Source organism: Mya arenaria, chromosome 16 (assembly GCF_026914265.1).
Source record: "Mya arenaria isolate MELC-2E11 chromosome 16, ASM2691426v1".
In the NCBI taxonomy this organism is placed as follows: Eukaryota; Metazoa; Mollusca; class Bivalvia; order Myida; family Myidae; genus Mya; species Mya arenaria.
In genome coordinates, this window is record NC_069137.1 from 48,846,735 (window position 1) to 48,918,823 (window position 72,089).

The window sequence follows — 72,089 nt, forward strand, 5'->3', positions numbered from 1 at the left end:
TTTTGACATTGTAGACCGTCCACCAACATCTGAGGTTGTTTTCGATGGAAAATGACCGAGGAGTTCCGGATATATCCGAATGAAACATGATTTACTCCTGCAAAAAATGAAAACATGTTTTAAAAGGTGACTTGTACTACCCGCTCGTGTGTGATTTCAATCACTCGGGCAGCGAATTATTAACTATATTTCATACACTTTGTTACTCTAATCAGCCAGTATAGTTTTTAGTTTTGAACAAAACAAACATGACTTAACACAGCATACATAAATAATTCAGTTATAAATGCTATATGAATATGCACTTATAGGATAAAAAGAGAGTTAACAACTGTCAGTATACTTGTTATATTTCATAAAGCCTTCAGTGTTGTTTGAAACACTACAGGCCGCACCAACGCAAGCCGGCTTTTTATGTTTCTATCATACTGGAGGTATGCTTTACTCGTCAAATCTGTATTCGCTTCCTAGAGCAGCCATGGTTGCATCAATGTGCGTTGCATAAAACATATCATCGCCCTCTTGTCCCATATTAACCATTCCGACGACAGCCAGGTCCCTTCCATTTAAATTGCTGCCACCTCGTGGAGGGCTTTTAATGATATCTTTATTCACTACGAAAACGAGCGATCCGGAGTCACCATGTCGAGAAAATGGCAATCTGGAGGTCCCAGGTACAGAAGCCTGCGTCCCAAAGTCCCCGGGTTGCGTCTTCCTCGGTTGCCAAGGTTGTATTTCAATAAAACCTGTTTCCTTAGTTTCAAACGAAGAATCTATTCCTCGAACTTTTCCAATCGTTACACCTGTTGTCATACCATATTTTATGACAATGTCATTAAATGAGGGTGCCCACAGTTGGAAACCATTTAGAAGTGATGGTGCCCTTGTGAATCCTGTTTCAAGAAATACAAAAAATCAGAATTATAATACAGAGGAATTACGACTAATTGTATTTTGTTTCCATTGCTAAAAGTTGTAAAGTTATTTTCGATTGCATCATGTCGAATAACACGATAATAAACTATAATAGTTTATTGTGAAGACTTATCAGCCCGTTTTCGAATAACAATGCATAACTCCTACGTTGCTAGGAATTTACATCGATTTACGCATTTAATGTTTATTCTAAAAAGTAATTTTGGTGATATTTTAAGTTTAAATATGAACTCACTGTTTTGTATTAGAATAAAAACTGTACATATATGATGCCCTTAGGAACTGTATAAAACTTATGATACATTTATAACAATTTCTTCTTCAAATTCATATAAAAACTAGATTATTATTACGAATTTCAAGTTAGTTGTTTTTTTGTTCATTGTTTAGTGATGATGAAAATCAAAAATGGAATTAGCTTTATCTTAGTAATACACAAGTGCTGCTAAAGAAACTAGTCATTGATCAAATTAAAATATGCTTTATTTTTATACGGTGGTTTGGTTACGTAGATATCAATATGTTTAACCTTCTGTATTTGTGAGGCCCATAAATATACATTTGTAGTTTGATTGAAATCATTTTATAAAATTATTCTAAAAACAAAAATATGATTTGATTTGTAATTTAAAATTTCATTCTAAAGACTTATCATTTTTACTCTTTTCGAATAGTTTTTTTTTTCTTATTACTAAGAATGAGCGGTTAGTAAGTCATGTATAATTGGTGGTTTTCAAACTTATCATGAATTGACAGAAACTCTGTTGGAATAAATATCGGTCTGTTACTATGTGGGGTTATTAAAGTGACCCAATTTAAAAACAATTTCAGGACAACACATTTCACAACACTATGCTATAACATCTAACAACGAACATAAAAGTGTTTTAATGCTCTTGAGATATTAAAATTTACTCCAATACGAAAGATTAAGAGGAAATCCTCAAATAATACTTAAAACTTTTTTTTATTTTTTGTCTTGGAAAGAGCAAATCTTTGAGTAAATAACTGCAAACCAATAATATAAGATTGCTGACAAAAAATCAGATCGTAGTTTTTATATTTCCGTTCGAAAAGTAATGTTTTATGGCTTTAACCGTTTCTAACGGTTTAAGAAAAATGCATAAAACATCATTTTTTGAACTTAAATATAAAAAATCTGCGATCTGATTTTTTGTAGCAGTGTTATATAACTGGTTTCCATGGATTTTCGCAAATATTGGCTCGTTCCAAGACAAAAAATAAAACGTTGTCAAAACGTTCATTCTGTGAGAATGCAGCTTTAAGCCCCCCTGGACATACATTCGTTCAACATACCAAGGTCGTCCCAATCCCAGTCAATATCCGCTAGCTGAAGTTTTTTAGGCAATTCCAGGAGCGCCACATCCACGTGCCTTTCACCTCCAAGTGCTGCTTTAGTAACTGAGACGTATTGCAGGCCCGGTGTAGACATAGCAACTGGCAAACCAAAACGTTTAAGGCGGTCTCCTTCATAAACTTCAAGCTCTGTTCTGCGCCTCGTAACTTCTTCTTCCTTTAAGGCTACATGGGCTGCAGTGAGGGCAAACGTCTTGTCGTTCACGCCTTGTCTTCTTATTCTGCCTTGAACGGTTCCATCCTGCGTGTAAGCGTCATTTGAGGGCATTTGCAACGTATGCTTTTGGACACACATAGACTGTCTTACATCGATTTCATATTCACCAAAGTGACCAGGGAAAAAGTCCCATCCAACCGGCTTCCAGTGTTTCAAGAAAACAAAAAGAACGATACAGCCCTTTTCAATCAGAGTAATGATGCTGTCTTTCTCGTTAAATCTGCTCGATTTGTAAAATGAGAAAGAAGTGCGAGAATAATTCGGCCATTCAGAAAAAGCAGCGTGCGCCGACCTAACAGCAGAGTTAATGTTTTTTTCATCTTCTCTACTTTCAAAGCACAAATCTTCCTTCGTTTCCTTATTCCTGATAGAAAAATCTTCATTGCAGTGGCCATATGCATACTTCATTTTAACCGGATATCCACCAATATACTTTTGGTCACTTGGGCTGGTACTTTATACCACAAACGCGATGCAGTTATTTTTTGGATTTATAGCAGGATAGACAATCTTCGCATTTGGAATGTTTCTTTTCAGGTTGTTGCTTACAAAGCGACAGAAATCCCTTAAATTATCTGTTTGTGTCGATAGTTTGTCAACGGCCTTAAGAAATGTATCGTAAGTTGGTACCTTTTCATCTTTTAGTAACTCCCAAATGCCTTCAATGTCAACATTCTTCAAACAAATACCCCAGTCATCTAAAAATAAATAATTAAGCATGTATTATGTCCAGTTTTCGTTTACCGCCCTGTGTTTCCTGTAGATGGGTGAATGCGTGTAAACCGAGCGTATAAAATCATATGAATCGCGTGATTTTAATAAGGTAGAACATACACATAACATTGTTTAGTTAATCGGGAAGTAATTTTGTCATAATTCAACTGATTATGGTCAGAGAGACTGTTCCCTTAAACTAAGGAGTTAAACATGGAATAATAGAAAAATAATTAAAAACAACGATGCACAAAGGTGCTATAACTAAATGATTTATGCAAGGCCTTTGTCAAACTTACATTTATGGCAAAAAAATCATTACTAATAAGGAAAAGCAAATGTCATCGTACTGGAATATGACCTCTCTGTTGCAACCGTCGAAAACAGTAAATTGATATAAATCCTCTATTTTAATGTTTGAATAGCATTGCTTTAATCCCTAGCTATATGCATATAAATTTACTACGGACCTAAAATCTTTCACGGATTCAGGTCAAACCTTATCAATCTTAAACCTAAATGCTCAGTGTAAATTTAAACACTTAGGCCACACCAAATTGATAACTTGTTCATCGGATTTTTAACAAAAAATAATGGGGCGAGCGAGCGAAATAATAATAAAAAAATTGTTTTGCATTTAGCAAAAAAGAGGAGCGAGCGAAGAGCGAACAAATATATATAGTCAATTAACTCACTTTTGCTCATATTTTATTCACTTATTAACTAAACAATGATATTGTAAACAGTACAAGAATAACATCCAGTGAAAGAATGATAACACTTAAAGGCAATTCTATACAAATATTAGTTTTGAGATCAAACAAATGCTAATTGAGATCAAGCAAATGTATTTCTTTAAATATTTAATAAATGAGAGAACTCAAAACCACAGTTTTCCAGTTTTTTAAACCTTTTTGAATTATGTTTTTTTCAAAATACCCTATGCATGGCTAAGTTAAAGCCTGGACTCAAGCGCCAATGGTCACAACCACCTGCCTGCCCAATGGCATTTCCAAATCTATTAACTAGGTTTTCCACTTTTCCTTAGGAAAACTTGGTTAAAAATAATTCTCTTTTAAAATACATTGTCATATCTCATGCCATGGAAATGACTAGACAAGGTGACTTGAAAAATAAATATAGGCATTTGCAATCAAACATAAACTACAGCTATCACTCTTGCAATGACTACACGATAGGTCTTGGTAGCCATCTTAGTTCTGGAAGAGAATTTACAAAAATCCTACACCGTATTGTTAACCATTTCAGCACCAATTATGTCACAGAAAATTCCAGCCAGCGCCAGATTGATTTTAGTATTTCTCAGAAATTAACGCCTATTATTTTTAAACTTGCAGATTTTCCTTAATTTTTTCAGATATGATGTTCAAATTTAGACAAGTAATAGAAATACAAAAGGCACTTTTACATCTTTAGTACTGCAAATATTGATTGTGTTAATTTTCTTATATAGTAAAAAAAAATATTTCAAGAAAATACAAGAATATGCAATATTTTTTCATAGACAAAAAACTATTTTTTCATAGACAAAAAACCAATCAGCATAAATATTTAACACTTGAATGATTCCCATATATAGTTTAAATATACAAATGAACATCTAAAAAATCTACAAACATTTATTCGCAACACAAAGTGTGTTTTGGAATAACAATGCATAGTTTTTCTTCTTAAAAGTGGTGATATTTTAAAGTCTAAATATTAACTCACTGTTTTGTATAACAAGAGGAACTGGACGTTTATGATGCCTTTACGATCTTCAAAATATTTAGGATACTTAGGTTAAAATTTCATCTTTAAATTCATAGGATCTTAAAAAACTAAATTATTGAAATTATGAATTTTAATTTTGTTGTATTTTTGTTCAGGTATGATCCAAAACAAAGATAATAAACAGCATCCTTGTAATACACAAGTGCTGCTAAAGAAACTAGTCATTGATCAAAACAAAATGTGCTTTGAAACGGTGGTTTGGTAATGTAGATATCAGAATGTTTAACCTTCCTTGTTTATGAGGCCAATAAAATGTATAATTGTAGTTTGATGGATTTTGTTTTGGATATTATTTGATTTGTAATCAAATATTGCATTTTACTGCATTTCGGATAAAAGTTGTTTCTTATTTACTGAGAATGAACGGTGACACTTGAATGATTCCCATATATAGTTTAAATATACACATGAACATATAAAAAATTTACAAAAATTTATTCGCATCACAAAGTGTGATTAATACCTTTTCCAATCACACAGTCTGACAGCATTATTTTTTTATCCTTTTTGACTAATATTTACAAAATATACACAATCCGGCTTGTTTGATGTTTTTTATGAATGGTAAAACTCATTGGATTGCATGAAGCAAATAGGAATGTCAGTCAGGTTAATTTTTAGCGTCACCCTACTGTCAACGAACATTGACTCATCGGCGACCAAGGCCTCCACCACGAGCACGCCCTCGTTGCCTCATGGGAACAGGAATTTCCTGATCCGCTGCATCTGAGGAATCTGAAATTTTAATAAGCAATATTATACATAAATGTGCATTGTAGTATAATGTAGTATGCATTACTGAAACAGTTTGATGATAACACAAGAAAAGTGGTGCTCGTTTCTTGGCCAAACTTTATTTTTCTATTACTGTACATGCATTGCATATGAATTAAATGAACACTATACTCTGATCTGTAGCAAAATAAAAACAACCATGCATAAATCATTATATGTATATTTTTGAAGGCAACAAATAATACAAAAAATACATCGTATATATAAATTATTACTATATTAACAGCAAAATAACAAAGAAGTTAAAATACACACCTGAAGTTTTTACCTGGACAGGTGTAGTAGGTAAAGATGACCGATTGAAAACTGTCTTTTCATGTTTAACGGTCATCCGAATTCCCGTCAAACATATCCGTACCAATTTCAAACTTTGGATAATCACTGTCATTCACGATAAAATTCAACACTTCATGCCCAATATATATACGTTTACTTTTAACGGGAGCTAAATTAAAACAAAAACATTTGTCCAAAATTTAATCAAACTTTAAAAGGTGGTAAAATTGTCATTTGTTGACGTAAATTTCAAGAATCAGGAAGTGAAATTGTCAATTTAGTCTCGATCATTTAGACGCATTTATACCGTTCAAGGTTACACACCACCATTGTCATTTCCTCTATAATTCAATGAGAAATGATTAATTTTAAACAACATATGAAGGCATTTCGAGCGAATGCAGACTATGATAAACATATATATTCTTAAAGTACAAGCTTTGAATTAAGCCAATAAAAAAGGGGGGTCAAGTTATTCCTAAGAAAAATCTCTCCAATTGAAAAACAAACTCTCAAAATTCCACAGTCCGCCATGACAGTTCTTCCAAAATTACCTTTCAACTATAGGGCAGCAGTTTATGCTTAAATCTCTATTCTAAATGATAAATCAAGCAATAATAGATACTTAAGGTATTAAAGTTTCAGGAATAAGGATATTTTTGATTTACAGTGTATTGAGCATGTGAAAACATGTCTATCAGTCATGAAAACATTATTTTTTTATTGAGAATTTTCCACACAACGGAAGTACATATGACGCTATGGTGACGTCATACCTCAATGACTCTAATTAGAGCGGCTGCACGATTGAGCAGGTGCTTTGATAATTGTTACGATCGTATAACGCGGTTATAAGGGAAAAGGCTACATTCTACTAAACAAATTAGCGCTCGTAAAGATAATAACTATATTTTTTAGATGGTGCGGGCGCAAGTGATAAAAAAATAAAAATATTTTTTTTGGTTTTCTGAAGAAATAGGAGCGGGAAATCCGATGAACAAGTTATTAATTTGGTGTGGCCTTAATGACAATACATGAAAAAAACACATTCGTGAGAAATTTGCACTATATTTTCGTAATTTAGTAAGTATCTCACTGTACGGTAGGCAACGCACTCATAAGGTTGTCCAAGTTCATCTTTATTCATAAAACATCTAATGTCATCTCCTAACGTAAGTTGCCTAACATTTTTTTTTAAATCATAGTCTCTTTCAAATACATCGTTGATATATATTTTGTACATAAAATTATGAATTTTGATTAAAGTCCATGAAAACTAAAGCTATCACAGGAGAGACGAGACAACACGCAAACAAACTTGACACAGGATAACATGTATTGTTTCACGCTGATATTACAATATTCATCACCATGAGTATCAATATGCAGCACCACGCTACATAAATTACTGATGTGAGCGTGAGATGGATCATCAGCGTGCACAAGAACTTCAATGTACACATAACGTAAGAAAACAACAACATTCTATGGCAAATTGTCCGAGCGGGCCCTGCCGACTGTATGCTACTAGGCTTAAAATTAAACGCTTGTAAAGTTTTAAATCTAGATTCGATAAGGGAATTTGGAAATGATAAGTGCACACTATTGTTTCTAAAGCAGACGAACAAGCTGAATCCATTATACCCATGATACAACTTTGTTGTGTGTGGGGGATACTTAAGTATTTTTGACATTATCAAAACTTTGTATATGACTAGTGAGGAACTTGAATTAGGATAAAAGGACTTACGTTAAGATTTGGCTTAAGATGTTCTATGAATAACTGCCTCAGTTTTTCTCATGATTAATTATTATATCAATTACCTTTGTCAGAATCCTTGTTGTGTTCTTCACGTTGCTGAACTGTAATTGATAGGGTCATCGTTAACACAATATTTGTATGCGAAGGCGTAGTCTAGATTGTTTTTTAATGGTTTGAAAGATCGTAACTATGTGTACTGACTAAATGTTTATACTAAGCATTTCAAGAAAGCACGACTAAGTGAATAAAAGTTCACGTCCTATATAAAAATCAAATTATTGAATACTGTGAGATGAGTTCACAAATGTCAGATGCGACACATCTTCTAAAGGAGCTTGAAAAATCTGTGAATATTCTTTAATTTAGAGTTATGGCTGTGACAGAAAGAATTGCTTAAACATCTATAGTGTGCGAAATGACCTTAAAAGGTGTCCTTAGTAATTTAAAGTGTGATCTCTGAGATGACAGCAAAAATCCTATGCGCGACATACCATTGTGTTGTACAACTATGTGAAATTGAATTGCTATTGATTGTAACAAACAACACTGACCTTCAAATGTGACCTGTAGAGATAAGAACGCGAGTTTTATGTTGAACACCTTATCATGGTGCTTTATATTTCTGGTGCTTTATATTTCTTATGAAGTTATGGCCCTTTATCGCATATAAAGCAACAGTTGAACGTTGGCGTCCGATCAATTCTACGGCGCAACTGTTTCATACACATTATGCCCAAGACCTACCTGTAAGATATGTACTAAATTTCGTTTTAACTGATCATGTTGGTGTTTGGAAATGCACGTGCAAGGTGAAATTGACAAATCATGAAGTAGTGTAGAAAATGTCCACGATTTGTGTCGTTCGGAAAGCAGTAAAAAAGTCATATTAAAATTACCTGTTCATGTCTTACCAATAGTATATGGTAAGATGATATAACTAAATGATAATGGAGTCAATTTCAAGCTGCCGTCCCTGACGTTTTGCTAAAGCCAATAAACAGACACAGTTCTTTTAACTTGGCTTTTACAAATCGTCACGAACGAAAAAAATCGAACACATGATTCCCTGATTATTGTGATATTGAGTAAATATAAGGACAAAAGGGATCAAACTGAGCGGAAATTCAACGACTTCTATGACGTCAGCGTATGGGTCGCGCTCCGCATTGCAAACTATTGTGTTGACATCTTTACGGAAAGAAAACATATATAAACCGTGATATTAATTTCACTGATATTGGTTATGGTGTACAAGATACTGTTCACTCTTGTTAAATAATTGTTAATATTTAACTAATCAATGGTTTTGCCTTTAATTCCTGATAAGTATTTGATTTGAAATGGACTTTCTTAACGTGACACTCTTATTCAAAATCAATACACACGATTCTGGTACCAACTTTTGCCTGGAAAGTAGACTTTTTCTTTAAATTTTGTAAAATTTATGCGTCCAGTTTGTGGCGAAAAATATTTCTTCGATCGACATCTTAGTCTGGTATCATAACTTTAAAGATAAAAAAGTTATTGAACAGATTGTGGCTTAGGAGGCAATGTTTAGAAATAAGCGTTTTGATTTTTTTCCACATTTTTTGTATTTTCTCGGGAAATATGGCATATCTGTGTATTTTGTAACTGTGCTTGCATGTATATATTCCTATTTTCCAAACTTCATGGTTATTACTCGAATGTTCATGCTAATTATCACGAGTCTTTCAGTTTGATATGCGATGTGTATCATAATTTGAAGTCAACATTTTCAGTTCAGGAACGGACGCATACATTTTTCAAAATTTAAAGAAAAAGTCCAAGTACCATGCAAAATGGTAGGGTGACTTTCAGCTCAAAAGGCCACTATTAAAAGGGGTAACCCGGACCCCCCCTTTGCTACATTTCATGTTATATACCAAAATGACCGGAAAGGTCTGAAGTTTATCCGACTGCCGGCATAAATTGGCATAATTGGCGGCGAGCCGAGAAAATCCAAGATGGCCGACGAAGATGGCCGCCAAAATATGAAAATCAGCTATGCTCTGTTTTGCCTTGTTAATCGACCTTTTCATCTCGTTTCAACACTATTTTTCACCTAAACTGTAAGAATGATCATACCTTATGCTTTTTAGTGATGACATAGGGGGAAAAGGGGAAAATATAACTTTTATACAAAAAATATATATAAAAAAATGCCCAAATTTTGCAAGGGAGTGTGGAATTCTAACATATATCTTTTGAATAATTGCATCCAGTAACTTTTTCTTGTATTATAAGATAACTTTGATTACTTATACATAAATAAATATGTTTTTATATGAGTTTTAACGAATTTTTATCCAACCAAAAGCTGTTTCAGGTGGGTGGGGTAAATTGAAGCTGTTCTGAAAAACGGACCAAAAATTGAGAATTTTCTTAAAGTTTCATTGTGAGGAAAAAACTGCTAGGTTGCATGCAACTGACATCTGCAATTATGTTGTATCAAAGCATGATTATCAGGGTAAAAGCATAAATTTGCATAAACAGTGGCGAGCTAAAATTATCCAAGATGGCTGACCTTTAGGTTGGATTCCCGGCAACATGGACAATTTTTCATGATTATATGAAAGTTTATTAATGAACAAATAACAAAATAGTGATATTTAAACAATTATATCATTTTTTCAAAATGAATTAACTTCATTAAATCAATGATGGATAACATAATGACTTCCAAGATGGTTGCTAATAGTTGATATCTTTGACAAAATAACCGTAGGCACATACAAATAATTTTTACCATTTTGCATGAGTATATACAAGTGCATCTTAATAACACTTCTGGGAACTAATAAAATCATAAAGCTAATTTAGCAATCTTCTAACTCAACATCTGCAAGTTCAGTAAACAAGTTCTGACATGAACTTGTGTTTGTCAAGTACCCCTTACAATCGCATGCTTCGGTACAAGGTTGCTCATTTGAACAACAAACACAATCATCTTTGCATGAATTACAGCAACTACAAACCAAATCACTTAGCAATTCAGGGGCAGCTGCAGCCTGTGTCATCATCTGAGGACTAAAAAATCCTGAATGTGAATCAACAGTATAACCATAGTCCACTGGATCAGCCAATGGTGTTGGGGATAATGCACCTCTCCAGATCAACAATTGGTACATACATCGAAGCAAGTGGAGCATGAAACTGTCATTGGTTGGAGGAAGTTTCCTTGGTTTTACTTTTGTTTTTGCAAGAACAAGATTTGTTCTTAAAACATTCAGTGATTTACAATTGTTTTGACCATACAACAAGCCAACAAAAACAACAGCTGCTGCCTTTGTCTGAGGTAAAAGTGTGGACTGAGCCCCAAGGTCTGCAAGATCACTGACTTGCTCTACCGATTTGGTCATGACTTGGAAAGCTCTGTTTTTACCAATACCAAATAATGAAGAACATGTATCACAGCCCGTGATACAAACTACCGGTAACAATATTTGTGTAACTTCTGGCTGAAGAGATTCAACTGCGGAATGAACTGGAATATACCTTGTTCGATCAAAATACGCCACTTTACGACCCGTTTTGAAAAATATATTTTCAACTCTCAACTGATCAAAATGCTGTACAAGGAGAACAAACACATCGGTGTCCGGACTAGCAAAAACAATTGTATTTGCACCTAAATCAGATGCATGTGCAACATGAAATATCAGTCGAACATCTGCTTCCTACTGATCGGATGTTAGGCCACCAACAAATGCTACGGACAGACCGTTGACTTTTAAAGCCTTTGTACCCATACCACCAGCAACAAACAATGTCTCACCATTGACAAGAATATCATGGGCATGCAATGCAAGGTGTTCTGTATAAAGTTTAGTCAACTCACTTTTACTCTTAGTGCTGGTCAGTATATTTTTCCAGTCCCTGATCTGCATATTTGGTTGAATTGTAACTGGCGCATGGGAAAGAGTTTCACCCCGTTTTTGGCGTGTTTGGGCCTTCAAACTGTTAGTCATATACCTATCGAAAACCACATGGATGTGTTTGATACCATAACTGCTGACTAATACACATCTCCAAAACTCTGAAGCCATTTCTGAGTAAGTGATTTGTCTATTTGATGAAGGTTGAAGCATTTGGACAATAGCCATCCCATCAAAGACAATACAATCAGCAGCAGCTGGGATACTGTAAATAACCTCATCTTTAACAAGACCTTCAATTTTGTCTTGGAAGTTGGATTTCTTTGTCATTGTTATGGAACCTTCATCAGTGAACAAACTAAGAGGGACTGGGGCATTTTCAAATGATAAAACCCGTTGCAAAGGCACCTTTTTGAATGTATTAATGGCTTAAAGCCGAAGATACATCTCCCCACCATTCATCTGAACAGATTTTGTGGCCGTTTGAACAACAGACTTAGACAGAGCCATGGTTTTTATTTTAACCCGTGCCATTGGATCAAAGAATGACTTTTTTGTTGACTGGTCTTCTTCAACTATGAACCTCTCACTAACAAAGGTTTGCAGCAATCGTTTGCCTGTATCATGACAATTTAAAAGGCTCTCCTCCACCTCAAGCAGGGCTGCTACTCCTGTAGCAATGTTTACTAGCTTTTCAGGGGGAAACTAAAGAGAAAACGGATCTATAAATGATTCATTCTCAAAAAGGGACAACATCTGACTAACTGCACTAGTGTATGATTTGTATGGAATGAAGTGTCTGTGTGATGTTTTGTTGATGTGGTCTGTATGCGGTTTGCAAATGCTATGGCATACTTTGCGGTTAACGGTCTCTCGATAAAATCGATTTGAGCGTGAGAAAATAGAACTGTTGTGATTCGAACTTAGGTTGTATCCGCAATAGGCAAACGCTCTATCCACTAGACCAACAAACCATTGCTTAAAGTTTATTTTAAACATTGTTAAATACACATACCATTCAAAATAGAGAAGACAACAAAGCCGTTCATTGGTCAAAAGATAATGAGTGCCAGTTCAATCCTTACGGACTATATTTAAGTTTTTTGTTATGTTTATTTTAGCTAGATTATAACTAGTTTACATGTATTTGAGTCCAGTGGAGTATTATAATTTTATATACTTGAAGGAGTCTTTTGCTGACTGGAAATAGTATGTAGAGCTGCTGATGTCAGGAAGTGACGAACGTATGTGTATGGCAATGTGTAGCCATGGACATTAAGATCATCGATTAACGTTTTACTGCCAAATGTATGGTGTATGTACACTGTTAATCCGAGATGTAATAACAGATGGCTGGACAAGTGTTGTAATATGGCTTGAAATTGAAATAATAGTCTGTTCCACGACTGTTTCATTCAAGTCTACACCATCGTCAAGTTTTGACTTTGCTGATAACCAGGTGACAAAGCGAACAAGTAGTGGGTCTAAGAAATCTCTTTGATTTTCAAGACTAAGTTCATCAGAAGAATAATACTCATTTTGAAGCCCTTTAGTATGTTTGATTCGTTTTCTCAAAATGGTTGCTGCTTCATGTAAGATTGAAACATCTTTAGCATCTGAGTTTTCAAAACTTTCTATAAGGCTAGTATCTAGATCTGACTGCTCTTGCATTTCGTTCAGTGATTTTTCTAATGATACAGCTTTACACAGTGCTTCATCAACACTTAATTCCCTTGAACAGACAATGTCAGTCATCCCTTCCCTTGGAATGAACCTCAGTTCAGGCCAGACTTGTCTAAAGACATGTTTAATGTGCTTTGATTTTAATTAACTGGCTCCAATGTGAACATTTGTGTTTGTACAAATTTCAATAACTCGATTTTTGATTTTCGAAAAATCAACAGTCTCCTTGTTTTCTATCATTTCATAATATTCAGATTTTAAAACTGTTATAGGGCCTTCTAGTTTACTCTTTTGTGGAGTTTTATAAGTGCTGTTGCCACTTTCTCTTAAGTAATTACTGAGACAGGCTTTTTTGCGATGATATCTCGCTTCAACTGCAACAAGATCACCACTACACCCAAGTAGCCTAGCATGTAACGCATGGTCATTTTTGGCTTCAGTCACTTTTAAAAGGTTGGTTATGAATATAGAATTTTCATTTGTGGAGCCTTCCACTTTCGACCACTCATTTCTATGTTTGTTGCTACATCTTTTACTACAGATAAAACAGTTCTCTTTCCAATCAAATTCTTTTTTGTGATCTGGTAAATTTGTTTGGTGTGTTGTCATTTTGTTGCTGATCAATCATGCCATTGCTATTATAGCCGTTATAAAATGGGTGCATAAACTTTGATATGCATGCCTTATGGTAGTGAACTGCTTTTTCATTGTTCCTTATCATAGACTCATACTCTACAAAATTGCAGATATTTCATCATTTCTGCCTTTACAAGTTGTTAGCAATGAATCAAACTTCTTTGAGTTAAGTGTAATTCTATTGCTCTGGAAACCTTTCTTACAAAAACAACATGTTTCTGGACTGAATATTAATTTTCTCTTTTTTGAAGTACATGGGACCGCCTCAGAAACGTCCATTATCAAACTTTCATACTGAAAATACAGTGGATATATTTGAAGGGATATAATTTACAGTTGCACCGTTTTTCATAAAAATAATAGATTTATTTGCATTTCAAGCATATATTGTAATATTTATACTTATTCAGCTGTCTTGTAGCGAACATACACGTAAACACATTTTTTGAACCATTTTCACTCATAACATTATTGCAAATTATCAAAACAAATAGTCTAGGACACTCTCAATTCAACTTTTCAAGTTTCTGATCACATAAATAAACAATCCACCCATCTCTTAAATATTTTAACATTTTATACATGACAAAACACACTTACTATGTTTAAGAAGGAATAAATGTTTAATATTCAGTATAATTATACTCACTTTAGTGTCAAATGTTGAAAAAGGGCCTTTCTTTACATGTTTTTAAATTTTCCCGCCGAAAAAACTTCCACGGTGCTGATGTAAATTTTATTCCTTGAAAATGATCCTACCTGTATAAATGGCTTTTAATTTATAAAATCCTTAAATTAATATGCTTTGATCAAACATAATTATAGATGGCAGTTTTGCAACTTAACAGTCTGTTTTCTCTAGTATATTCTGAACTAAATCCTGACCTGGTCCGAATTTTAAACCACTTCAATTTACCCCACCCACCCCAAAACAGCTTTTGACAATTTATGACTTGGTGATAGATGGAAACAAATTTGTAAATTATGTATAAATGTTTATAGTTATCTTTTAATCTAAGAAATAGGTAATGGGTGCAATAAATAAAAAGATACAAATTAAAATAGTACCTTCATATGCAAAATTCTGGCAAAATTTTCACTATTTATTATGAAAAAATTGTAAATCATTTATATTTTTACCAAGTTACATCCTGAAAAGACATGAACCATCTATATTCTTGCAAATGAGATGGAAAAATATGTAAAAATAAGATAAAAAGTTCTATTAACAAGGCAAAAAAGAGCATAGCTGATTTTCAGATTTTGGCGGCCATCTTTGTCGGCCATCTTGGATTTTCTCGGCTCGCCGCCATTTATGCCAATTTATGCTGGCAGTCTGATAAACTTCAGACCTTTCCGGTTATTTTGGTATATAACATGAAATGTAGCAAAGAGGGGTCCGGGTCCCTGTTTTCAAAAGTGCTGAAAGTCACCCTACCAAAAGTTGGTTCCTGAATCGGTACTTTTCATTCTAAATCCGCCATTTTGTTTGCCATGAAACATTTTTCTCACTTAATGTTTGCATAAACGGAATTACATCCTCCCCCTTGACATGTATAACAAACATAATTTTTGACTGAAATCTTTTACTACTTACTAAATAATGCATTTATGGAAAATATTAATTACTGAAAACAAGATTGTAACTGTGTATTTAAAAGTAGAAAGCGCAAAACTATTAAATGGTTGGTGAATACTAAAAGATATACTGTGATCTACTATAGTTTCGTAAGGTAGAATTAATGTGTTTTATCGACATTTCTTTCAAATTAAACTCGGTCTCCTTCATAAGATTCATTGTTTTCGACATTTATTCATCATTAAAGGAATATAAAAACAATAGTGTTAATTGTGGTAAATCTTGTTTGTGAGTAAGAGTGCATCTTTAAACTCTATTTGTATTGGACTTTTCTGTTCCTGTTAAAACTCATCACCATAGTTTCAAGTTCTTCTCGGCACAAAAATTCCGACATCCTACATAATCTAAACTGATTTCCGGTTATCAAACTGCCTAAACAATTCTTGTCAACATTTCAGTAATTTATTTTAATGGAAAGACAACTAAACGATTATAATTTCTTATAAATTGTTTACAGCTTGTGGGATACAAACTAACCTTTCACGTTTTGTTCCCTTTCGCCGTGACCACTCTTATCTAATAAAGTATGTTCCAACTCGCGTGTGAGCCCTATAATGCAAAAATGATGGAATTAGACCGGGAATAAAAAGCCAGATAATACGATTATTGAATTTTATAAGATACATAGAATATGATGTGGCAATAACAGCCGCTGGTTAAAAAAGTTTTTTAATGATTTCATTATCTTGAAATAAAAGTGTTGCTTAGAAATGTATAGTCAAACCACAAGGTCTGAATAAACAAAGATCAGCTAATTCAACTTAATAATATATAAGACTGCTTTGAAGGTCAACGGAAATATACTGTAGTTGTTAGAGCATAGGTTCCAAAATATTTGTAGTAAGGTTTTATGTTATGATGTTAGTTCGAGTCCTACAATAGCCTTGCAGGTTTTTTTCTGTAATTTTCGTATTTTAGTTTTAACAAATGAATTCCTTCGTATCATTTAAATACTTTTTAAGGTTTTGAAGTTTCTAAGTACAGTTCTCAACTATAACTGGATGGAGTTGAGATTAAATTGGAAAAAAGATAGAAAACAAACTCTTTTCCTTGTAGTTGTGTAGGTCTCGGAATTACAAATATAAATTTAATAAAAGGAAACATAATAATTGAGATTGCAATGACACTGTAAACATGTTTTAAGTTTGAAAATTCAATGACGTTACCTTTTGTATGCACTTAAACATTATTTTCCTTCATTTTTTATGTACATGTTCGCAGACTAAGATTTATATGCAATTACAAATTAAAACGGCAATATGAACAATCAAGCGCTTTTTAATTGCAAAATATGTCTATCATATCATTGCTTAACTTCAATGATTAGCTAAATATGCACTGATATTTGTTTTGCACTTTTCTATATACCACTTACACCATAGCCCTTTGATTAAATATTACATACCGAGTCTGTAACGTCGTGTATACGGTGATAATAGTGGATGAACTCCAAAGACAACAAAACGGTCTCTTTCACGTAACAAGTTTAATACAATGTCAGGTCATGTTAACCAAACAGTCCTATGTTCAGTAGCTTACAACTTTAAACTAATAATTCCCGGAGACGAATTCTAACAACACAGTTAATATTTTAGTAAATTGAAAAAGTCAAAGGAAACAGAACATTACCGTATTCTTCCAATGTCTTGCATGGCCAATCAAATCTCGGAGCATCGATCATTTCGAGAAATTTTTCATCGTTGAAGTCTTTCGGCTTCTGCCACTTGTGCCCGTATCCAGTCATCAGAACTAATACAATATCAGCAAGGGTCCAAATCTGCGGTAAACCAACGTCGTGTATAGCGTCAGCGTCTGAATCGGGCTCAGCATTGCAAACGGCTGCGTTGTCACCTTAACGTATTTATGGCATTAATAAACCGTGTGATTAAATCCAGTGTTGGTGAATATGGAGTTTGAGATATTTACTTGCTCCTGTTTATCATTTGGACACTCTTGTTAAATAATTGCTAACATTGATGGGAACTTATCAATAATTTTGCTTAATATTTCAAAAAATATTTAATGTTAATAATAATCCCAACAGCCTACACAATGTAAGCTGATTTCTGGTCTTAAAACTGCATAAAAACTACTTGTAAATATGTTAGTCATAATTTTTAGTGGACGAACAGTTAACGGTTTCTAGCATGGATAGAAACTGATGTAGGATACTAACTAACCTTGTACAGTTTGTTCCCTTTCGTCGTTACCAGTGTCATCACATATAGTGTGTCTCAACTCATGTTTGTTCTCTATAATGCAATTATTATGAAGGAATAAGAATCCAGTTAATAATTTGATTCATACGTACTATTGAATTTTACAAAATTCATAAAATGTGGTGTGACAATCACAACCGGTGATTAAACTATATTAATGAACAAACAAGTAAACGTGATGCAGATAATTTTAAGGTCTAAAAACAGGGTCTGAATTAACACAGGCCAGCTAATTCCACATTGTTGTTCAACGTCACTTTATATGAAAGAAACTGTTCAATGTTCAGTAGCTTCAGTAGCCTATAGCTTTAAAATATTAATTCCAGCTTGTTAAAGACGAATCAGACGCTAAATTTAGAAAGGAGACAGATTGAACAGTACCGTCATCTATGAACCCTGCTAGGTCTTTGCGAAGCCTATCAATCAGTTCATTCACTTCGCACGGTTTTTCTTCGAAGTTTGTCAGCATCAATTTGTTTAAGGCTTCATAATTAACAGCCGGTACCTTGACAGTATTGTGCTTGATCTGAAATATTGCAACATCAGGTAATGCAAACATAATAAATAAAAGAAGTCCACAGCCTTTCATTTAAGATATCCAATAAAACAATACCCATTTTTGTTCTACAATCATCCTCTGAAAGCTTGTTATCATACTCATAGAGTGTTGATTGGGATGAGGTAGATGATTTAAGTTTGCTCATGCTTAAAGAAATATTTTGCGTAAAAAAAGAATCTAGTCTATCCTAAAAATCCAATAAAAAACGCTTGATAATTTCTTAAGGATGTCCTTACTAACAGTAGTTGTAATTCCTGTTCACAAGAAACGTTTTAAAGCTTGGTTCGTAAGTGGGGCTACTGTTCTTTATCACTGTTCTTGATGAATGTATGCTATTGAAGAATAGTATTAAACTTAAAGAATACTTCTTACAATCATTACGAGGTGATAACCAGTAAATTTGTCAAATACAAATACTCTTTTGTGATGTACAACTACTTACGTTTCTTATTTGATTAGCGGCATGCTTAGCAAATGTATCATGCACAAGTTCCTGTGGATCTTCCAGTACGGCAATCATCTTGTCCAGGAATGCGTCTGTTGTGTGTTTGTCCAGCTCACAATGAGCGTTATGCATGACAATATTCCTTATCTGTTGCACCTGATTTTTGAATATATTATTCTATAATGCATTTAATGCTACTAACAAGATCATTAAAAGAACAACACATATTTTTGCTCTATGGAATGTTTGTATGACCAGCAAATCATAATATACTATATTCAAAATATGAATGTGTTTTTGATTTCGTATCACTTATAAGATATATGAACATATGCCCATTTGCATTTAAATCGTATTGACACAATTATAATTTGTTTGTTCTTTTTTTAAAGCCTACAACGATATACTTTATATTGTTAAATAATTTGTTTATACCACACTTATTAAACAAAGCATTAATAATTCTTGAACAAATTATGATTCAATTGAATGAACTTGCATGGTTATCTCTTCATACAAAAGATTAAAGTATTTTTCTAAAGTATTTAAACGATAATGCTGCCCTCTTGTTGTTTAGAAATCTCAATATTTTTTATCTCTAACTTCTATTTTATCAAATTTCCATTTTTCTTGAGGGTTAACATTTATTTCGAATAAGTTGATTAATTTTGCTAATTTTGCATTTGTATTCAGTGTTAATAACGAAAAGAGAATTGTTAAATTTCCTATAACCAGGACCAGGTGTATTAGGTATTTTAATTTAAACCGAAACAGCCATATGGTATGTTGTTTGTAGTATTGCTGGCCTGATGTCTGTTGTAAATATTTGAGGGGAAAAGTAATGGTCAATAAGCCAAAATTAAATTCTTTTTTTTCAGCATAATTATTACGTCGCCATGTAAACTGACTTATATTTGTATTTAGTAGCTTCCAAAATTGTGAGTTTTCATTAGACGTGATAAGTTTTTAACCGTACTAACTTCTGTAAAAAGCATATGTTACAAACTAGAAGCTTATGTGCGCCTTGCAAAAATAATATCTTTAAAGGAATATTAGGAATGATAAAATGGAAGACATGGTGTTATACATCCAAGTAAGCAATACCTGTGTTATAATATATTATAGTAAGCTTACCTCTATAAAATGCTGAATATTTACTATATGTTGATGTATAAACATACTGTTTTTACAGATACTTAAAAGTCCTGAAGCGTCTATCTGATATGAACTCGTTTTGTTCAAGTAGCCAGGTGAACTGAGATAACACTTAGCCACCTCCCAGTAACCGACTTGTGGATCCTGCCATTTCGTAGAATCTGTATTCATCCAGAATGGCTTATTTCTAACATGATTGTTTTGTATCTCTTTGTACATTTCATCACAGAAATGGGCTGGCCTGAATGGGGGTTTTACTTTAGTCTTGCCGTTTTGGCATTTACTGTTCACCTGACATTGATCATATGCCTGTGTTTTACACTTTGCATTCACATTAATTAAGAATGTTTTGTACTGCTGTTCGCTTTTTGTATCTACCCATCCCTGGAGACCGTTTTTCAAGTTCATGAGACCCCAGACCACTCTCATCCAGTTATTGCGTCTTGTTTCGATACTCTCAGCCATGTTTTATAATTCTGCAAAAGAAATTGTACAAAATACAATATTTATATCAATGAACAACACTTGCTTTATTAAGTCCCTTAATGCCGTCTTAATCGTTAACTTAGAGGCTTAGTGGAGTGGGTATTCGTTTTAATGAGTATATTTTATGTCAAGATGGCGACAAAAAAATAACGGCATACGCTAAATATGCTCGAAAAATGTTCAAAATGTTTGGCTGGTTTCTAAAGTTTCTTTCTCGAAAAATTCGTGTGTTTTCATTAAACGTGTTCAGGTTTAAAACAATGTATTTTAACTGTATAATTTAAATATAATATCATTTATCAGAACGATAAAAGTTCCTTTGCTCGGGAACGAACTCTTAGCATTCCCAATGATAGAAGTAATAGTTGGGTAGGCAACTTCATTTTTACGCCAATACAACTATCGATAGTAAAATGCTCGAAGAAAATTGTACTATTTAATACATTTATATTTGTCTAAATTATAGAAGCGTATTATCGAGCAAAATCCAGGCGTATATTAATACATTTAGAGTAACTACCTGAAAGGAGTATAGTAATCCAACATGAAAGACGCTTTTGATAAGAAAATGGATGTTGTAGAGCTAGTTTTATTAGTAAATAACATAAATAAGAAATACATTGAAATTCATTCAAAACGAACACAATGTTTAAATTCATAGCAGTTAGTTAGCTAATTTATATTTAAACACTATTTCATGTTTTAAATTGACAGCTTTACATAAAACAGTCATTTTATTAATGTTGTGAATTTCGAAAGTATTTTCTTATGGCGGGTTAAGTAAGGTTGTGAGCCTTATTGCGAAGAAATGTAAAATATCACTATGTTCTGGACATGTTTTACATAATATTAATTATTTGTTTCCCATAAACGTTGGCAAATTTTTGGTTCTGCTGTTTTTAAACTTCTTTCACTTTCTCGATTCGTATTCTGTGGAGTTAAGTCATAACAGATAAACCTTCCACGTGCCTGAAATTTACAAATGTGGAAAGCGAGAATTTGGGATTTTCAATGCCCTTTTTGCTAATATAATTTTATTTTGCACTATGTTCTTATCAATCCTCGTTTACTATTATTTTTGGTGCAGTAGAGCATACATGATAAAAGTAGATTTAACGCCCTCAATGTTCAAATGAGGTTACTTCATGTATATTTTGGAAGACCATTTGTATGTGAGACGTGCAGTGGAGTTTTTACTCATAATGGTCATTTACAGGAATAAGTCAGGATTATTAGAATTATATTAAATTCTGCTCCATAATCGCAGCGTATATGTGCAATTATGCAAAACAAATCATAAAAAAATACATTTTATATGCGTACTTAAATTCTCAAATAAAGTGGGGTTAACGCCAATCTCATTAAAATCGTTTCGCGACGTACACCTAATTTCATTACGTCATTAAAAATACATTTTTAAAGCGTGCTTAAATTCTCAAATAAAGTGGGGTTAACGCCAATCTCATTAAAATCGTTTCGCGACGTACACCTAATTTCATTACGTCATAAAAAATACATTTTTAAAGCGTGCTTAAATTCTCATATAAAGTGGGGTTAACGCCAATCTCATTAAAATCGTTTCGCGACGTACACTTAATTTCATTACGTCATAAGAAATACATTTTTAAAGCGTGCTTAAATTCTCAAACAAAGTGGGGTTAACGCCAATCTCATTAAAATCATTTCGCGACGTACACTTAATTTCATTACGTTATGTACATAGCGTACCATAGTGTTACGTCGTGAAGCGACTATTGGGAATCTGATTTTAATGAAATTGGGTTAACGCAAAGGATATAAAACGGTAGCGTACGATATCGTTTTATACTTTCGAAAAAATTGAAGCGCATCCTTCCTAATATTGAATAAGAAACTGCCTTTGACGCGCTCTCGCAGTAATGCACGTAAACATATTTTCACGAGTTTCACTTATTCATTATTCTAACTCATACTGGTCACAACTCGTACTCACATGGGTATGCTCACTGGTAACATAATTACGATGCTTCATTTCAATACATTGAAGAAAAGTGTTTTATATGTAAGGTATGGTGAAACAACAGTTTTTGCAAACAATTAAAGGGCGTAACCCCACAACAACTATATAAAGCAAAATCATAAAGAGTTTTTAATTTTATTAAATAGAGTTTTCAAACATGTTTCTAACAGTGTGAAAGTTCCTATCCAATACGTATACGTATTAGGAGATTAAAAATTGATTGACAATGAACATGTAAATTGTGTACATTGACTATTGCTGTCTTAATATGTCATAATTCTATCGAAGGAATTAAATTTACATTTTTGTATAATGAGTAGAACAGAATGTAGATTAAATAACACAAATTCAGTAACCTTGTATGCTTATGAGTTAAGAAAAGGTCTTACTCAATACATACCAAACTAGGTATATATTTCATAAGAATAATAGAGTTTCCTTTTCTTTTTATTGTTTTATCAGCCTCATTTTAAAGGGATTTGTTTATTCATGTTTTTGAAGTTCAGACTATTTTAATCATAAAACATGATCAAAGGTTAAAAGAGAGCTCTGTTGAATATGACTCAGTGCATATTGTCTCTGGCAACTTGAATTGTATCACGTTTAAGAGTGTTCTCTCTGTTTTTGTCTTCACATTAACTCTATAACCAATCTGAAAATATACTTGTCCTTGCCAGCATGGCACAAAACAGTTACGTCACTCACACATCTCTTCGAAATTCTACGCTCGCGCAAAAGGTATCATTTACAATCTCAATTGATAAAGTGATAAGTGCTGTAACTATTACTCAGCCAATAACTTTCAATGTTAAACTATATAATCCGGATTTAGATCAGAATAAGCCAGTTTTAGTTTGAGTATTACAAACTGAACAGCATTACTATTCCAGCAGTCGCTGTTGCTCCCTTGAACAAATTCACTTAACTTGTAATGAAAGAGCTAATTACCTAGATACCAAATGTATACTATATGCACTGCATGGAATTTATTTCATCTTACCTTAAATTGCTTCCATTGGTGTGCTAATAAACTGCAGCATCCAAGAACTTTTCTTCAGTTTAAATTGAAGGACGCAATATACTCTGGCATCTCTGAAATTCACGTTGACTATTATTAAACACTAGATGAAACATAACCTCCTTCAGAAATCGGTTTAGCTTCCCCCTTGAAACAAAATTGTATAACATTGAAAACATATTATATTTACCGCTTAAAAAAATGCAAGTGATTGTATGGTTTTTTTAGTTGAACATGAGCTGTCACAGAGACAGCGCGCTCGACTATTCCACCGTTTTTGAGTGTAAGGATTGAAAATTTTGAAACATGCATAGATCACTGTTACATTAGATTTCAATGCAATACATGATGTGTCTAAAAAAGAGCCATTATTTGCAAAATACAGTTATCTAACTTGGTTATTCATTTACGCTGGGTTGTTGAGTACCATTGTATAAATTCTCAACGCAATACATCAAGTAGTTGCTGAGATATTATCCTATGTGTGCTTACATGCAAGACCTTAACCAGAATTTCGAAGTCTCATAATAAAGGGGCAAAAAATAATAAAATGTGAAAGATAAGAGTTAACTTACTTGATTAAAGAAGGCTGTTAAATGGTTGGGAGCCTGTGTGTAAAGTTTGAACGCAATACATGATGTATTGACTTAAAAGTGGTAACATGCAAAACTTTAACCAGGATTTCTATATCAAAAAATGGGCCATTATTTCAATGTAATGCAAACTAGAGTTATCTTACTTGATTTGATGTAGGTTGGATGGTTGAGTACCATTGTATCAAGTCTCAATGCAATACCTAAAGTAGTTACTGAGATATTAACCTGTGTGTGCGTGCACGCAAAACCTTAACCAGAATTTCAAAGCGAATAATAAAGGCCTATTATTTGCATTAAGTGCAAACTAGAGTTATCTTACATGGTACATTAAGTAGGTTGGATGGTTGAGTACCATTGTATCAAGTCTTAATGCAATACATCAAGTAGTTGCTGAGATATTAACCTATGTGTGCTTGCACGCAAAACCTTAACCAGAATTTCAAAGCGAATAATAAAGGCCTATTATTTGCATTAAATGCAAACTAGAGTTATCTAACTTGGTAAAGTAAGTAGGTTGTATGGTTGAGTACTATAGTATAAAGTCTCAATGCAATACCTCAAGTAATTGCTGAGATATTAAGCTATGTGTGCTTGCATACAAAACCTTAACCAGAATTTCTAAGTCGAATAATGAAGGGCAATAACTTGCATTTAATGCAAACTAGAGTTATCTAACTTGGTTGGATGTAGGTTGGATGGTTGAGTACCATTGTATCAAGTCTCAATGCAATACCTAAAGTAGTTGCTGAGATATTAACCTATGTGTGCTTGCACGCAAAACCTTAACCAGAATTTCTAAGTCGAATAATAAAGAGCCATTATTTGCATTAAATGCAAACTAGAGTTATCTTACATGGTAAATTAAGTAGGTTGGACAGTTGAGAACAATTGTATCAAGTCTCAATGCAATACATCAAGTAGTTGCTGAGATATTAACCTATGTTTGCTTGCACGCAAAACCTTAACCAGAATTTCTAAGTTGAATAATAAAGGCCTATTATTTGCATTAAATGCAAACTAGAGTTATCTTACATGGTAAATTAAGTAGGTTGGATGGTTGAGAACCATTGTATCAAGTCTCAATGCAATACATCAAGTAGTTGCTGAGATATTAACCTATGTGTGCTTGCACGCAAAACCTTAACCAGAATTTCTAAGTCGAATAATAAAGGCCTATTATTTGCATTAAATGCAAACTAGAGTTTTTTTAACTTGGTTAATCAAGTAGGCTGGATGGTTGTGTTCCATTATATAAAGTCTCAATGCAATACCTCAGGTAGTTGCTGAAATATTAACCAATGTGTGCTTGCATGCAAAACCTTAACCAAGGTGTGACGCCAACGCCAACGCTTGTGTAAGTAGTATAGCTCTCCATATTCTTCGAATAGTCGAGCTTAAAACTAGAGCTATCACTGAAGGTGATTAATACACCCGAACGCCGCCCTGATATGAAATTGCACTCAACCATTTGGAAAGCCAAACTATAAATAACAACTTTATTTCATGGACTATCGTCAGTTATTCATTTTTTGATAATGTTTTTAAAAGTTAGAAAAAAAGGCTTTAAACAATATCAGTGATGCTAATACTAAGATCTTAATACTGATATATTTGATGTTCTAAAGCACAGAATATGCGATTGCCTATGACCATCTATAAATAAGTTACTTCTTTTATACCAGTAGTTTAAAAGTAATGGTTTATATAAACATATTTAGAAAGAAAATCACATAAAATGTTATGGATGGGGTTATTTTTGTTTTGTACAATTTCCGATTGTTATTGTTAAAATTAGAAAATAACGCTTTTATAATTGTTGTGCGTTGCACAAGTTTACATGGCAATCAATAAATATTATGAAATTTCCAGTTATGCTGAGGGACAAAATTTTGATTGAAGAGAAACAAACAAAAGAGCACTAAAAATGAATGTGAAATATAAACAAACCTCTTTTGCCTGAACTTTATGTATTCATCAACTTAGTTCTTCCATGAACTTTATTCAAACTGTTATCACTGATGGCCTTTTTTTAAGAAGAAGACAGTTAATAAACATTTGGCATTTGTGGAGTCTTTGTATACTATTTATTACAAACAATACTACACTGATTTTGAAGCACTTGAAAGTTTTGAACATTTATGCAATTGCATGTTAACAAATAGAATATGTTCATCATAGTTTTGATACTTGAAACACTCTGTTAATAAGTATGGAACATTTACTGCAGTGCTCTTGTGGGTTTAGTGCACTTTATAATATATTTATGAGTGGAACTGCCAATGAAACTATCAAATGGTCACTGTAGTATGTCGGGATAATATCTAAAGCTCTGCCAACTAAATCTCTAAAACATTCACAGTCCTTCTTAACCTTTTTCGTGTCATCTAATTGAAAATTTGATCGGTGCTCTACCACTGTATGAAGTTTTATTACATTCCCGCTGGTACTTTTCAAGTGTTGCACCGGATAAGAAAAAGTAACAAAGGGCAATAACTCTGTGATTAACTAAAATGTAGTTGTGGTTCCTGTACACTGCATTTCCTCTCATTATGATTTATCAATGTATAAAGTTTTATGAAATTCCATCTAGTAGTTATAGTCCGGACAAAAGTTTGACAAAAAAACACAGAAAAAGGCAATAACTCTGTAATTTGCTAAAATAGTGTAATGATTCATGTACACTGAACTCATTGTGCTGTACCATTGTATAAAGTTTTATTACATTCCATCCGGTAGTTTTCAAGTTATGCTACAGACAAGAAAAAAGTAACAAAGGGAAATAACTCTGTAATTGGCTGAAATAAAATTGCGGTTCCTGTATACTGCACTTTCTCTCATTATGATCTATCACTGTATGAAGTTTTATTACATTTCATCCAATAAATTTCAAGTAATGCTTGGGACAAGAAAAAAATATTAAAGGCCATAACTCTGTAATTAGCTAAAATTGAGTTATGGTTCTTGTGCACTGCACTTCCTCTCATTGTGCTTTACCATTGTATGAAGTTTTATGAAATTCCATCTAGTAGTTTGCAAATTAATGTCTGGAAAAAAAATTACAGCAAAAAAAAACAAAAAAGGGCAATAACTCAGTAATTAGCTAAAGTAGAGTTATGGTTCTTGAACACTGCACTTCCTCTCATTGTGCATTACCATTGTATGAAGTTCCAATGAATTCCATCCAGTACTTTGAAAGTTATAATCAGGACATAAAAAGTAACAAAGGGCAATAACTCAGTAACAAGCAAAGATAGAGTTATGGTTATTGTACACAGCACATCAACTCATTATGCTCTACCATTGTATGAAGTTTAATTCAATTCCATCCAGTAGTTTTCAAGTTATGCTCCGGACAAGGTAAATTGCAACGGACCGACCGACAAACCGACAAACCGACCGACTGACCGACCACAGGGTGACTCCAATATTCCCCCTTCAAACATCGTTTGTCAGGGGTATAAAAAAGCAACCTCAGCTTCATGAACAACTCTGCTTACTAGAACATGAACACCAACCCCATCTTCAAGAACACCTAAACACCAACCCCAGCTACAAGAACATCAACACTTTCTACAGGAACAACTACAACAACACCATCTTCAAGATCAACTTCATCGTAAACAAAAACAACAGCAACACCAGCTACATGAGTACCAATACTAGCTGTCTACAAGAGAAACAACTCTGACTACAAGAACACCAACAACACTATATAAGAACACCAGCATCATCATCATCATCATCTTCTAGACCAGCAAATGCAACAAACACCAAAGACAAAGTTGAATGGTATGTATATGAATGCAGAGTTTTTACATATAAGATCAACTTAAAGGGACAAGACACCAGGTTGGTAAAATACAGTATTTCCTCAAAATAAGCCAAGACTTGTCGATGTGAGCATTTAGGAGGCTGATAATACATTATTTTACATGATTAAAATAATGAACAGCACAATCATTTAACTATCTCATTTGGGTCTCCTCATTTAAAAATAGCGCATAAATGTTTCCAAGTTTACATCATATCTGTTTATGAGTACAGATGAATATACTGACGCATTTTTTAAACTTACTGAGATTTATGTGGTAGACAACCCCAGTAAATTTCATATCGACAAAATGCGCAAAAACTGTGAGATATGGATGTGTCTTAAACAATGTTATACATGTATTAAGTAAGATTGAAAGTTAAACACAAATATATTGATTTTATGTAAGTTTTGACAATTATCTATTTTTCTTGCAGTTGTATCATCTGGTGTCTAGTCCCTTTAATAAACACTGTAAAATTCATACATTTTATAAGCTCGTCTAATTTTTGAAAAAAATGACGAGCTATTGTCATCACTTGATTGTCATCGTCGCGGTGGCATTGGTTAAGTTTTGCGTTCATGTCAGTTACATGGAAACCCAAAGCTGTCACTTTGAAACTTGGGGAACTTGTTAATCTAATACCCTTCTTCACATTATGCCCTAAAGATATTGAATATTACCTGTTTTTTTGGGTAAAAAACATGAATTTTGGTTGATTTTGAAATTTTGATTGATTTTGAGAATTGGACGTAGCTTCTTCATTTTTTTTTTTGATTGATTTTAATTGTTTTCACAGAAAATGAATGGAAAATGCCTTCAATATATCAAACCGGTTTTTGAGTCACTGACATTTGGAAGGGTAGGGGAGGGTGGGGGATACTTTAGAATTTTTGGACTTTGTAATTTTTAGGTAGTTTGATTTTTTAAGTTAATTACTTGTCACTTTGAAACATGGAGAACTTGTTAATCTAATACCCTTCTTTACTTTGTACCCTAAAGATGCAACCTGTTTTTGGGGTAAATTTTATTTTAACTTTGGTGGTTTTTGAGAACTGGCCATATAAGCTTTTTCAATTTTTGTTGGATTGATTTTATTTTTTTTCACAGATAATAAATGGATAATGCCTTCAATATATCAAACAGGTTTTTAAATCACACTTTTGGAAGGGAAGGGGGAGGGTGGGGGATATTTTAGTATTTTAGTATTTTTGGACTAGTCTGATTTTTTAAGTTTTGTGTTTGGGTCACTTAATTACAAGCAAACTATCAGAGCTATCACTTTCAAACTTTGGAATACATGTTCACTATCAAATGTACAATATGAAATAAATAAACCTTATAAGGATATAATCAGACGAGCGTTCAGCACCCGTAGGCGGTGCTCTTGTCTTATGTTAAATGTGTGTAATTGAAAGTTTCCTTTCTTAAATTTGCAGGCTATCTTCAATGGAGGGGACAGAGTAATTGCAAAAAGAGGATCATTTTAAAGAGACTAAGAAGAGGGATATGTAAAGAGTGTTGATAGACTGAGGCCAGGATAACTTTAGATAATTCTATAGGATAATTCTATTTCACGATGGGGGTGGGTGGGGGTACAGTTTTTGAACAGGGTTGTTTTCAACCCTGTTCAGTGTAGCCACAAACTCGACACTCACAACATAAAAATTCCTATTAATAGTAACAAATGTTATGATGCCGATTTACCACCAAAAATATAGTTTGAGAAAGTGCAGACTATATAAATTGCAAGCTAGGTTTCCAATAACCGAGGTAGATTTGACAAAGCAAAAAGCAATCATAACGCAATATCTATTTAAATCATTTAATCGGTTGAACTTAGATAAATATAACATTAAAGTAGTATCCCTGCGCCAAAAAATGAATGAAGATCGAAACGTAAACAAAGAATTACTATCCACTCAAAGTGCATCATTCAATCACGTGACACAATGATGATGCCAAGTGAATTTACAGTCGAAGAGAGATAATCCTGTAATGAGATAATGCAGTAAGTTTATCAGATTTGTCTCCCTTGCCTCTGTAAAGAAGAAGCGGGAAATTTCAAGCTTGATTGATTGTCGTGCACAGTTGAAGTCAACAGAGATGTATGTTTTACTTTGTTTTAGAAAACTTGATTGTTTTACTTGGAACCTGATGTTCTGATGGTTAGTATTGATTTGCATTTGTAGTCTTTTGTGTTTGTCTTGGGTTAGCAATGGATTGGAATGATCATTATTTCATTCAGCTGCAAATAGTTTAGTTTTGTCATGTATTTTCACGACATCAGCAGATTTTGTATTTAAAACGAGAATGCAGTACCGTGATATTCTTTTAGCCTCTTTCCATATAATAATATATGTGGGTTTGGTTACAGATGATAACATGCATGGATAACAGAAGTCACCATGGGAGTACGAGGAAGTAGGAGTGTTTGATTCCATAAATCAGTAAGTTCCATGTCAACGTTTTGTTTTATGATGTACATGTACTGTGTTGTTGTTAACTTATACACATGTTATTATTCATTATCTTATGATTGTTTATATTTATATTTTCAGGACGCTCCGATATTATATCTACCTTCGATAATGTTGAATATAGAGATATTGAAGAACACTGTGTTTGTTGTTTGAACTATCAAACTGCTACATATGGTAACCTGGGCATATAGACCCACCCTCGCTTAGGAATTGCAAATGTATTCTCATCTTAAAACCTGGACTGACCTAGAAAGCAACAATGGTCTCACTGATCTCAATGATCGCACAGTTTCCCTGCTAAAAACATCACGCGATAGCCCACGTGGGAATAACAACCGCACGCATGACAGGCACGTACTAAAATGCTGACGAATTACCTGACGATATAGAAATAGAAGAGAGTTGCTGACGATATAGACAATGAAGGAAACAAATTTTGAAACTAAAGATTTTATGCTAACTTTGTTTGATATATATATATATTTACACTTTTTATAGTGTACGTATAGACGGATGTTTGTGCATTTATTTTTGAAAATGGAATTTTATTGAAATGAATCGATTTCTATTTTTGCTGGTTTGGTGTAAATATGAGAAAATATCGAGGATTTAATAACTTTTTTAGGTTTTTCATCTACAATTGTTTGAAATCAATTATTTAATTTTTTATCATTTTAATTAAGAAACTATTTCTCTTTAATCTGTTGTATTTTCGAAGTTGTTTTGTGAATAACAAGGCAAATATGTGCAAATTCTTTCTAATGAGTAAAGTTTGATGAGTATATATATACTCATATGTAACACCATATGATGGAGTTCTGCTTGGATTGGTTACATTCTCCATCCTTGTTTGCAATCTTACACAGCGACATAAATTTTATTGTCATTAAAATATTATTTTTTCATTTACCATCATGCTTCAATAAACCTGGGGCAGCCCCTGTGGTTGTTTTACACGGGGACTCTTAGATTCACTATGCAACATATCAGCACCTTATTAATACACACATGATCGTGAATCATAATGGTGAAAACCCGTGTAAAACACTGTTCATGCAGCGCTATCAGCGCTTTGATTTAGTATTATGGACATACTTGTGTATAAATATATATGTTAAGAATTTTGTTTGCATTGTGTAACTTAAATATTTAGTTCTTGTGTCAGCCTTGTGCTTATCTCATATATTTAATGACATTTTATTGGTTTGTTTGATAAACATAATATATAACTATTAAATATAAATGGCAACAATATTAGATAAAAACATAGTGAGTTTGTGACGGGACAACTCAGGTTAACTTTATAAAAGATAATTAATTGTTAATATGCAATATATATTTAAGTGACGGGACAACTCAGGTTAACTTTATAAAAGATTATTAATTGTTAATATGCAATATATATTTAAGGATGCATATTTCTTTTATTCTTGAATCTATTTTTTTGTAATTTTTACATATATCAAAAAGATTATTATGCATGTGTGTTTTTAATAGTTTATCACTCTCAGAAGAATTGAATAACTTGCTTTTGAATCAATTTGCTAAGGAAACTGGGCTGGTATTCAATATTGGTCCTAACTGAATCTGAGAATGATACAGCTAATCGGATTACTGACCAATAGAGTGAATTAAGTCATTGATGTTTGACCCTTAAAGATTGACTTAAAGCTGAACTCTCACAGAGTGAACGTGTTCACTTCTTTATTTTTTGCCTTGGAACGAGTCATTTTATGCGAAAATGCATGAAAAACAGTGATATCAGACAGCTGACAAACTATCAGATCGCATACTTCATATTTAAGTTCAAAAAGTGATGTTTTATGCATTTTACTTAAACCGTTATAACTGGGGTTGTCTACCACATAAATCCACTTTTAGCCATTAAACATTCATTTTCGACCAGAAATATGAAAATCTGTGATCTGATCTTTTGTCAGCAGTGTTATATCACCGGTTTGCAAAAATGTACATGTATAGAAATTTGCTCATTTGAGACAAAAAATAAAAAAGTTGTCAAAATGGTAAATCTGTTAGTGTGCAGCTTTAAGTTTCATATGTACCACCACTTGACTATAATAGTTTCTTCATTTGTTTCTTCATTTTTAAAGTTATCATCAATTTTCGATCTTGCATGGAATATTGTTTTTATATTTCATTTATAAATATAAAACAGTATTATACTGATATCAAACTAAATTCGTACTGGCAAATTTTAAATGGACAGTAAACAAATGGTTAAATGTTTTGTTATGAATTACTTCATCATTTTATTGGATTTCTGTAACATTTGGTTATGCCAAAAATAGATATTGTAGTCATCAATAGTTTTTTTACCTTAGACAATAAGATCATTCTAGATAATCATTAAAATGTTTGGTGGTAGTGGAGGGGAGGAGGGGGTAGGGGTAGTTATCCATTATTTAAACGAAATTATGTATCATTTGTTAGTTCTTAAATGAAATTTAAAGCCTTTAATGAAAGTTATCTTCTAGACAATTAATAAACTGGAAGATCACTGATGGTGACAAGGCCATAACATAACTAGATTTTCGACGACTGTACATTGACGCCGCCGACGGTTACATACAACTAATTATTAAAATCTGTAGTTAAAAATAAATAAATATCAAATCACATGCTAACTTTATTACATTTACTCAATATAAATATGTTCAACAACTTTACATTCTAAACAACATCCAACTGCTGGAAAGTTGAATTTTTAAGTGCATTTATCGTGCTATTTTTCATATAATGTCATACTTAATTTTTGTTGGGTTTTTCTCCCGTAAAATATGCATTAAATTTATGGAATTTTCAAATGAAAGAAATGACTCTAAAATAGTCCATCAAAGTAGTTATTTACTTTAAAGTAATGTATATATGCTCAAAAACATAAGGCTTGAATTGATTGCTTTTTTTTGTTGCTAAAATCTGGGAATTTTACCCGCAGGAGAAAAACCCCGTACTGAAAATCTGTTCTTTTGCTTCACGTTATATCACTTTCGGTGTCGAAGCATAATGCTCCTTTTGATACAGGATGTTATTTTGAGCTAAAATAACTAAAATCTTGTATTATTGAAACCCCGCAGAATTTTTCCCCAGCTTTTGAAAAGCTGGAGAAAAATCCCGCGGGAGTGTGAAAAAACCCGTGTTTTTCTGCAAAACCCCCGCTGGGAACCGAAATTGGCGGGTCAATATGACAAACTTCCAAAATCATTTCGAAAGCAAAAAACACCAAAATCATACCTCAATGAACCTTCTAACTAAATTTTAGGCCAGTATTCGATTACATCGTTATTAGAGGGTACTTCAGTTTGCGAAATCTGGGATTTCACACAAATTGGAGGTCATTTTGCCTTAACCGACGTTGGTTTAGTAAAAACATGTTTTCAAAAGCACTACCGGGAAAACTAAGTTTTGATCCAAAAACATGAGTGAGTCCCTTTCGTTAATAAGAACTAAGTTATTAAAATATATTTCAATCATTTAGAAATTTAATATTAATTCTTCTTTAATAAATAAATGTTTATACATGGTTTAATCTACTAAGCAAGTCAGCATCATAGTTCACAATCCCACAGTTAAAGTTTGATAACGACATGCATTTGTATATAAATACTAAGTACACTGCACTCATTGTTTTTTTATTTGACATACCCAAAATTTGGGTAGGAAATACAATATAATTATTTATTTTTAACATAAAACAATGACTCACGGAATTAAATAATATCACCAAAATACAAAAAGGGCGTTTGAATCGTATAAAATAATCTACATACTTCTTGTATGTGTATACGGAAATCGAAAGTTGAATGACAATACTAACCTTTGAGTTTATTTATTTACTTTTAAGAAGAATAATAGTATTTAATATTGTTTAGCTATAGTTCACTTATATTAAATAATCATAATGACCTAACTGTATTAAGTTTATATCAGTAAATATGTATTGTTCACATTTATATATATATATATGTTTATATGTGAAAACGAAAGTAGACTTTAAGATAAATCCACTTATACGCTCTAGATGCCATCATACTGTAATTGTATTAGTTTTTATAATGTCAACAAATTGCTATGAATATAAGGCAATAACTAAGCGAAGAAAACGATTTAATTGAATTGATTTACCTTAAATACTTCCTGTTCATTTCATGTCCGCCATATAAAAAGGTTAATTTAAACTAAAATCAACAGTATAGTGACAAAACTCGCCACAGCGGTTGCTTCCCTTTGTACTCTTATTCGGATAAAAAGACCAACAGTGAATGTATATTCGACAAATGTGTCCTTAGTGTTGAATATACTAACATATGTATGTAGTTATGAGTAGTATAATAATTGGTATTTCGCGGCCATTTTGTTTGGTGGTGCGGTGGTTCTGTCGGTGGTTCCATTGTTTGCGCATGCGCAAGTTTGGAATTGACTTTCGCGGCCATTTTGTTTGGTGGTGCGGTGGTTCTGTCGGTGGTTCCATTGTCTACGCATGCGTACGTATATGTTTTGGCGGACAATTTTCAAAGTTTAACTCAACCAACATTGAGCGGGAAGACAATGGTATCGATTTCGCGCGTTAGCGTTCATATTTGGCGATTTTCCGCTTTTAGCGGTTATGTTTAACCATTGTTTAAAATCCAAGACAAAGGGTCATTGTTAACAGTGAAAGACATTCAAATTTAATGAACGGTGATATGAACTTTTCACCTTGCAAAACCACACATATTTTTCCGTTAACATAACATTAGCCAAGATGAGTTCCGTTATCACCATCAATACAATATTTTTATATATCAATTCAACTCCCAAAAGGAGCGATAGGGAGAACAATCTTAACATGTTAACAATAACATTTATCATAGAAATGGTCACGATTGTTATAATGATTGTACTTGATACCTTTTAAAAGGGGCTCATGATCATTTTACATAAAATATTGATAAAGGTTATATTGAGCTGACCTAACAGTTGAGAGGTTATGATAACAACTATTGTTTTCTACAATCATCAAATTTTTCAAAAGTTTTTTTTCAATCCCTTTTACAAGTAATAAACAAAATTTGATCTCACTAGTTAGGAAAATTACAACGTTTTTTTCCCTTTAATGATTTTATATGATTTCTTTGTTTCAAAGAATAACGATTCATACACGAATGTTTTGGAAGAAAGTTTAAGACAAAGGTTTCAAAATGTTCATTTTAAAACTTTGAAAAGACGTTTGTTGTCCTTGTTCATCAGCAGATACAGTTTTTTCATTACCACAAAGATTTATAATGTCTCTGTTCAAAAAAATAATAATGTTTTCCATTTTTACAAAGGAAAAAAACCATAGTTATCACTAGGTTATAGGGTAAAAGAAGGATACTCGCGGTCATCTTTGACGAATCTGGCGGGTCCCATCACAGGCAGGTCCGCGGAATGTTGACGGGTGCATTGTTTGATTGAGAGTATTCATTTCAATGTAGTTTATGGTACGACACGAAGATAGCACTATCGTCTTTATCAGATCAGGGTTATGTATGCCAAAGGACAACGCTCCAAAGTTTCTAACAATGATTAACGCATCATTTGTTTAATAGTATTGCCTTTAATTGTTGTCCCCTTATCACACGATGTACTAATTATAACCCCCTCTATCTTTTTAAGTGATCAAACTTCTGATTATTTAAGGTGAAAAAGCACATGTCATTGACGCATTGTAATACCATTAAAGTGAAAAGTCGGTTAAATGATGTGTTGAAAGTCCAAAAGACGGGACTGTCACTATTATCGTTATCATACATTTAGTTTATCATCCAGGCTAACTAAATCTAGTACAATGAGGTGATCTATCACAGAAGGTCACTAATTAAACCGTTGTCCAACGCTCGATTTATTACACACTCCTTTGTGTGAGAAGATAATGATAATTTTCCTCTTTAAAAATCTCTTTTTGAGATCAATATTAGTCATTACTGTGTTGTTTTAATCTTTGGTTAGAATCAGAAAGCCCCATGCGATATTTTGTTTTGTATGTTATTAAACTAGTTTGTAATTAATCATTGTTATTGTATATAGTTTAATTAACTGTCACCAAGCAATCCTGTACATATTGATATTAAACAGATTTATAACATCATCTTTTTCACAGGTTTGATTTCATGAAACTTTTGCAGTATTATATACTTTATATTAAATGTTTACTTGTAATCATGATTGGTTGATCCAATAATTTACAAAGAGGTACCTTAATAACCTTCGTATTACTAGTACTTGATTTTGTACCCTGGTTTTGACAGATTTATGACGAATGATATATTGGCTAAAGAGGAGAAAGGGGGAAATGACTTTCCTTCAGCAGGTGTTCAAATTGTTCCAGGTAATATTTGCTTCTTGAGAAAAACATTTAACAACTATGTTATTGTAATGTGAGTACCTATAGTCTTGTGCATTCAACGAACATTGAAAATTGTACTTATGCCCGTTCTAGAAAAAAAAGCAATTATTCACTTGCAAATGATTTTATCCGCGATGGCATTAATGACAAATTCTAGTCCCTGAAATAGGTATAGCAAGACATAATCTAATTTAAAACATACAGCAGATATTTGATATGAAAGCTATACTTTCAGCAATTACAAGTCAAACTCATCTAATTTAACAACATTGTTATACATTTTAGCAAGTGTGGTGATAAAATTCAGTATTGCTACTGTACATTAGGTGGATAGGACAATTGGATCCTGTCAGATGTACGCTCCAGACAGACAAGAAGGTGGAGGACGAACTGATCACACATTAATATACATCATTAAACTTATAAATTTAGCATGTGTCTTTTAATTGGATATGCGTTTGAAATTGACTCTCGCGGCCATCTGTGGCGGTTTCCCGCGTTAGCGGCCATATTTAACCATTGTTTGAAATCCAAGACAAAGGGTCATTGTTTAACTGGGTCTCCATTGATTAACAGTATTCATTTCAATAGAAGGGATATAAACAATAGCATTGTCACACTAACCACATCAGTGTATTGTATGTCAAAGGACAACTCATCCAACGTTTCTAACATAGGGTCATCGACCTAGGATCTATTCAATGGTATTGTTTTCCCTCATCAGACGATGGACTTATCATAACCTCCACCATCTTTATATGTGATCAAACGGATTCTTTTATATGTAAGATCACAGGTCATTGACAAACAAAAGTTCATCAGAACCCAGCCATCGCGTGATCGAAAGTGATTTCAAGAAATTGAATGACTAAAACCTGACCGTTTAGTGTCAATTCGTACAACAACACCATATCTAATAGCCACTCAATTACTCTCCGACGTACCCATTGTAATAACTTAAAAGTGAAGACAGTTAAATGAGCTGCTGATGGCTCAAAAGACGAGATTGTCGTTATCATATATCTAGTTTATCATTCAGGGTGACTAAAGCTCTTCCACTGTGGTGAGCTATCACAATAAATCACTTATTAAACCATTGTCAAATGCCAGCGCTCGATTCACTGGACTCTGTTTATCATTATGAACACCTCCGTTGAACCTTACAATGACATGAAAGTTTTTCAAACAACTTACTAAATAATCTTTTATTTTGACCACCAAAAGTAGGTTTTGAAGATATAACAGTTTTGTCCTCTCTTAGCTTCTTTTGAGTTTCACTATTTTTATTAAATCGGTAAAGGATTCACACAATTTCTTTATCAAATAACCTCATACCTTAAAGGTATGATGTATCGTTTACATTTCATTAAATCAACCCTACAGAAATGTTAAGATGTGTTCGATCTTATTGTAATGAAAACGTGAATGTTTTTTATTATTTATTTTTGTGTATAACTATTTCATTCCATTAATACAATATTTTAAAATTTAACAAGACCAAATTGAGATTTATAAGTTGAGGACATGTCTGACGAGCTATTTTATACCATTCCGGTATGTTGTATCAATAAATAAAATATCAGACAAGATTTTAATATTTATTTTCTTATAAATACAATACAATGCAATAAAAATAAAGTTGATTATAATTGAATTCAAACAATTTGTTTAACAAAGATCATACATTTTTATTTATTTATTTTATTTATTTTAGGTTACATTTCAACAGTAGAGCAGTAGATAACATCACATGAAATTACATGAAATTAGATGTAATTTGGTATAAAACATAGAAATTATATCTCTTGTATCTTATAATGTCCATAAGCATATGATTTAATTCCATCTTCTAATAAAAATCTTTTGTCATCAAAACTAGATAATCCTACTTTGCTGATTGTTTCCAGATAAATTTTATGGTTATGACTTCTTAATGAATGCATTGTTGAGTGCATTTGAGAATTATTAAATAATACATGTTTATAATCATTAAGAGTCAATGATTTTTTAACAACCGCTTTTGATATCCCTTTTGCTCTTTTCTCGTCTATATCATCACACTTAAATGCATACATTTTCGATCGCAAACCGCAATATTCACTAATACATTTCTCATTTGTTTCACTTTTCATTTTTCCCATTACTTTTTTGTTGAAGTCACTATATAAAAAATGATCTTTAGGGAAATCTGAAGTGTCAAACAAATGTGAATAGGCCAACATATCTTGGAAAATGTCCGGTGTTGTACATGATACTAAAAATGAATCTGTGTCCGTTAATTCTAGCTCAACGTTGCTACCATACACATTTTTCAAATGATTATAATAAAAATCGTACATGGTATATTTTGACAAATCAAGGATACTCATTCCAACAAAAATTGGTTTATTTAATTTAATTTTTTTTGCGACTTAATTCAACACCAACAAGGTCTTCAGAAAAAATCCGGTGCATCTTATAAGTGGGTTTGGATGACACCTTCTGTAGTCGTTTTTCTGTATGAACAAGTTCTACGGACCGATGCTTCCGAAGATTTTCCATGGTTTTTCCTGAAAGTAAACAAAATTTTTGGTAAGTAACTTTTCATCATGTTAATCTTTACTCTGAACTGCTCAATATATGTTTTTATGATGGTATCCGTCGTTATCTTAGATACCTGTGTTTTGGATGAGGGATATGAAAATGGGACCGAAAAATACACTTTTTACTTGCCGGTAGTTAGTTTTGGTCAGTTTTACTTTAGGTTCCTAATTGTACATGAGCACTTGTAAGCGTCTGATTGAAGATGAATGAAATACCAAAAAGTGAAACTAGGTGGAGGTTATATGGGAGACGTTTTCTCATTATTCAATGATAGAGGGGATTCAAAAATGGATAATGTCGTAAAATGACTTATTTGCTACATAATGGTTTAAAGCTGTATATGGGTATAAGATAACTATATGGGAAGCAGTTTTGATATATCTTGGCCGTGATTACTAATATGATTACTATATTGAAACGAAGTGTTGACTATATGGGAGTCAGTTTTGGTAAAAAAGAAAATCCTTACTATATGGGATCCAGTTTTGGTAACTCAACAAATAAATAATCATATAACATAAGACAGTTGATTAAAAGGATTCAGTGTTTGTTAAATGCAATTTATGGGTATACAATTACTATATGGGATCAAGTTTTGGCATCTTAACTGTAGGCTAGGCATTGAAAACACGTTACAATGAACCGCTGAATCAGCTGACTATATGGGAGTCAGTTTTGGTTAACTGCAATTTATGGGTATACAATTACTATAAGGTAGTCACTTTTGGTTAACTGCAATTTATGGGTATACAATTACTATATGGGAGTCAGTTTTGGTTAACTGCAATTTATGGGTATACAATTACTATAAGGGAGTCAGTTTTGGTTAAATGCAATTTATGGTTATACAATTACTATATGGGAGTCAGTTTGGGTTAACTGCAATTTATGGGTATACAATTACTATAAGGGAGTCAGTTTTGGTTAAGTGCAATTTATGGTTATACAATTACTATATGGGAGTCAGTTTTGGTTAACTGCAATTTATGGGTATACAATTACGATATGGGATTCAGTTTTGGTTAACTGCAATTTATGGGTATACAATTACTATAAGGGAGTCAGTTTGGGTTAACTGCAATTTATGGGTATACAATTACTATAAGGGAGTCAGTTTTGGTTAACTGCAATTTATGGGTATACAATTACTATATGGGATTCAGTTTTTGTTAAATGCAATTTATGGTTATAATATTACTATATGGGAGTCAGTTTTGGTTAACTGCAATTTATGGGTATACAATTACGATATGGGATTCAGTTTTGGTTAACTGCAATTTATGGGTATACAATTACTATAAGGGAGTCAGTTTGGGTTAACTGCAATTTATGGGTATACAATTACTATAAGGGAGTCAGTTTTGGTTAACTGCAATTTATGGGTATACAATTACTATATGGGAGTCAGTTTTGGTATATTGGGTTTTATGGGTTGAACATGACTATATGGGAGTCAGTTTTGGTATATTGGGTTTTATGGGTTGAACATGACTATATGGGAGTCAGTTTTGGTATATTGGGTTTTATGGGTTGAACATGACTATATGGGAGTCAGTTTTGGTATATTGGGTTTTATGGGTTGAACATGACTATATGGGAGTCAGTTTTGGTATATTGGGTTTTATGGGTTGAACATGACTATGTGGGAGTCAGTTTTGGTATATTGGGTTTTATGGGTTGAACATGACTATGTGGGAGTCAGTTTTGGTATATTGGGTTTTATGGGTTGAACATGACTATGTGGGAGTCAGTTTTGGTATATTGGGTTTTATGGGTTGAACATGACTATATGGGAGTCAGTTTTGGTATATTGGGTTTTATGGGTTGAACATGACTATGTGGGAGTCAGTTTTGGTATATTGGGTTTTATGGGTTGATCATGACTATATGGGAGTCAGTTTTGGTATATTGGGTTTTATGGGTTGAACATGACTATGTGGGAGTCAGTTTTGGTATATTGGGTTTTATGGGTTGAACATGACTATGTGGGAGTCAGTTTTGGTATATTGGGTTTTATGGTTTGAACATGACTGTATGGGAGTCAGTTTTGGTATTTTGCGTTTTATGGGTTGAACATGACTATATGGGAGTCAGTTTTGGTATATTGGGTTTTATGGGTTGAACATGACTATGTGGGAGTCAGTTTTGGTATATTGGGTTTTATGGGTTGAACATGACTATATGGGAGTCAGTTTTGGTATATTGGGTTTTATGGGTTGAACATGACTATGTGGGAGTCAGTTTTGGTATATTGGGTTTTATGGTTTGAACATGACTGTATGGGAGTCAGTTTTGGTATTTTGCGTTGTATGGGTTGAACATGACTATATGGGAGTCAGTTTTGGTATATTGGGTTTTATGGGTTGAACATGACTATATGGGAGTCAGTTTTGGTATATTGGGTTTTATGGGTTGAACATGACTATGTGGGAGTCAGTTTTGGTATATTGGGTTTTATGGGTTGATCATGACTATATGGGAGTCAGTTTTGGTATATTGGGTTTTATGGGTTGAACATGACTATGTGGGAGTCAGTTTTGGTATATTGGGTTTTATGGGTTGAACATGACTATGTGGGAGTCAGTTTTGGTATATTGGGTTTTATGGTTTGAACATGACTGTATGGGAGTCAGTTTTGGTATTTTGCGTTTTATGGGTTGAACATGACTATATGGGAGTCAGTTTTGGTATATTGGGTTTTATGGGTTGAACATGACTATGTGGGAGTCAGTTTTGGTATATTGGGTTTTATGGGTTGAACATGACTATATGGGAGTCAGTTTTGGTATATTGGGTTTTATGGGTTGAACATGACTATGTGGGAGTCAGTTTTGGTATATTGGGTTTTATGGTTTGAACATGACTGTATGGGAGTCAGTTTTGGTATTTTGCGTTTTATGGGTTGAACATGACTATATGGGAGTCAGTTTTGGTATATTACGTTGTATGGGTTGATCATGACTATGTGGGAGTCAGTTTTGGTATATTGGGTTTTATGGGTTGAACATGACTATATGGGAGTCAGTTTTGGTATATTACGTTTTATGGGTTGAACATGACTATATGGGAGTCAGTTTTGGTATATTGGGTTTTATGGGTTGAACATGACTATATGGGAGTCAGTTTTGGTATATTACGTTGTATGGGTTGATCATGACTATATGGGAGTCAGTTTTGGTATATTGGGTTTTATGGGTTGAACATGACTATATGGGAGTCAGTTTTGGTATATTACGTTTTATGGTTTGAACATGACTATATGGGAGTCAGTTTTGGTATATTGGGTTTTATGGGTTGAACATGACTATATGGGAGTCAGTTTTGGTATATTGGGTTTTATGGGTTGAACATGACTATATGGGAGTCAGTTTTGGTATATTGGGTTTTATGGGTTGAACATGACTATATGGGAGTCAGTTTTGGTATATTACGTTGTATGGGTTGAACATGACTATATGGGAGTCAGTTTTGGTATATTGGGTTTTATGGGTTGAACATGACTATGTGGGAGTCAGTTTTGGTATATTGGGTTTTATGGGTTGAACATGACTATATGGGAGTCAGTTTTGGTATATTACGTTGTATGGGTTGATCATGACTATATGGGAGTCAGTTTTGGTATATTGGGTTTTATGGGTTGAACATGACTATATGGGAGTCAGTTTTGGTATATTACGTTTTATGGTTTGAACATGACTATATGGGAGTTAGTTTTGGTATATTGGGTTTTATGGTTTGAACATGACTGTATGGGAGTCAGTTTTGGTATATTACGTTGTATGGGTTGAACATGACTATATGGGAGTCAGTTTTGGTATATTACGTTGTATGGGTTGATCATGACTATATGGGAGTCAGTTTTGGTATATTGGGTTTTATGGGTTGAACATGACTGTATGGGAGTCAGTTTTGGTATATTACGTTGTATGGGTTGATCATGACTATGTGGGAGTCAGTTTTGGTATATTGGGTTTTATGGGTTGAACATGACTATATGGGAGTCAGTTTTGGTATATTACGTTTTATGGTTTGAACATGACTATATGGGAGTCAGTTTTGGTATATTACGTTGTATGGGTTGATCATGACTATATGGGAGTCAGTTTTGGTATATTGGGTTTTATGGGTTGAACATGACTATATGGGAGTCAGTTTTGGTATATTGGGTTTTATGGTTTGAACATGACTATATGGGAGTCAGTTTTGGTATATTGGGTTTTATGGTTTGAACATGACTATATGGGAGTCAGTTTTGGTATATTGGGTTTTATGGGTTGAACATGACTATATGGGAGTCAGTTTTGGTATATTACGTTTTATGGTTTGAACATGACTGTATGGGAGTCAGTTTTGGTATATTACGTTTTATGGGTTGAACATGACTGTATGGGAGTCAGTTTTGGTATATTACGTTTTATGGGTTGAACATGACTATATGGGAGTCAGTTTTGGTATATTACGTTTTATGGGTTGAACATGACTGTATGGGAGTCAGTTTTGGTATATTACGTTTTATGGTTTGAACATGACTATATGGGAGTCAGTTTTGGTATATTGGGTTTTATGGGTTGAACATGACTATAAGGGAGTCAGTTTTGGTATATTGGGTTTTATGGTTTGAACATGACTGTATGGGAGTCAGTTTTGGTATATTGGGTTTTATGGTTTGAACATGACTATATGGGAGTCAGTTTTGGTATATTGGGTTTTATGGTTTGAACATGACTATATTGGAGTCAGTTTTGGTATATTGGGTTTTATGGTTTGATCATGACTATATGGGAGTCAGTTTTGGTATATTGGGTTTTATGGTTTGAACATGACTATAAGGGATCCAGATTTGGTATTTTGCGTTTTATGGTTTGAACATGACTATATGGGACCCATTTACTTACATACACTACGACGAATTTCTAATTAACCATCTAGTTTTTATCATATTTTTGGAAAAGTATTCGGAGAAAAATACAAATAAACAAATATAAGGTTAATACGATTTGATTTTGTTTCAATACTTTGTATGCCCATTGCTGCGGCAATTACATTGTCCTCATTGATATAATGTATCTGTGAAGATACTGTTTCGAATAGCTGCCCAAATGTGATGAATAACAAGAGTGAGCACTCTGAGATCTGGTTGCAGCGACTTGGCACGTACCTTGCGCTTCAAAAGGTCCCACACGTGCTCGATCGGATTTAAATCCGGACTCTTTGCAGACCATTGGAGTGGTTGCACGTTGTTTGCTACAAGCATAACTTGTGTGCTTCAAGCAGCGTTAAATGGTGCGTTATCCAACATTATACCGCTATTGGCACGGATATGAGGTAGAAAAACCGGACGAATTACGTCATTTTGATACCTCATCGCGTTCATGTTGCCTTGAATGGGTACAATTGGAGTTTTTAATCCAATCAGTTTCAACCCGTGGAATTGTTAACGACTGCTTAAAAAATTACGTCAATAAGAATCACGTACAGATTAATATAACCAAACATGTTTCTGTCAATATTTTGCACTTATTAACAAAATATAACACATACTGCAACTTTTATAACGACGCGTATCCTAGGCTACCTGGCGGATAGAGGTGCCGGCACGAATCATTCAGACGGATTGCACGACTTTCTGCACGCTCATTCTCATTCATTCTCATTCTCGCTATTTAATGTTTTCCATATTAGACAATCCACGAAGAATTCATTCCCACCATATTCGACAACTACCATGCCACGCACAGGAAACTGCTTGCACATAGGCTATTTGGGCACTGTTTCATGGATGATTTTGTACATGAATACGTGTTTTCTTTGGGTACATCGATAGATTGGTGTGTACAATACAAAAATTAGGTTTACCGATTAAAAATGTCGCATAGCATCATATTTTATAATGGTGGCCAATTAGAAATTGGTCGAAGTGTATATTATGACATTACGTAGATCGTTTGCATTTCATTACTTTAAGGGATCCAGTTTTGGTTTATGTATTTTATTGGTTGGACATAATTGTTAGGTATCCAGTTCTGGTAAAATGTAAAATTTGATAGAAGACTGCTATAGATGATCCGGTTTTGATTGCTGCAAACTGATACTTTTATTACGTTCATTCGACTTGTTGGTATCCGGTTTGGATTAAATGCATTTAAATTGAATTGGCAGATGATAACTTTCTGAGATCTGATTTTGTTCAATACATTTGTGTGTAGAACCTAACCATATAGGATTCTGTTCGGTTCTGGTAAAAACAGTTAATGCGTAGTGCATTATCACATGCGATCCAGTTTTGAAGACTACTTATGTCCATGTCCGTACCATACTTCGTTAGGGTGTTGTCAACTGTATTTCTTTGTGAATGCTATGATATTTTCAAAAAAATATTTTCAAATAGTATTGGTTTTGTTGGAGATGTATGTATTTAGAACCATCAAGAGCATTTTAAGTGATAAGGTTTTATTGTACTTGTAAAACGTAATGATATTCATTCTTTTTATACATAGTATCAAATGTCATTCATCGGTCGGAACTTACTTCTGTTTTGAGCCTCTGAAATTAAAAGTAATTTTATTGAAGATATTTTTGTGACGATTTTAAATACGATTTGAATTTATTAAGCATGTTTTTGTTTTGCACTATCTTATTATGGCAGTAGGTTAAGGACAATTTTAGTTATTAAATTATAGTTTCTACAGTAAAATGATAATAATGCGACAATTAGATGTTGATAACACGTCATTACGACGATGGTAACACAACAGTACGATGATGGTAATACGACAGTATGATAGTGATAATGCAGCAGTCAATTGTAACCACGGTCCCCCAGGTCCGGGGATTAACGGCGACTTTGACTTTCGGTCCAGCCAACCCCGGCTAAAATCCCAGCCCTGCGGGGATGAACAGAACTGATGGTAAAATCCCCGCCAAATGCCCCCGCACCTGAGGGGCCTTAGGTTAGGCTCAATCACCGCAATATTTTGCGCAAAGACAAAACCATCAGAACTGATAATAAAATCCCCGCCAAATTCCCCCGCACCCGAGGGGCCTTAGGTTAGGCTCAATCCCCGCAATATTTTGCGCAAAGACAAAACCATCGCATTCACCCGGCACTGCGGGGCCACCTGAAAGGTAAAAACATGGTCCATTTCCCCGGCTACCCGGTATATCCCGGACCTGGGGGTGGCGTGGTTACAATTGACTGGTGCATAACACGGCAGTACGATGATGTGACACGACGGTACGATGATGCACACCCGAAAGTATGATATTGATAACACAACAGCTCGATTAGCAACACGCGGCAGGTCGATGGCAATCACGCGAGAGTTGATTAATGAAAAGGCGACAGTTCAATGATGAAAACGCGAAAGCCCGGTCATTGTCGAGCCACCTAGAGATTGAAAACACGACCCATCACGGAATACCGCCCGGGGATGCGGGGGGGGGGGGGGGGGTACAATTGATTGGAACTTCAACAAGAGCATGTATTTGACCACAACGTAAATTGCCTCCTGTTTTCAATGTTTTAAGATTTCTAAACAAAAGTGGATCCCATATTACAAACTTCTCCAGCAATTATGGTTGACGCGTTCAGATTGCTCAAAACTGAATCTCATACTGTTTCGTACTAATCAGAAACATATATTTGACCAAAACATAAATGTTAGATGATTGCTTATGAAAACTGGATCCCATATACCCAACGTATTTTAATGTATATTCCTATTATTTGATTACTTATGAAAACTGAATCCCATATAACCAACGTAGTTTAATGTATATATGCCTATTATTTGATTACTTATGAAAACTGAATCCCATATAACCAACGTATTTTAATGTATATATGCCTATTATTTGACTACTTATGAAAACTGAATCCCATATAACCAACGTAGTTTAATGTATATATGCCTATTATTTGATTACTTATGAAAACTGAATCCCATATAACCAACGTAGTTTAATGTATATTCCTATTATTTGATTACTTATGAAAACTGAATCCCATATAACCAACGTAGTTTAATGTATATATGCCTATTATTTGATTACTTATGAAAACTGAATCCCATATAACCAACGTATTTTAATGTATATATGCCTATTATTTGATTACTTATGAAAACTGAATCCCATATAACCAACGTAGTTTAATGTATATATGCCTATTATTTGATTACTTATGAAACTGAATCCCATATAACCAACGTAGTTTAATGTATATGCCTATTATTTGAATACTTATGAAAACTGAATCCCATATTACCAACGTATTTTAATGTATATGCCTATTATTTGGGTAACTTATGAAAACTGAATCCCATATAACCTACATATATATTTAGAATGATTGCTTATAAAAACTGGATCCCAAATAACAAACGATTTCATAAATATGTCTATATTGAGTTAAGAATGCTCAAAACTTGCTTCCATTCTACCAGGAACATATATTTGTTAAAAAAAGAAACGCACAATACCCTGAATTTTGTCGTTGTTGCTTTTGTTTTTTATGGGGGGGAGGGGGGCGGGGGCGATTTTTTATCAATCATAACGTAAAGCATGTAAACGTGAATACGTGTTTTATTGAAAAATGTACCTGAATTCATCTTATATTATTTTTTTCTAATGTGTTTTCTTTTAAACAGTAATCTAAATCATGAGAATTTACAAGAAGTTCATGTTTGTTTTCAATTTCACCATTCAAAACATCCGCCATACACAACACGAGAATAATTTACGGTAATTAGAACGGTTTACGGTTTTCCAAAATAGACTCCCCTAAATACTCGATTTCGTTTCCCATATAACACTTGCCGTGAAACTACGCCTGACAATTATTGAACAGTTGTTTTTGTAGATAAGTATTAGTGGTATGGAAGTGACAATAAATAAATTGTATAAATTACATACGGGCAGATCATACAAAAATGATAACAATGTAATAATTAACACGAACCCCCAAAAAACAAACAAAAAAACAACAAAAAACAACAACCTTACCGAAGACCGAGTTGTTCATGAGTTTGAAGAAGTTCTTCTCGAAAGCAGTCTTGGCATGTTGTCGCATTTTGGTGTTGAACTCAACGTAGGGTTTCATGAAAGCCTCTTGTTGGAACTCTAATACTTTATGTATTTTTTTCAATTTTAGACCGAGTTGGAGATACAGTTGCAGGTTGCGATAGTGAAGTACATAATTCTGTTTGTTTTCTAAAGTGGTGAGTAATTTTTCCACCTTTGCTCTGGGTGGAAGTTCCTCACTGTTGTGTAAATGTTTCAACACATGTTGAGCATAAGGAGATAATTTTTCATTGGGTGTGAATTTACGTTCCGGAGCTAATGGGTAGTCGTTATGACTGTCATGTAAATGTTTTGGATATTCTAGATCTACTTCTAGAATATACCCCTTAGATCCATCCTCTGGTATTTTTTCAGGTTCAAAAGTATCAATTTCTTCCTTCTGTAAAAACTTAAAGAATGTTACTAACTCGGAAACTCAATAGTAAATGAACTAGTTTGTCAAATGTTTTGGTGGGAAAATATTCCACCAAAATGTGAATTTGGCGGGAAAAAAGTTCGCCAAACATTTGAATTTTAAACATTTGAATTTCAAATACTATAGGGAATCCATTTCAATTTGTTAATTATCTTTGTTTTTCCCCTTTTGTTTTGTTTTGACTTTATTTCTTTGAGATTCTCATTTTTTTTCTTATTTTTTTTAGGTTTTTCAAAAAACTTGTTTAAACGTTTCACGACTAGTCTTTTCTGTAAATTTCCGTCATTTTGAATTGATTTTTTCTGTAACTTCCCGCCATTTTGAGTCAACCTTTTCTGTGAATTCTTACCATTTTGTTGTAATACCATGTTATTGTTTTTAGAAGGTTGACTGTTTTGTAAACTTCCATCACATTTAGAGAGTAAGTATTCATACTTTGATTTAGGAATTAACACTAATTCTTGAGCCATGATTCACTGGGTTTAATTAACGCTAAAAACTGTTTGAAATATTTTAACAGAATGGCTTTCCTCCTTTTTTGAGAGAGTCTTTTGGATATTACTTTACGTATGACATGTCTATATCGTTTCAAGTTCTTTTTATCCTTTTCTGGAATGACAAGATTTCCCCTGATAGCATTGTAAATCACCTCTATAAGTGCAGCCAATTGAGATTTTGTTAAGTTTTTTATCAACATTTTTTGTTGTTTTTCATTGGTGTTGATCATAAATTTTAAAAAATGTCTCTCCTTCTGTAGTTTATCTTCCATTTTTCTCCTTTTCAGGTAGAAATACAATGGGGCTTTGATGTGGAAAGATGTCTGTACGAAGTTTATATAACGGGTTAGAATGTGGACTTACATCCACCAGAAGGTAACTATATTTCTTGTTTGTGGCTTTTCTATAGGCATCCATAAAATAATGCGTTTCACCGGGAAACATTTGTTTGGCTAATGCTTGAATTTGTAATTTATCTCTCTGATTGTTAAACAACACAAAATAATGACTGTTTAGACTAATAGTTCGAAAATATTTTCCTCCTGTAAATAAATTTTGCACTACGAAAAAGACTGAAAAATTATGGTGATGACTATAAATGGTGAATAAGTTGACAATATCTACACTTTGTGAAGCTTTTTGTGCTAAATCATCAATCACTAATATTTTGAAGTCAGTTTCCATAGTCCACATGTCCATATCGTCTTTAGTTGGTAAACCTTCAAAAAATTCAATATTTTCCACATGTTCTTTCATATCATCAAATAAGGATTGATAGGTAGAATAACAATATATAATCTTTTTCGGAATCATGGTAAACATAGAGTTTGCATTTTTAAACAACTCAAATAGAAAGGTTGACTTTCCACTTCCACTTGTTCCTGCCACAATACAAGTGGCAGGGCATTCAAATTTAATTAATGCATCCAACATGATCTACACTTGTTGATAACAGAGAACACAATAAATAGAATACAAACAAAAACCATTTAAATACACTACTTTATTAGTGATCTACATGTTTGGTTTTTGAAACAACCATTTTGCGAACAATATGGAAACATATTTCTAACGAAGTTATATACAAGTAAATCATTACAGTTATAATCATTGAAAAAACTATGTACAATGTCATAAAAAGATACACCATTTGTTCGTTGTAGTAAGAAAAACAAACAATACATCCCACAAACATCACTGTAATTACTTTGTAGCTGTCTCGAATTTGTGATAACAGTTGAAAAATAAGAAGCATATTTCAGAAAATAAGTGTTAAAATAGTCAATTGGTTTCCCATAACTGTCAAAATATTCGATAGTGGTTGAATTTGGGAAGTAAAATGTACACCAATGTCTTCCTTCCATGAAATGATTTTCTGTATTGGCAATAAAACCACATGGAAATACCAAGTCGTTTGGTAGTTGATCAGCTGCAAACACCCCCAAAATTGTTTTTTGCAACATTGGATCACAGTCTATACAACACTGAAGCTGTGATGTATTCATTCTGTTATTATGTCTCTCTGAGCGTTAATTTGAAAAAATCCAGGAGAACTATTATACACAATACAGCTTGTTGCGGTAGATAAAGCCGTTCCAAATTGAACCTCTAATCGCACATTTCCTGTTTTTATTAGAGATAGAAATGCTTCATCAGAAAACTTTGGCTCTAATTGAAATGTAAAAATACAGGATGTGCGTGCAAAGTCTTCTCTGTTTATATCAAGTCCAGCATCTTTATTCCACATTCCATTTGTTAGAAACATATTTGCGTATACTCTCATAAAACTTTCTCCATTTAAATTATTAAAATTTGTTTTTAGTGGATTACCCCACACTGGAACCCCATCAGCATAAAGGCAAATACTCCTAATGTCACAGTTTAGGAAATGAAATGGATTTGATTTATAATCTCCCGAAATTGCTGCTGATCTAACAAAGGCTACGACAATTGTATTTGGTTTTTGTCCTTGAAATAAGTTATCCCACGTAAACACCGTACTTCCTGCAGCAATGGTTTGTAACCGACATTCAAGTCTATCAAATGGATACTTTGCTGTGTTGATCTTTAACATCTCAGAGTGAGCAACAATGAGAGCTGGATTGACTCTAACTTTTTTTACTAAAAGATAACTATCTGTAATGTTTACTTTATAGCTTGGGGATGTCTCGCCAGAACTTAGACAGAATGCTGGAGAACTACGATACAACTTCACATTAACATCCACTTGGTTTAACAGGTACCGTTTAATAGTAAATAAACTGTGATATATAGGCCCTTGCAACTCTAAAGTTTTTGATTCTGTTATATATTTTGCCCGTAAAAACAATCCATTGTTTGCTCCACTAGGATCACAGTCTTCTGGGTGATCATTGTCATCTTTTATGAATAGTTGAGAAGACAATTGAGAAAATGAAGCATCTTTTCCATTACATAGTAAAGTATTAAACATGGCTATATATGGATTGTAATTAGATGATATAACCGCCTTGTTTTGTAGAGTCACTTCTATAATTGAAAATAATGCCTGCAAGAACAAATTCACAGGTCCCACCTTCTCACCCGATTTTAAGTTAGATCCATCTGGATTAGTTACTTTTAGTTTCACACATAACTGTGTATCTTTCAGATCGAGATAGTCCATCGAATTCTGACCACTGATTTGAAACTCAATGGGAGTATCATCCGACACTTGGGATATTGGACGAATCTCTTGATAATGGACATCATTCACCGCAACTTGTGTAGGAGGTAAGTCAAATAGTAGTAATTCATTCGGAACACCTTCAGAAAATCCGTCTTTTGTGAAATAAGACATTTTATGAACCAAATATATCCCACGTTGTTATAGATTTCTTCGAATTATTTCTCGCTTTCTTATCAATTTTCCATTTATTGTCCACTTTTTTGCTTGCTTTTACACCTTTTCTTGATTTTTTATTGTTTTTTACAGGTTTATTTTCAGTTTGTTTATTTTTTCTTGAAGACTTCTGTCCTTTTTTCGGTTTAGTTTGTTTACTCCTGTTTCTGAACTGTTTTTTTCTCGCGCTGTTTACACGATGTGTTACTTCTGAAGGTTTGGATAATTTATGAACAAGGGTTGACATTTCTGAAGTATTTAAACCATCTCGTTTCAGCTCACTTTTCGCCTGGTTTACTGTCTGTTCCGATGGGGAAACTGTGCTGATTGTCATACCATTACTTCCCATCTTCGACTTGTGTGGAATGGCAAATCCCCTCCCAACTTGAGGTTTGTTATTTTTGAAATAGTCTATCCACATTTGTGGGTTCGGTACATACAACTTAGATTGATTCATATTTGGGGTAAAATGGATATCGCTTAAAATGAAGTGTGAGATGCACTGGTGAACTTACGAATGAAGCATACTCGTTTTCCACAGTTTTTATACTGAAATCAATCTCTTGGAATTCTGATCGGTTTAAGGGTAAATAAAAAGGAGATTCTAACACATAATTCCAACCATTTTCTTCGTTTTTCTCTATTCTTCTCAATAAGGGACGTTCACCTCCGTCAACAACGCTTTCTTTGCAAACGTTTGAGTAAATAAATAAGGTATTATCTACAGTTTTTCTTCTTGCTTTAGGATCAGTTTTTATACTTATTTCACACAAAGCAACCTTCCAGTAACCATTAAAAGATAGAGGTAATTTTAACTGCACTTTGAAGTTATAGGGTTTGTTCTCGGTGAAGATGTGATTACTTTCACTGTCTCTCACAAACACATATCGTTCCATTATTATTGTTCTTGAACTTGATCTGCATCAATCCAGCTATCAAATGATTTTGGAAATCCTTCCCATCGAACAAAATACTCTAATTTCCCTTTGACTTTTCTCTTTTTTAAAACTTTATCAACATACCAAAGACTGTCTGCATCTTTATCAACAGGAATTATTTCATTTTGATTCACATAACCTGATATTGGTTCTTTATTCAAGTCTATGATCTTATACAATGGAAAACCTTGTTTGAAAATCTTGCTCTTTATTTTAAAAACTTCTGTAGTATATTGTTGTTGATAAGCTCTTCTAAAGGGATGTTTCGTGTAACTTAATCTAACCAAATCACCAATTTTATATTTAAAGCGAGGAGGCGTTTTGGGGAATTTTTTAGGTTTTAGATACATTTTACTCCAAAGTTGTGTCTCGTTTTTCTTTGTTACATCACTTGGTGCTAATCCATCCAAACTCCGATGAGGGGAATTATTGTAACTATTTACAATATCTTGAAGGTGATCTATATATCTATAATTTCGCTGATATCTTAACATTCTAAATATCATACCACGAAGGGTACGAATGACTCGCTCTGCATAGTTTTCTTTAGCGGTGCTTTGTGTATTAAACAAGTAAACTCTCTTCTTTTGCATAAACGCTTTTAATTCACGATTGATAAATTCAGAACCTCGGTCCGTTCTTAACTTTTTAAACTTATGAACACTAAGAATATCCTTTATTGCTAACAATACCGTGTTAGATTTTTTATTAACTAAGGGTCGAACGGATAGAAAACGTGAAAATATATCTATAACAATGAGTAGGTATTTAACTCCATCATTGTATTTAGCAATGTTATCAACTGCCATTAAATCCATATCACCCTGATCGTTCATACCCGCCACTTCAACACGTGGTCTTTTATATGTATGTCTCGCCTGACGTTGAATGGCATACGAATCTTGATTGTTGAGCCATTTCTGTATGAAATAAGTAGTAAATACTCTTGGATAGTTTTTGTTTAATATCCTGTGTAACTTTTTTGCACCCAAAAAGCTGCCTGCGTTTTTAGAATCGAAATAATATTGTGATAGGATATGTTCCTTTTGCGTTTTTTCCATGATTAAACATGATCATCGTTGTTAGTAGTTTATATTATGGGACACATGGGTTGTTAATTAAACTAAAGCAAGGAAATGAAAACATGTATAGATATAAATACATTTATTTGAAACTAAACATGTATAAAATAAGTCAGCATATGATCATACAAGCATGTACATACAATGACATACATGTACATAAAGTGAATTAAATATTTATTTGAAACATGCAAAAAGGAAATTCGTGAAGTAATAAATATAACAAATCATTTTACGCCACACAATGCCAGAGTTCTTAACTTCTCATCAATTCTTTTTTTTGAAGAAAAAAGCAGTAAAACACATACAACATTGCATAATATGTCCATTTTGTTGTGTTGTAAATATTCTTTTGCTCAACGTGATGGACGAAACAGTCGATCTTCAATGCGATTGATTGTCAACACCATTCTTTTCATTTTTTCACACCACCGCTCGGTTTTCATTATCTGCAGATAGTCATTGCTCTCTAGCAAATGTTTGTGTAAATCAATCATTTCAGAGGAAATGTTTGAAATGCGCACAATTTCTTCCCAACTTTGTAGTATATTTTTTTCATTAACTGCGTTTAGCATGTCACTAAAGTAACGTTCTATTTTATACTCATCATCACCAGGGAGATCCATCTGGCAACCATAGCAAAGTTGTCTAGTCACCATACCCATAACCTCACACAGTGCCTTCGCATATACAAAGTCAAAGTATGAATTCATTAGCGCGACACTTGTAGAAACTGGAGTATAAATCTCTGTAGTGTCCATAACATTCGTTTTGGAGTCACAATGTTCATTTTCATAAATATCTTGAGATAGTTCACTGCAATCCATGTTAAGTTTTTCTGCTGCGATATGATCACACCAAATGTCGATGAAACACTGAATGTTTGTGCTGTGTTGTATGTCTTTTATAGTTACATATGGTAACGGAAAAATTCAAATTTGAATTTTCAGATCATCCGGGGATATCGCCATATTGAAAACCCGCCAGAGGTTCGGTCCACGTCCATGGTGCTCGGGATGAGTCATTGGAGGACGAAGATCGGGTGTCCTTATGCTGCCATGAAATGTCGTTTTTATGATGTCCAATTATGTTCAAAAATAAACAACTTGGAGAATGTGTTTTATGTTCTAACAACGACTCGTCTCCTTTCTGCCACTGATGTAATCGCAAACCGCAAGAAAAACACTCTACTGTGTCATTTCTGCCAGTATAATAAAATCCTGCTGAAGATAATTGGAACTTGTTTGGTTCTATTTGAGGTGGCCACATGTCGAACGTTTTAAGTCTGTCTTGAAAGAATAGCATGCTTGGAGAACTATATTCAAACTCTAATAGTTTTGAAGTTGTCATTTCGACTGTCCGTGTAAGAATGAAGCCAATAACTGAACACTTTCCTTCATATCACAGAGAGTTTCAAAAATATCAAATGGTAATTGAAAACTTTGGTGACCCTTTTTAAATATTATTTTAATGCGTCGCTGTCTCTCTTTTACAACTATGACAAATTTGTCACCAAGTGTGCATGTAATTTCCCTTCTTATTGGTGACCAAGAGACATTTTCAAAACCAAAACCTCTCAAATATGTCTGCAACTCGTTAGAAAAACGTATCTGAGCTTGAGCCATTTTTTGTATTTTTTAAACACTTTAGACAACTGTTAAAGCACAGACTTACAATATCCAATTTGTTCGGTTTGTTATATACCACTATTGACAATCAAAAAAAAAAAATGTCTTGGACGTTGATTATTCTCGTACTATGGACTCGTCTTTAAGTCCTGTATATGCGGTTAAAAAGGGAATGAATTTACAACTATCCGGATATTCTTCAATCTCTTGATGGCTATTGTACTGATCAACTATGGTTTGAAAATTGTTAGTTTGTCTTAAAAGAGGTACCATTTTCTGATGACTCTCCTTAACCCACAAATATATACAACGAGCTTCACTATCGTTCCAGGGTAACATATTACCATTCTCATCCCAAAAGGAATCAAACATTCTCCTGTTTGAGTCATATGGTGTCAAATTATAACTCATATTAGCCGGTAAAACAATGGCTGCCAACTTCAATCGCAAAAAGATTAATACTGATAATCAATGGAGACCCAGTTAAACAATGACCCTTTGTCTTGGATTTTAAACAATGGTTAAACATAACCGCTAAAAGCGGAAAATCGCCAAATATGAACGCTAACGCGCGAAATCGATACCATTGTCTTCCCGCTCAATGTTGGTTGAGTTAAACTTTGAAAATTGTCCGCCAAAACATATACGTACGCATGCGTAGACAATGGAACCACCGACAGAACCACCGCACCACCAAACAAAATGGCCGCGAAAGTCAATTCCAAACTTGCGTATGCGCAAACAATGGAACCACCGACAGAACCACCGCACCACCAAACAAAATGGCCGCGAAATACCAATTATTATACTACTGTTATGTATACGGTGAATTAAAAACTCAAAGACATACATATGCGTACGGAGGGTATAAAACCAAACTTAAAACCCAGATTCAACAGCTCTAAGAATCGAATTCAATGCTCTGCGTACTCTTACTGAAAACTCTTACATTTAACACAGAACCCAACATAGCTTACAATTTTAAGTATGTGACGGAGGAATTTACAACCGAAATATAGGGTAATGAGAGTGGGGGACGCAACGTCCGCCACCAACCAACCTGGCATTTAAGACGCCGCAATTGCTCTATTTAGAGGCTGCATCGAGCATATATAAGTAAACATGTAAAATGTATTCCTTAGCCTTCTAAAACGATCATCTGTGGTAAGCTCCAGTTGATCTATCTAACACGACCATGCATATTAATCAAAGAGGCTTTATTTTGTTTTTTAAATACTGATAGATGCGTATTATATGAAAGTTTATAAGCTTCTTTGCACCAAGCCTAGAAGAGAAACACTATACTTATGGGGTGTTTTTGCATTGATTCAGCATTGAATGGTTACATTTTTTGTTGGCATTCACAACATTCCGAACTCCTCGGCCATTTTATCGAAAACAACCTCGAATGTATTTGGACGATTTACATACTGAAAAAGAGGTACGTTTATGTCCGCTGCAAGAAAATCGCGTCGTAATTTTATTTAGCAGTTAAACTTTAAGTCTTAACTCTTGGGAATCTTAATTATGTTTGCAATAATAAATTTCACTGGCAATTAATTTAAACTTCGATCAATAAATACAACTCTAAAACTTTAAATTTAATTAATGATATAATTCAAAAAAATACGAACTACTTCAACTGATGTACCGGCATACATCCGGAGTTGTTTTCGAAAAATATGGCCGAGGAGATCCAAATGCATTTACAATGCTTGTGATTTTTTTTTTATTAATTTATTTTTCAAAATTTTCCTGCATAAAGGGTCACACCTCCAGCTTACACAATAATCCATATAATATTTAAGATAATAGAAAATTAAGAGACTCTAAAAACGTCTAGTGGTGATTTGGTGCAAGAAGCACTTAACTCCATATTTAACACTGAGATAGTTTTAAAACGTTAACCAACGGCCAACGCAATACATACATAGCTTCTTTAATGAATGAATTGATATACATATATAGCCCAGTGAAATTTCAATGGTTTACAACCTATCACTGACCATCGACTAATTAACTCCCTTATTTTAAATTGACCCTTGCTCAAAAACAAGTTTTGATTGGACATTTTTAGAAAACCAGTTTGATGAGAGTCTTTGCCCAGAACAGGTCATAGTGGAAGACATGTTTGTTTTATGGAACAGTATTCACGAGGATTATAGGCAGTATTAACGAGTGTGATGGGCAGTATTCACGAGTGTGATAGGCAGTAATCACAAGGGTGATAGTATTAACGAGTGTGATGGGCAGTATTCACGAAGGTGTTAGGCGGTATTCACGAGGGTAATGGGCAGTATTCACGATAATGATAGGCGAGGGTGATGAGCAGTATTCACGAGGGTGAGAGGCAGTATTGACGAGGGTGATGAGCAGTATTCACGAAAACGATAGGCGAGGCTGATAGGCAGTATTTAAGGGGGTGAAAGGCGGTATTCACGAGGGTGATAGTCAGTATTAACGAGGATGATAGGCAGTATTTACGAGGGAGATGGCAGTTTTCACGAGGGTGATAGGCGGTATTCACGAGGGTGATAGTAAGTATTAACGAGGATGATAGGCAGTATTTACGAGGGAGATGGCAGTTTTCACGAGGGTGATAGGCGGTATTCACGAGTGTGATAGGTTGTATGCACTACGCTGATAGGCAGAATCAACAAGGGTGATAGGCGGTATTCACGAGGGTGTTAGGCAGAATCCACATGGGTGATAGCCGGTATGAACTACGCTGATAGGCAGAATCCACAAGTGTGATAGGCGGTATTCACGAGGGTAACAGGCGGTAGTCATGAGGGTGACAGGCAGTATTCATGAGGTTGATAGGCAGTATTTACAAGGGTGATAGGCGGTATTCACGAGGGTGATAGGCAGTATTCACGAGGGTGATAGGCAGTATTCACGAGGGTGATAGGCGGTATTCACGAGGGTGATAGGCGGTATTCACGAGGGTGATAGGCGGTATTCACGAGGGTGATAGGCAGTATTCACGAGGTTGATAGGCGGTATTCACGAGTTTGATATGCAGTATTCACGAGAGTGATAGGCGGTATTCACGTGCGTGATAGGCAGTATTCACGAGGGTGATAGGCGGTATTCACGAGGGTGACAGGCGGTATTCACGTGGGTGATAGGCGGTATTCACGAAGGTGATAGGCGGTATTCACGAGGTGGGTAGACGGTATTCACGAGGTGGGTAGACGGTATTTACAAGGGTGATAGGCAGTATTCACGAGGTTAAAAGTTTTTACAAGGATAATAGGTGGTGTTCACAATGGCGGTATGTAGTATTATTGCACCCTATGATACCGAAAATGAAAACACGAACATCAGGAAACCGATTCCTTATCAACTAGACAACAAGGAGTTCTTTAAAAGCGATGAATATATTTTTTGCTTTAACAATACAATGAATACATCAGTTGATAATGTCAATCAACCAATCATGCAGCATTAAAGCAGTTATTAAGTGACCATAGTCGTCAATGAAGCTTATGAAAAGAGGCGTCTTCAAAGACGATATTTGGCAAATAACAACATATGCTGAAAGGTTCCAGCGTTTGGTATCGTAGTTTTAACACTCATAATGATTTTTAACACTTAAGTTCGTCATACAAAAAAAATGCATTTACATAAAACATACCATTGATGTACAATGTTAGAAGACAATTCGTAATGATTTGACTCACATGTTGTGCACCGGGAGCCTGTTCAATGAGAAATTATATTTGTTACAATGCTATTTTCTTGTAAAATGATATAAGTACTTAAATGGGGTCGAACAAATCTTAGCAAAAAAACTAGATGAATAAAACAGGCAAATAAACAAACGGTGAACAAAACAGGAGACCTTTGTGATGTAGGCTAGCTAACTCTTATTCGAACCTTGAATTTTGACCATTACCATTAGGTTGTCTGTTTGTAAGATAATACAACAGTTTGTTATAAACGATATCTCATGGGAGAAAACCGCATGCTTCGATTTCATTGAACTATTACAAGAGTTGCTAATCTTAGATATACGATGGTATTGTTTAAGAAAATTATATTTAGAAATACATAATGGATACATATAAATATATAAAGACCTAACCATATACACGACCACAAATCATTGTTTGAAATATCCAATGCTTTTTATATCAATTCGAATGTTAGGCTTCAAGCCTGGTGTATAACTCGCTTAAAGTTGTACGTTCAGCGAGAATTTTGGTTATAAAACACAAAAATAACACAACTGTCGTGAAAAGGCATCCTTATTTTAGCGTTGTGCGAAATTTCGTCTCTAGATTCCAATCCGATGGCCTGATATTAACACGATTTTCAGACCATATTTATTTTTTGGTGGTTACCAAAAAATCCGCTATGGCCTACTCGGAGTTATTCCGAGCAGTTCCGAAAGCCTACGAAAGTAAACGGAGCACAAGCACGTGACAGTTATGAATAACCAATGAGGTCAGCAAATCAAAACAAAGATGGACAGATGAAAATGAAAAGAGAAACAGAGGCAGACAGAGATTGCCAAAATCGATCAGAAAGCGACGGTAAATGAAAAATGTAGGAAAGATATTGACGTCGATGGTTTATTTAGGCATTCATTGAAAGAAAAGGATAGCATTCAAAGCTTCAAATGGAGTGGGAAAATGGAGGGCGTGGAAACGAAACATCACGATAGGTTTGTGTTTTATCTTTAAATTTTACCTGATGTTTGAAAAACATTGATAGTTTATTTATTAACAGTCAGTAGGGCTATCTTTCGACACACTTTCGGGCGGGTGCACATACCCCATTTCCTTGGAGAACGGATGTACTTATTCGCCAAAATGTTAGTGAAAGTTCCTATTCAAAATCCAAAATAATTTCGAAAACAAACAAGAGCTGTCAGAGGCAGCATGATCGACTTTTTTCATTGCTATAATGCACCAGTCAGTTGTAACCACGCCCCCCCCCCGGTCCGGGGTATACTGGGGAAATGGGGCGTGGTTTTACCTTCCAGGTGGCCCCGCAGTACCGCGTAAATGGGGTGGTTTTATGTTCGCAAAAAATTGTGGGGAATGGACCTTACCTAGGGTCCCTGGGGTGCGGGGATTTTACCAACTGGTCGTCCCGGCAGGGCCGGGATTTTACCCGGGGTAGGCTGGAACGAAAGTCAAAGTCCCTGCTATAGAGAGGTTGCACGTTCCGTAATCAAATCGATAGCCGCCATCTTGGAGGGACAGACTGATAAGCGCAGCCATTGTTGACCTCCAGACGAGAGAAGTCAGAACTCGTTTGAAAATGGTAAATTCATGCAGTGTGTTTAAGTGTCATAATAAGGCAAACAAATCAGACAACAGAAAGTTTTTCCGGTTACCGGAAATTATTCTTCACCAAGATGACAGGACCCGAGAATTATCAACGGAAAGGCGAAGATCGTGGCTTGCGAGACTCGGTCAAGATTTCACAGGGAAAAACCTTAGCAACATCAGAGTGTGCTCAGATCATTTTATTTCAGGTAATATACAATAATTGCACTTAATTATGTTTGTTATTATTCTTAATTTGTTGTTTTCCTTTTTATTCAGTTGATTCAGATTAACAATATTCCGACAACAACATTATTCGTACCCGATTTCATTCGTTAATACGACCTACTGCACAGCACTTCAAAATTGTACTTCCTAGCTTTCGCTGATATTATCATGTTAATTTAAATATGTATGCCAACTTAAATAATAGAGAGGTATTTGTACGCAGATTGTGATATATAGTGATGCTTTTACATGACTTAGAATGTTCGTACTCAAAGTTCTTCACACCCAAATTATGACCAAAATGTCGATGTCAAATGTCTGAGAATTTTAACATTGAATGATTCACCTGTTTGGCTAGAACATAAAAAAAAATATGTGCTAAAGGAATGATATAATTTGTTTCATATGCTTGAATCATTTTAGCAGAACAATATTTTATTTTATACAGTATTTATTTACAGGGCAGAAGTCAGCATTGTATGGCAGAGAAAATCCAGACTGGGCACCATCAATCAACCTAGGATCTACAGCTTCAACACCATCCCCGCTAGTTGCAACAGGGCGTTTCGCAAGGCGTAGGGCTCGATCCGAGAAGTGTGAGGCTGCACGCGTGCTACTTTCAATCGGTGAATCATGTGAACCTTCACTTGAAGAGGAGGCTGGAACAAGCTCACAAACTGATTTGATCACCAAAGGAAAAAGCCAAATGTCTCCACTAGACCTGGAGTCCACAAGGAAACTTGCAAATGTGAGAATTCACGTTGAACGAGTCATAGGATTAACAAGGCAAAAATATACTATCTTGAATGGTCCATTACCAGTAGAATTTCTCTTAAAGGAAAATGGACAAGACCTTCCTGTTATTGACAAAATTGGAACTGTTTGTTGTGCATTGGTGAATTTATGTGATCCAGTAGTTGCTTTTGATTAAATGTCTTGATTTGAACTGTATTAAATAGTGTAAATATGCAGGCTGTCATGTTTAAATGCTTGTTAAATTAATTTTAAATGAATAAATTTGTTTTTAAACTTATCTCCTTAGTCAATGTTACATTTTTTGTCAGCATGTAGACAGAGTATAGATTTTCATACCTAACACAAATCATCTGGTCTTGACATACTAAGAGCACTGGTTTAGTATACACAGAGTGCAGATTCGGTAAACAATGAGTTGTGGTTTGTTAAACATTGAGTGCTGGGTAATACATGGAGCACTGATTTTGATTGCTATACAAACTACTCTATACATAAACAGAGTACTGGTTCATCATAGGAGTACTGGTTCATTATAGTTAACAGAGCACTGAGCCCTGAGACTTGGTTCGCTTAACCCGATTACCAGAGTACAGAGTACTCCCATTGTTGTAACAAACATGAAACCTTTTTTCTGCAGTTTTATTATTCAATGATATTTGATCATTTGCTCTTATAAGGCACAATTACCGGTATCATCTGAATATGCAAAATGCCAAAGAAAATTACTTCAATAGAACCAAATAACTTTAGATAACACAAAAATACATAAAGATGTCACAAAGTTGACAATATAGTCTATGGCATTTATTATTCTATAATAACTTATATGTGCTAATATTAAATTATTATAACTATGTATGATCAAAACTGCTTAATATGTATAAGTCGGTGCTAAAAGCTCTTTAGAGCTTAGGTTGTCCTGTTACACAATCCAACTTTGTAAATAAAATTTCCTTGACTTGCAGTTAATACAGATAAGTATGGAATCAGGTTAATACATCATAACACATTAACGTAAATCACTATTTCATTTCTTTGTTGAATTCTTTTTCTTCAACAATCCAGACTTTCGGCAGTCAGGACAAAACCATTTTTTCCCCCTAGGCTTTCGCTCAATTTTCAAGCATGTGAAGTGAAACCAAACAATATGGCAGTTTTCATCATCACAACAAATCATTTCTCCTGATTCCACTTGGTCACAATAACACCATGTCTTTTCAGTCTCATTTTGAGAAGACAGGGTTGGCTGGACTTCTTTTAGGGGCTGCACAGGCAAACCACATCCAGGAAGCTTTGAATAGAACTTGCCAACAAGTTCAGGCAAAATTGCCACCTTCATCAATGTTTCCGCCTTTTCACAGATTTCAGTCCATACATCTATGTCAAACGGAACAAGCTCAATATGTACTGCCTTTTCAGTCATAATCACAAAATGTATTGCCCTTATGCCAGTAACACCCATCTGTGTTTGAACCTGATAATAATAAGGGTGTTTATGGTCAAGCACCATTATTCCTTGACTGTTCCTTGTCAAACAATATTTTTCAGAGTCGCTGTCAAGGAGGCTTTCTTTCAGAGTGTATGGGCATTTGATTTCTAAGAGTGATGCCCCACAGCAATGACAATGTACAAGTCCATCAGGTGAAGCACCAATGTAGGGAAATTGTTCAGAAATGAATAACCCACACTGCTTAACACAGAAGCCCTGGTGTTTATCTTCCATGTACGTTTGGAAGTCATTTCTGGCAACAGGCTCATTCTTTGTCCCCCATTGTGTACCTGCTGTTTGAAATGTTTTATTCCCAGGATAACAGATGTCCATTATCAGTGATTGTGAGGGATTTGATGGATCAGTCGAGCAGACTTGCTTTGCTCTTGACGCAGTAATACGCCCTGCCCGATACGTTTGCCACAGTTTACTTTCGCTTTGGTTTCTTGTCACTTCTTCAACATTCGCTATTTGGTCCTTGGACACAGTCAGCTGTATGCCAGCACAATGATTTACAAGTTGTCCATAATTCATCATCATTGCATCTTTTGTCTTCAAATTCCCTAAAGGAGCTGGTAGGTCCATTTTGTCCTGTTTCGGTACATAGTCATCAGAGAATTCTTTAACTACAGACAAAATGGCTGGATTTCTCCCAGTAGCACTTAGTTTTGAAAAGAATCCATTCAGTTCTGCATCTGTTGGTGTTGGCACATCTTTCAGATGTTTCTGTGTTGTGGACGACTGCGGATAGGAAGGTATATCTCCTCCCACATTCTCATACTTTCTCTTCAGGGAACGCATTGATGTAAAATCAATGTCTTTAATCATGCTGTATGAGACCCCCTTCACAGCTGAAGGTATTATCCACCAGTTTGGATCTTCTGTTCTAGTGCGAGCATCACGGAGACGGACAGTTTCATCTATACTGAACATCAGGGAAGCAACATGTGTACAAACTTCGCCTAAGCCAGCCATGCAGTCACAGTGGGATGCCAAGATTGAACCATTTTTCTCTGAGATGAGCCATGGGTTGAGCGGCTTCTCCTTCAAACGCATGGAATGTAGAACCTGAAAAGGACATAAACATAAATTGAAAATTGTACAAAGACTGAAGTAGTCTTTAACGATGGTGCGGAGGGGTCTGGCCTTGATGGGTCGGGAGCCTTTTAACTTCAGCGTGAAAGCAGTAAAGGGCCTGAAGTGGCATAACACACCGGGGTAGGGAACGGTGGGTGGGGCTGGGGTTAGGCAAAACAAAGCCACCCTAAATGTATTCAAAAATAAAACAACTAAATATTAATTTAAATGTTACTAGGCATTTGTTCGCTATGTATATCAAACATGACAAAATTATTGAATACAGTTGATTTACCTTTCCAATCACGACATGCCTGTCTCCAACAACTGCAGCCTTCACCTCAGATACCCAGCCACACTGGGCCTGCACATAGCAGTTGAGACTCTTGTAGGCCTTTAGATCATCCTTGGAGTAGGGGCTGGGTGTGAATATTAAATAATTCACAATGTCAGGGTAGCTGATGGTCGGCAGTAAGGATTTATCGTCAGAAAATCCCTTTACAAATGTTGCCTCGTACGGGTCTTTGTTGTCAATTAATTTCATTTTTTCTAGGTACCTCGCTTTCTCTATCGCACTCAAAGTCTCTCTATAGAGTCTCTTTTCGGAGAGCGAGTCCATAGGCTTCATACTTCACACTATAAATGTTCATATAACTCTGCTATCACTTCAAATCTTAATAATAATCACTTGTTTACTTGTACGCTACATTTATCTGTCCCTCCAAGATGGCGGCCAAACGGTGCGTGGGTAAAAATCACCCACAGGTGCAACCTCTCTATTCCCCGGACCTACGTAGTCCAAATAATTGTACGTTGACGGATTTTTTTTTTAGATTTTTGATATGGCAAATCCTTCACGTACAAATTGTTTAGTATCAAAAGTGGGTAGTTGTTCCGATCAGGATTCCGGGTTAAAGCATATAGCGTCTATAAAATAACATAAAAACAAGAAATATTACCAGATAATGTTATTTTATATTAGTTCCGTACACAAAAATTAAATATCCAACTTATAATAATGAGTTTGACGGCTTTTCTTCATTTCATTCTGTCAAAACATAACGATATATACATGAAGGGCACCTGCAAGGCTTTAGGGCACAGTTTTAAATCGCTCGGAACATTTCGACCATTGGCCGAGTTGTTACGATTATATAACGAGGTCTATCTCGAAGCTTTGTCGGAGGAGGCCGAGTTATTACGATTGTATGATATCGAGTTGTTCCCCTTCGCATAATTGTTGTCTTTGTCAGTCAACTTTCGTTTTATAGGAAAGGTAAACAACTTGTTTTAATGCATTAAATGCTTGTTCAGTGCAAAATAACATTTCACTTACATGGTAAAATATGAATATAACTCTTTATGATCAATTTCAACCATAAAATACATCACTTAAAACAATTTCAATATTTTTTAAACACCCCCGTTTTTTGCACATTCCCGTTTAGACGTTAGGGATTGGAAGAATCCCGTATAACACGTCTATTATTTTAGACTACGGACCTACGGGGCTGTGGTTACAAATGACTGGTACATAAGCATTAAGGATTTCAGCACTTGCAATATCAATATGGGGGGCACACCCCACACCTAACCCCATAACTTCCTTGTTTACTGCCTATTTCAATGGTACTGGTACACTAATAAGCAATCCGGCATACTTTTTTATTGTTTTGACATTTCTTATCTTCTCCCTGTACGCTTAAGTAATAAAAATGGTCAAAAGACTCGTTGAAAGTCATTCAGGTGGCATATTTTTATATAGGATTAAAAAGAAATAAATTGCCCAAAATGTACCTTTTCGGACTAGATATTATGTACATTTCCTAGGGGGTGAACCTGGCCGTTTGCCATCATTGCTGACCAGAATTATTCAGTTCGGGGGGGGGGGGGGGGGGGGGGGGGACACACGTTGAAAGGTTACAACCCCTGAGTGACTCCAATCTTGTGTCAATTACTGGATCCGCCTTTGGCAGGCTTTGGCAAAACATGCCTGGATCACTGTAAAATAAGATTACTTGCAAAATCCAGAATTTCTAAGTCAAATGTTAAAAGGGCAAAATAGTTGGCATCATATACAAGTTAGAGATATTGTCAAAAACTTGAAAAAGTCAAGCTAAATCCAATAGCAACTGCAATTCAATTGAAAAGAACAATTGTATACAGCACATTTATTGGCATTTCAATATATGTAATTTGTTTTGAAATATTTTCATTACCAAAAAATTGCATTTGATGTCTTTTTTGACTAACTGAAGGACCTGAGCCCAACCCCCAAATGTGTAAATACAGCCCTTCAATAAGCTGTGATAAAGCATTCCTTTGTTAAGAAAATCCATTCCTTTTGACAAATGGTCGAAATTAACACAAGCCAGTAAGCCATGCACTGGTAAAATGCCTCGGGTCTTACCCAAATTCTGATTTTTTATAGTAGGGCTTGTTTGAAATTTGATTCAAAGCTAAAGTATACGAATCAGGGCTTCTTCATCAAAAAGTCTAATTTCAATGATTGTTTTGATCCTGCTCATGATTGAAATGGCATTTGAAAAAAATATTTTATCATTTTTATATCAATAATATAAGAACCTGGCTTTAAATAGAAATTGGTACATATGTGATACTAGTTAACATGTTAAAGGTAGTCCATCCATCTTTTATGCAAAAAAATAATGCAAAAAATTATATTTCTTTTCTTTTTATATTTCTGTTTTGTATATGAACTCTACAAAATACATGTACCAAGGGTTTAATTATTATAAGATAAATGATTTGCTGAAATTTCTATATAAACATAATATAATAATAGTTAATAAAAATTTACAGTATTTTGGGTTTCAGTATCTTTTGACATGACGCTTCAAGACTCCGATGTCAGGAGGCTGGTGATGTCACAGATTTTAACCTGGCTTGAACATGCCAAGTGTACTGTAAGTACAGTTTTTTTGCAAATATAAAAAATATCATTCAAACTTTTCAAATATAGAAAATCAAAGGCAGCGTTTCATCAACTCCAAAATCTCATTTTCTATTCATAAGTGTTAGAAAGGCTTTAAGGCAAAAAACATCATACTTTTTGAAAGTAAGTATGAATAACTGCACTCACCTCTTTTGTCAGCATATCTTATATCACTGGTTTCATGATATAAGCTTAAAAAGTGGCTAATGAATTCCAAAACAAAAATTGAAATAAAATATGTTTACACAGTCCATAGGTGAGAATGCAGCTTTAAAAATCATGAAAAGGTAGAAAAGAGGTTGATATCCTTTTTATCAAATAAGGCCTGATATTTGTGTCATGAAAATGCAGTGATTTGAGCTTGGAAGTATATGTTGGTATATTGATTAAGTATTTATAATATTGATAATTAACATATAACATTTATTGATGATATAAGTAGATAAATGAAAATAAAATGAAATGCTATTTATTTTAAGGGCATCTCAGCTGTTCTTCTCCATCATTTGACGGATGAGCATGAGTGGCCTCCCCCGATTCAATATTATGAGTAAAGTCATGGGCCATTGAGCCAAGAGGAGAGGAATTCACCATGGCTTAACAATAAAAAAAACACTTTAGTACCCTTAAAGCCCTCAGAGTGATTGTCCTTGACAACCACCTTCCATCAAAGATGCATACTATCTAGTATACAGGTAAATAAATTTAATGTACAGCAAGCTTTGACTCTTTTCACATCTTATATTAGTAGAAGTTTGAAGTTATACCCTTTTATATATTATTATATTAAAAATCAGGGAATTCAGGCTATTTATACAGGAAACAAGAATAAGCATTTCATAAAATAACTACATCATAATTCATGAAATTGAAATGATCTGATCACATTTTCAGGCTTAAAAGCTGCACTCCCACAGTTTGAACGTTTTGACAACTTTTATTTTTTTTGTCTTGGAACGAGCAGATTTTTATATTTAAGTTAAAGAAAGTGATGTTTATGCATTTAACATTATTTTTCGAACGGAAATATGAAAAACTGCCATCTGATTTTTTTTGTCAGCAATCTTATATTATTGGTTTCCAGATATTCTCGCAAAAATGTGCTCTTTGCAAGACAAAAAAAATAAAAATGTAAAATTTGTATATCTGTGAGAGTGCAGCTTTAAGTCTGGTTATAAGTGGAAATATTTATTTCGATAACTATCTTACTTCTAGATAATTGTGCGTGTGTGTGTGTGTGATGTGGTCAAATCTTATTCTGTAAATGAAACATTTCTTGTTTTGTATGCAGACTAAACCGTGCATGGAACAATAGAAGAGGATGGCAATATTCCCCAGTAAACGCAGTGAAAGAAAAAAGACCTATCCATACAGAGTCGCTGAAGAAACTGATCTTCATGTGTCACTTGACCAACAATTTTTCGATATGGGTAGAAAGGCTGTTATGGAGAAGCACTATCCTCGACAAATCTCTAGCCACCTTGAACAGTTATCTCCTTAACCAAGAAGGGAATTGTACAGCGAGCAAGAATCTAGGTTTAATAAGAGACATTTCTAGAGGTTTACTATGTGCTCCAATATTCATGAAACTTAATGACAATGGTCTCATTGTTGTCTTGTTTGAAACTAGGTCACATGTGGAGTGAATGGAAGTCACTTGATTTTATTTTTAAAACATTATAGAATCAAACCTTGATATTGCTTTGTAAGATTACATGTGTTCAAACTTAGTGAGAATGTTCACCTTGATGAAATGTTAAGGGAGATCAAGTTTGTCACATACGGTAAAAAATATGGTCACTTCTTAAGAAATACTTGGGTACTAGAAGTAAAATATGTACTCGCAATCATGTAAATTTGTGTGTATATTTGTTCTCTTCAGCTTTATAAGTCGTGTTACCTGCGACATTCTAACGCATTTTAAGTATTTAAAAAAAGTTTGATTTTATATTAAAGTGGATGGAACTTGACCAAAACCCTTTGAAAATAGGGTATATCAAAAGCACATAGGATACTTTGAAAGTTGAACTTCATACATGTATATTGATTTATATGTGATGATTATTTTGGTGAAGTTCTCAAAAATAAACAAAATGTCAAATTAAATTTTTGTTTTTCATGGAATCTTTCTGTAAAAGAAAAAAAAACACAACATGTAGACAAGTAAGCTTTTAGATAACTGGGCCAACATTAGCATTTCTTTTAAACATTAACTCTCATTAACTTTTGACATTATATAGCTCCGTAACAACAGTTTTATATAAGTGACACTGGCTAGAAATAGTGATGTTTGCGAGAAATGACCACAATCACAAGATAGAGCATTTATTTGAATAACATCTCTACCTTACCTGCCTTATAATTTTGGGGATGTTAACCTAAACAAACGTTTTTAAGACCATTTCAGAACAGTGTTGCGGTTGGGTATTTTGTAAATTGACTAGCATTTTCAAGAATTCATCTGTTTATATTAACTTTCAAAATATAATAAGCACTTAAGGAGCAATTGTCACATACCAGCAAATCATACATACTGACCATTCCGAACAACTCTTCGGGTGCATATAGAAGCAGCTCTTTTTTAGCTCACCTGTCACTTTGTGACAAGGTGAGCTTTTGTGATTGCCTTTTGTCCGGCGTCCAGCGTGCGTCGTCCGTCAACAATTTACTTAAAAGACATCTCCTCCTTAACCGCTGGGCCAATATTAATAAAACTTCATAGGGATGTTCCTTGGGTGGTCTTCTATCAAAGTTGTTCAAAGAATTCAATTCCATGCAGAACTCTGGTTGCCATGGCAACCAAAAAGAAAAACTTTAAAAATCTTCTTCTCCCAATACACAAGGCTTAGGCCGTTGATATATGGTAGGTAGGATCACCAAATGGTCCTCTACCAAGATTGTTTAAATTATGGCCCTTGGGTCAAAATTGGCCCCGCCCCGGGGGTCATGGGTTTTCTCTATATGTTTATAGTGAAAACTTCAAAAATCTTCTCCTCTGAACTTAATTGGCCTAGAGCTTAGATATTTGTCATGATTCATCGTCTAGTGGACCTCTACAAAGTTTGTTCAAATTATGGCCCTGGGGTCAAAATTGGCCCCGCCCCGGGGGGTCATGGGTATTCTCTATATGTTTATAGTTAAAACTTCAAAAATCTTCTTCTCTGAACTTACTTGGCCTAGAGCTTAGATATTTGTCATGATTCATCGTCTAGTGGACCTCTACAAAGTATGTTCAAATTATGGCCCTGGGGTCAAAATTGGCCCCGCCCCGGGGGGTCATGGGTATTCTCTATATGTTTATAGTTAAAACTTCAAAAATCTTCTCCTCTGAACTTACTTGGACTAGAGCTTAGATACCGGTATTTGGCATGATTCATCGTCTAGTGGACCTTTACAGAGGTTGTTCAAATTATGGCCTTGGGGTCAAAATTGGCCCTGCCCCGGGGGGTCATGGGTATTCTCTATATGTTTATAGTGAAAATTTCAAAAATCTTCTTTTAACTTACTTGGGCTAGAGCTTAGATATTTGGCATGATTCATCGTCTAGTGGAACTCTACAAAGATTGTTCAAATTATGGCCTTGGGGTCAAAATTGGCCCCACCCCGGGGGGTCATGGGTATACTTGATATGTTTATAGTTAAAAAGTTCAAAAATCTTCTCCTCTTAACTTACTTGGACTAGAGCTTAGATATTTGGCATGATTCATCGTCTAGTGGACCTCTACAAAGTTTGTTCAAATTATGGCCCTGGGGTCAAAATTGGCCCTGCCCCGGGGGGTCATGGGTATTCTCTATATGTTTATAGTTAAAACTTCAAAAATCTTCTCCTCTGAACTTACTTAGACTAGAGCTTAGATATTTGGCATGATTCATTGTCTAGTGGACCTTTACAAAGATTGTTCAAATTATGGCCTTGGGGTCAAAATTGGCCCCGCCCCGGGGGGTCATGGGTTTTCTCTATATGTTTATAGTGGAAACTTCAAAAATCTTCTCCTTTGAACTTACTTGGACTAGAGCTTAGATATTTGGCATGATTCATCGTCTAGTGGACCTCTACAAAGATTGTTCAAATTATGGCCTTGGGGTCAAAATTGGCCCCGCCCCGGGGGGTTAGGGTATTCTCTATATGTTTATAGTTAAAACTTCAAAAATCTTCTCCTCTAAACTTACTTGGACAGAGCTTAGATATTTGGCATGATTCATCGTCTAGTGGACCTCTACAAAGATTGTACAAATTATGGCCTTGGGGTCAAAATTGGCCCTGCCCCCTTGGGGGGTCATGGGTTTTCTCTATATGTTTATAGTGAAAACTTCAAAAATCATCTCCTCTGAACT

At 34.3% G+C, this 72,089-nt stretch overlaps 2 protein-coding genes and 1 long non-coding RNA gene across 3 annotated transcripts; 1 reads left to right on the plus strand and 2 right to left on the minus strand.

The window, feature by feature from the left end:
• Positions 1 to 434: 434 nt before the first annotated feature.
• Positions 435 to 34,680, minus strand: LOC128222439 (uncharacterized). The gene is made up of 12 exons (XM_052931442.1): positions 34,641 to 34,680; positions 23,589 to 23,680; positions 20,083 to 20,579; positions 18,946 to 19,104; positions 18,326 to 18,470; positions 17,906 to 17,977; positions 17,355 to 17,576; positions 16,203 to 16,274; positions 7,934 to 7,972; positions 3,161 to 3,228; positions 2,254 to 2,554; positions 435 to 893 (listed from the first exon to the last, which is right to left on the minus strand). Exons 3-12 carry the CDS (start codon positions 20,566 to 20,568, stop codon positions 442 to 444), a joined length of 2,016 nt encoding a protein of 671 aa, XP_052787402.1. The 5' UTR covers positions 20,569 to 20,579; positions 23,589 to 23,680; positions 34,641 to 34,680; the 3' UTR covers positions 435 to 441.
• A 25,739-nt stretch (positions 34,681 to 60,419) lies between these two features.
• On the plus strand, positions 60,420 to 69,860 carry LOC128221127 (uncharacterized). The gene is made up of 4 exons (XR_008258897.1): positions 60,420 to 60,638; positions 67,637 to 67,725; positions 68,234 to 68,449; positions 69,046 to 69,860. It is a non-coding gene; the product is annotated as an uncharacterized LOC128221127 (long non-coding RNA).
• On the minus strand, positions 62,870 to 65,639 carry LOC128221126 (uncharacterized). Its single transcript, XM_052929584.1, has 2 exons — positions 65,094 to 65,639; positions 62,870 to 64,789 (listed from the first exon to the last, which is right to left on the minus strand). The coding sequence occupies exons 1-2, from the start codon at positions 65,424 to 65,426 to the stop codon at positions 63,260 to 63,262; spliced, it is 1,863 nt and encodes a 620-aa protein (XP_052785544.1). The 5' UTR covers positions 65,427 to 65,639; the 3' UTR covers positions 62,870 to 63,259.
• Positions 69,861 to 72,089: the final 2,229 nt, after the last annotated feature.

Coding starts and splice junctions, on each gene's coding strand:
- LOC128222439 (XM_052931442.1), bottom strand. CDS start 20,568: ATGGCTGAGAGTATCGAAACAAGACGCAATAACTGGATGAGAGTGGTC. Junction 19,105..20,082: donor ATATTCAGCATTTTATAGAG/GTAAGCTTACTA, acceptor TTCAAAAATCAG/GTGCAACAGATAAGGAATAT. Junction 18,471..18,945: donor CCGCTAATCAAATAAGAAAC/GTAAGTAGTTGT, acceptor GCAATATTTCAG/ATCAAGCACAATACTGTCAA.
- LOC128221126 (XM_052929584.1), bottom strand. CDS start 65,426: ATGAAGCCTATGGACTCGCTCTCCGAAAAGAGACTCTATAGAGAGACT. Junction 64,790..65,093: donor GGCATGTCGTGATTGGAAAG/GTAAATCAACTG, acceptor TGTCCTTTTCAG/GTTCTACATTCCATGCGTTT.